Source organism: Salvelinus namaycush, chromosome 26, assembly GCF_016432855.1.
Source record: "Salvelinus namaycush isolate Seneca chromosome 26, SaNama_1.0, whole genome shotgun sequence".
Taxonomy (NCBI): domain Eukaryota; kingdom Metazoa; phylum Chordata; class Actinopteri; order Salmoniformes; family Salmonidae; genus Salvelinus; species Salvelinus namaycush.
This window is the reverse complement of record NC_052332.1, coordinates 34234179-34306267: the sequence shown is the minus strand read 5'-3', so window position 1 is coordinate 34306267 and position 72089 is coordinate 34234179. Positions and strand designations below refer to the sequence as shown.

The 72089-nt window shown below is 47.8% G+C and overlaps 2 protein-coding genes across 3 annotated transcripts; both read right to left on the bottom strand.

Annotated features, from left to right (window-relative positions):
- Positions 1-18583: 18583 nt before the first annotated feature.
- LOC120021107 (CXXC-type zinc finger protein 5-like) lies at positions 18584-52123 on the bottom strand. The gene is made up of 3 exons (XM_038964748.1): positions 52056-52123; positions 41791-42794; positions 18584-19852 (listed from the first exon to the last, which is right to left on the bottom strand). The coding sequence occupies exons 2-3, from the start codon at positions 42595-42597 to the stop codon at positions 19811-19813; spliced, it is 849 nt and encodes a 282-aa protein (XP_038820676.1). The 5' UTR covers positions 42598-42794; positions 52056-52123; the 3' UTR covers positions 18584-19810.
- Positions 52124-59709: 7586 nt separating this feature from the next.
- On the bottom strand, positions 59710-66640 carry LOC120021492 (ubiquitin-conjugating enzyme E2 D2). 2 transcript variants are annotated; one of them, XM_038965278.1, is made up of 8 exons: positions 66421-66640; positions 63207-63257; positions 62890-62953; positions 62593-62624; positions 62426-62503; positions 62111-62216; positions 61180-61273; positions 59710-61085 (listed from the first exon to the last, which is right to left on the bottom strand). In XM_038965278.1, coding segments are annotated over exons 3-8 (357 nt in total). In that variant the 5' UTR covers positions 62891-62953; positions 63207-63257; positions 66421-66640; the 3' UTR covers positions 59710-61039. The 2 variants fall into 2 exon arrangements, with proteins under 2 accessions (XP_038821206.1, XP_038821205.1); XM_038965277.1 differs by lacking the exon at positions 63207-63257.
- Between the last annotated feature and the right edge of the window lie 5449 nt (positions 66641-72089).

The following is a 72089-nucleotide window of genomic DNA, read 5'->3' as shown; positions in this document are numbered from 1 at the left end:
ACATCCTCCTCTTTCTTTTAAGTGCAAGGTCCCAAACAGTAAAAATAATGTTTTTTTATCAAATTGGATGATATTTGGATGAAACCAGTTCAAAGTAGGGTGACCCAAGACCCCAGCCACCCCAGTCATAGACTGTTCTCTCTACTACCGCATGGCAAGCGGTACCGGAGTGCCAAGTCTAGGACAAAAAGGCTTCTCAACCATAGCCATAAGCCATAAGAGCCATAAGCCATAAGACTCCTCAACAGGTAATCAATGGCTACCCGGACAATTTGCATTGTGTGCCCCCCCAACCCTTCTTTTTACACTGCTGCTACTCTCTGTTTATCATATATGCATAGTCACTTTAACTATACATTCACGTACATACTACCTCAATTGGGCCGACCAACCAATGCTCCCGCACATTGGCTAACCGGGCTATCTGTACTGTGTCCCGCCACCCGCCACCCGCCACCCACCACCCGCCAACCCCTCTTTTACGCTACTGCTACTCTCTGTTCATCATATATGCATAGTCACTTTAACCATATCTACATGTACATACTACCTCAATCAGCCTGACTAACCGGTGTCTGTATGTAGCCTCGCTACTTTTATAGCCTCGCTACTGTATATAGCCTGTCTTTTTACTGTTGTTTTATTTCTTTACTTACCTATTGTTCACCTAACACCTTTTTTGCACTATTGGTTAGAGCCTGTAAGTAAAAATGTCACTGTAATGTCTACACCTGTTGTATTTGGCGCACATGACAAATAAACTTTGATTTGATTTGCTAGCTTAGTAATGAAAGTGAAAAAAATATGAAATATAGCTATCTCTCTCTGTCTCTCTCTCTGTTGGACAGTTTGTAACTATTGTCTTTGTCTCTCTTTGAGTCAACTACTCACCACAGTTTATGCACTGCAGTGCTAGCTAACTGTAGCTTAGGCTTTCAGTACTAGATTCATTCTCTGACCCTTTGATTGGCTGGACAACATGTCAATTCATGCTCTAAAAGCTCAGATAGGTTAGAGGACGTCCTCCGGAAGTTGTCATAATTACTGTGTAAGGGGGTGAGAACCATGAGCATCCTAGGTTTTATATTGAAGTCAACGTACCCAGAGGAGGACGGAAGCTAGCTCTCCTCCGGTTACACCATGATGCTACCCTACAGAGTGCTGTTGAGGCTACTGTAGACCTTTCATTGCAAAACCGTGTCTTTTAATCAATTATTTGGTGATGTGAATAGTTGTATGTAAAAAGGAAAACTTTTTTAATGTTTCACTATATACATTTTTCAGAAATTCACTGAGGAGGATGGTCCTCCCCTGAGGAGCCTCCACGGATGTGTAGCCCATGTATCTGATGCTGTCTGGACCAAAAGAGTATAACTTATTGCCACTGTAGCATTTGATTGATTGATGCCATCAACATTTAGCCTCCTTTGATAAAAAAAATCATAAATTCATTGGTCAATCAGCGTTGAGCTGAGCTCAACTGTGAGTTGTCCTGGTGCAGCAAAAAGGGGGGGGGGGGGGGTGTAACTCAATATTATGACGGTAAAGAGACATTTTAGAAAATTCAACATCTACTCTGTCTGCACAGCTTCCCAGGCAACCACCACAGCAGGAATGCTGTGATACAAAATCAGCTTTCCCAAGGCAAAGAAGGGGAACCTACCTTACATCAGCAGATATCTCAAAGTGCTGTACAGAAACCCAGCCTAAAACCCCAAACAGCAAGCAATGCAGGTGTAGAAGCACGGAAGAGATGCAAGAACTATTTGTCTGCCAGCTCAGGGACAAGCTACACTATTCACAGCCCTGTGTAATGTTCAATGTAATTGCATTATTGGACTTTTTAAACTCCATGTATTTGTATTGTTTTAAAAATCTACATTAAAAAAATGTATGGTTCAAACATATCTTTAATGTTTATTTGTTTTAGCTGTTAGTGATAATTCCCTAAGTGTTAATACATTTGTGTTCACATCATTATGCCATAATGTATGTGTTATGACTGACCAAAGGTGTCTGACTTCATAGTAAGTACAGCATCATATAAGGCATTTATGTATGTGTTATGAATGACCAAAGGTGTCTGACTATAGTAAGTACAGCGTCATATGATGTAAGGCATTTATGTATGTGTTAAGAATTACCAAAGGGGTCTGACTTTAAATGAAGTACAGCGTCATGTGATTTAGAGCCTTTATGAATGCGTTATGAATGACCGAAGGTGTCTCACTTCAAATACGAATTACAGGACACTACATAGTGTCAATAAGTAGGTTATTAACGTTCTACTGCTTTATGAAGGTTCTCTCATGATCCACAGGTTACTGTAAGGTGTGAGAGGTATTTAAATGGGTTGATGGACCTGCAAAGCTTGCATTTGTGTGTGTGTGTGTGTGTGTGTGTGTGTGTGTGTGTGTGTGTGTGTGTGTGTGTGTGTGTGTGTGTGTGTGTGTGTGTGTGTGTGTGTGTGTGTGTGTGTGTGTGTGTGTGTCAAATCCAAGATGATTTGGAGTAGTCCAACCTGAGACTACTGCACCAGGTATTCCTCTTCTGTTCCCATGCTGGAGACCAGGGCTTGATTACAACCTGTTACAATGGTGCCAACACTTTTGTGGCTGATCTTTCAGCAGGGGAGTGGGTGAATGTGTCAAAGACCTGACTGGGTCCAGTACCACACTGTATGGCTGTTTTTTGTTGTGTGCATGTTTGTGTACTGAGGAACATGTAACTTGTTTCCAGAAGAAAGACACTTCAATGTGTTTAGGTTGGGGGCTTTCGTCAAGGTAAGTGTTTCTTTAGGGTGGGGGCTTTCGTCAAGGTAAGTGTTTCTTTAGGTTGGGGGCTTTCGTCAAGGTAAGTGTTTCTTTAGGTTGGGGGCTTTCGTCAAGGTAAGTGTTTCTTTAGGGTGGGGGCTTTCGTCAAGGTAAGTGTTTCTTTAGGTTGGGGGCTTTCGTCAAGGTAAGTGTTTCTTTAGGTTGGGGGCTTTCGTCAAGGTAAGTGTTTCTTTAGGGTGGGGGCTTTCGTCAAGGTAAGTGTTTCTTTAGGTTGGGGGCTTTCGTCAAGGTAAGTGTTTCTTTAGGTTGGGGGCTTTCGTCAAGGTAAGTGTTTCTTTAGGTTGGGGGCTTTCGTCAAGGTAAGTGTTTCTTTAGGTTGGGGGCTTTCGTCAAGGTAAGTGTTTCTTTAGGGTGGGGGCTTTCGTCAAGGTAAGTGTTTCTTTAGGTTGGGGGCTTTCGTCAAGGTAAGTGTTTCTTTAGGTTGGGGGCTTTCATCAAGGTAAGTGTTTCTTTAGGGTGGGGGCTTTCGTCAAGGTAAGTGTTTCTTTAGGTTGGGGGCTTTCGTCAAGGTAAGTGTTTCTTTAGGTTGGGGGCTTTCGTCAAGGTAAGTGTTTCTTTAGGTTGGGGGCTTTCGTCAAGGTAAGTGTTTCTTTAGGGTGGGGGCTTTCGTCAAGGTAAGTGTTTCTTTAGGTTGGGGGCTTTCGTCAAGGTAAGTGTTTCTTTAGGTTGGGGGCTTTCGTCAAGGTAAGTGTTTCTTTAGGTTGGGGGCTTTCGTCAAGGTAAGTGTTTCTTTAGGTTGGGGGCTTTCGTCAAGGTAAGTGTTTCTTTAGGTTGGGGGCTTTCGTCAAGGTAAGTGTTTCTTTAGGGTGGGGGCTTTCGTCAAGGTAAGTGTTTCTTTAGGTTGAGGGCTTTCGTCAAGGTACGTGGTTCTTTAGGTTGGGGGCTTTCGTCAAGGTACGTGGTTCTTTAGGTTGGGGGCTTTCGTCAAGGTACGTGGTTCTTTAGGTTGGGGGCTTTCGTCAAGGTAAGTGTTTCTTTAGGTTGGGGGCTTTCGTCAAGGTACGTGGTTCTTTAGGTTGGGGGCTTTCGTCAAGGTACGTGGTTCTTTAGGTTGGGGGCTTTCGTCAAGGTAAGTGTTTCTTTAGGGTGGGGGCTTTCTTCAAGGTACGTGGTTCTTTAGGTTGGGGGCTTTCGTCAAGGTAAGTGTGTCTTTAGGGTGGGGGCTACAACCAGGTGGGCCAGTTGAGAACAAGTTCTCATTTACAACTGTGACCTGGCCAAGAAAAAGCAAAGCAGTGCAACAAAAACAACAACACAGAGTTACACATGGGATAAACAAACATACAGTCAATAACACAATAGGAAAATCTATATACAGTGTGTGCAAATGGAGTAAGGAGGTAAGGCAATAAATGGGCCAAAATAGCGAAGTAATTACAATTTAGCAAATGAACAATTGAGTGATAGATGTGCAGATGATGATGTGCAAGTAGATATACTGGTGTGCAAAAGAGCAAAAAAAGTAAATAAAAACAATATGGGGATGAGGTAGGTAGTTGGATGAGCTATTTAGAGATGGGCTGTGTACAGCTGCAGAGATGGGTGAGCTGCTCAGATAGCTGATGCTTAAAGTTAGTGAGGGAGATATAAGTCTCCAACTTCAGCGATTTTTGCAAATCGTTCCAGTCATTGGCAGCAGATAACTGGAAGGAAAGGCGGCCAAAGGAGGTGTTGGCTTTGGGGATGACCAGTGAGATATACCTGCTGGAGCGCGTGCTACGGGTGGGTGTTGTTATGGTGACCAGTGAGCTGAGATAAGGTGGAGCTTTACCTAGCAAAGACTTATAGACGACCTGGAGCCAGTGGGTCTGGCGACGAATATGTAGCGAGGGCCAGCCAACGAGAGCATACAGGTCGCAGTGGCTGGTGGTATATGGGGCTTTGGTGACAAAACGGATGGCACTGTGATAGACTGCATCCAGTTTGCTGAGTAGAGTGTTGGAGGCTATTTTGTAAATAACATTGACGAAGTCGAGGATCGGTAGGATAGTCAGTTTTACGAGGGTATGTTTGGCAGAGTGAGTGAAGGAGGCTTTGTTGCGAAATAGGAAGCCGATTCTAGATTTAATTTTGGATTGGAGATGCTTAATAGGAGTCTGGAAGAAGAGTTTACAGTCTAGCTAGACACCTAGGTATTTGTAGTTGTCCACATATTCTAAGTCAGAACCGTACAGAGTAGTGATGCTAGTCGGGCGGGTGCGGGCAGCGGTCAGTTGAAGAGCATGCATTTAGTTTTACTAGCGTTTAAGAGCAGTTGTAGGCCACGGAAGGAGTGTTGTATGGCATTGAAGCTCATTTGGAGGTTTGTTAACACAGTGTCTAAAGAAGGGCCAGATGTATACAGAATGGTGTTGTCTGCTTAGAGGTGGATCAAGGAATCACCCGCAGCAAGAGTGACATCATTGATATATACAGAAAAAGGGGTCGGCCCGAGAATTGAACCCTGTGGTACCCCTATAGAGACTGCCAGAGGTCTGGACAACAGGCCCTCCGATTTGACACACTGAACTCTATCTGAGAAGTAGTTGGTGAACCAGGCGAGGCAGTCATTTGAGAAACCAAGGCTGTTGAGTCTGCCGATAAGAATACGATGATTGACAGAGTCGAAAGCCTTGGCCAGGTCAATGAAGACGGCTGCACAGTACTGTCTTTTATCGATGGCGGTTCTGATATCGTTTAGTACCTTGAGCGTGGCTGAGGTGCACCCGTGACCAGCTCAGAAACCGGATAGCACAGCGGAGAGGGTGTGGTGGGATTCAAAATGGTCAGTGATCTGTTTGTTAACTTGGCTTTCGAAGAATTTGGAAAGGCAGAGCAGGATGGATATAGGTCTGTAACAGTTTGGGTCTAGAGTGTCACCCCCTTTGAAGAGAGGGGATGACCGCAACAGCTTTCCAATCTTTAGGAATCTCGGATGATACGAAATAGAGGTTGAACAGACTAGTAATAGGGGTTGCAAAAATGGCGGTGGATAATTTTAGAAAGAGAGGGTCCAGATTATCTAGCTGATTTGTACAGGTCCAGGTTTTGCAGCTCTTTCAGAACGTCTGCTATCTGGATTTGGGTATCGGAGGGCCTGTTGTCCGGACCTCTGGCAGTCTCTATGGGGGTACCAGAGGGTTCAATTCTCGGCCGACCCCTTTCTCTGTATATATCAATGATGTCGCTCTTGCTGCGGGTGATTCCTTGATCCACCTCTACGCAGACGACACAATTCTGTATACATCTGGCCCTTTTTGGGTGACGGAGAAGCTGGGGAGGCTTGGGCAAGTAGCTGCGGGGGGTGCAGAGCTGTTGGCCGGTTGGGGTAGCCAGGAGAAAATCATTGCCAGGAGTAGAGAAATGCTTATTGAAATTCTCGATTATCGTGGATTTATCAGTGGTGACAGTGTTTCCTAGCCTCAGTGCAGTGGGCAGCTTGGAGGAGGTGCTCTTATTCTCCATGGACTTTACAGTGTCCCAGAACTTTTTGGAGTTAGATCTGCAGGATGCAAATTTCTGTTTGAAAAAACTAGCCTTTGCTTTCCTAACTAACTTTGTGTATTGGTTCCTGACTTCCCTGAAAAGTTGCATATCGCGGGGACTATTCGATGCTAGTGCAGTATGCCACAGGATGTTTATGTGCTGGTCGAGGGCAGTCAGGTCTGGAGTGAACCAAGGGCTATATCAGTTCTTAGTTCTACAGTTTTTAAAAGGGGCATGCTCACCCCTCTACTGAAGGGATGAAGTCAATATCCTTCCAGGATACCTGGGCCAGGTCGATTAGAAAGGCCTGTTTGCAGAAGTGTTTTAGGGAGCGTTTGACAGTGATGAGGAGTGGTTGTTTGACAACGGACCAATAACGGATGCAGGCAATGAGGCAGTGATTGCTGAGATCCTGATTGAAAACAGCAGAGGTATATTTGGATGGCAAGTTGTTCAAGATAATATCTATGAGGTTGCCCATTTTTACAGATTTAGGGTTGCACCTGGTGAGTTGCTTGATAATTTGTGTGAGATTGAGGGTATCTAGTTTAGATTGTAGGATGGCCGGGGTGTTAAGCATATCCCAGTTTAGGTCACCTAGCAGAACGAACTCTGAAGATAGATGGGGGGCAATCAATTCACATATGGTGTCCAGGGCACAGCTGGGAGCTGGGGGGGTTTATAACAGGCGGCAACAGTGAGAGACTTATTTCTGGAGAGATTAATTTTAAAAATTAGAAGCTCAAACTGTTTGGGCATAGTCCTGGAAAGTATGACAGAAGTTTGCAGGCTATCTCTGCAGTAGATTGCAACTCCACCCCCTTTGGCAGTTCTATCTTGACGGAAAATGTTGTAGTTGGGGATGGAAATCTCAGAATTTTGGTGGCCTTCCTAAGCCAGGATTCAGACACGGCAAGGACATCCGGGTTGGCGGAGTGTGCTAAAGCAGTGAGTAAAACAAACGGCTTCTTATGTTAACATGCATGAAACCAAGGCTTTTACGGCTACAGAAGTCAACAAATGAGAATGCCTGGGGTCATACAGGGCATGGCTTAACCTCTACATCACCTGAGGAACAGAGGAGGAGTAGGATGAGGGTATGGCTAAAAGCTATCAAAACTGGTGGTTTAGTGCGTTGGGGACAGAGAATAAAAGGAGCATATTTCTGGGCATGGTAGAATAGATTCAGGACATAATGTACAGACAGGGGTATGGTAGGGTGCGGGTACAGTGGAGGTAAACACAGACATTGAGTGACGATGAGAGAGGTTGCATCTCTGGAGGCACTAGTTATGCTAGGTGAGGTCACCCACCGCATGTGTGGGAGGTGGGACAAAAGAGGTAGAGGAGAGGCATGTTGAGTGGGGCTAGGGGCTCCGCAGTAAAATAAAACAATGATAACTATGCCAAACAACAGTATACAAGGCATATTGACATTAGAGAGAGACATAAAGCGAGGCATAAAGAAATAACAGGTGTTGATTGGGAGAGCTAGCTAAGACAACAACGGGTAAGACAACAACAGCTAATCAGCTAAGACAACAACAACAGGTAAAATGGCAATGAATGGGCAGAGAGGGTCAGTTAACTACACACAGGGCCTGAGTTTGAGGCTGGGGCCAACAGATAAACAAAATAAACAAAATGGAGTACCGTGATTAATGAACAGTCCAGCAGGCATCAGCTATGTAGCCAGGTGATCATAGGGTCCAATGAACAGCAATAAATGAAACAGGGAAGCCGTTAGGTAGTCATTACTACGCTAGCAAACGGGAGACACGGCGTACATGAAGAAAGCAGGCCGGGGCTAGCGGAAGCGTCTTCACAGACGTGAAGGGCACAGGCCGGGTGAGGGCACAACAGACAGAATTACGTCGGCAGACCAGTTGTGATGGATCGACAAAGGGTCCAGGCCAATTGGCAAAAGAGGTATTGTAGCTGGAGTCATTTCGTTTGCTAGCCGGGAGATGCGCATGGCTCGAGGCTAACTGGTGCTAGCTTTGGGACAAGGGCGTTAGCCACTATAGCCACTCGGTAGCAGCTATCTAGCTGCGATGATCCGATGCAAAGGTCCAGAGCTTCCGGCAGGAATCCGGTGATGTAGTGGCTTCTAGTCGTGTTAGTGAAGAGTCCGGGAGGCATCAGCTGTGTAGCCGAGTGATTATAGGGTCCACTGAGCAGGCTGGGAGATGGGCCTGGCTCAAGGCTAGCTTCAGGCTGGGCCACTAGGTAGCAGCTAGCTAGCTGCGATGATATGGAGTAATGGTCCAGAGCTTAAGGCAGGAATCTGGTGATGTAGTGGAGAAAAGCAGTCCGGTATGCTCAGGGTTAATATCGCGCTGTGCAGACTGGCGGGTATTATCCAGGCTAAAAGCGTCTGGTGTCTGAGCTAAAGGTAAAGGCCGCTAGCAGTGGCTAACAAACACTAAATAGCTAGCATCTAATTAGCTGGTTAGCATCTGATGGCTAGCTGCTGATGGAGGTTCTAGATATAAGGTCTAAAAATAGGAGATCCGTATCATATTGGGTGAGGCGGGTTGCCGGAAGGTATATTTAATTTAAAAATGGAAAAAGAGATTGAAATATATTGAAATATATACAAAAAAAGACGAGAAAAAAAAACATTTACACAGGACAATGACAAACACGTCTGCACTGCTACGCCATCCTGGCACACACACAGCACATATGAACCTGGGATATCAACCATTCAAAGTTGGCCTTAGTGGGAGTGACCATAGAATTCTATAGGAGGGACCTTACTGAGTAAAGTAATTGTCATTGTCACTACTTAACACAGTCAAAAAGTAATGATTATTGCTACACCCTGCCCATTTCCAAAATGGAAATTCTTAAAATGTTATTTTAAACCTATCCCTAACTAATGAAGGACAAGTTTGTTGCATTGGTCTACCAAACCTTCCCCGCATTTGGGCGGAAGTGTCTGGGAACGAGATTAGGTGTCATGTAACTAACATGACATCACTTTAGAGCATATGCCATCCTTCAGCACAATATATATACCATATTTGAAATGTCACATTTGACATTGGTGATTATGTCACAGTTATGCCACATTTATGAACCCTTTTTAAAGCATGACATATGGTTATAGATACTTTATGACACATTTAAGTAGCACTTATGATGCCATTATGAAGGCTTTATGAAGCCTTTATAAGCTGAACATCATTTAAAGCGAGATCCTAATGAATTATTTTATTTTTTATATCAAATGATGTCTCACCATTATTTCTCACCTTTATTCATCATGAGTGTTCATGTTGATCAATATTTCGGCTATGCTGGCCTATTGTAAATTATTCAATAAATGTCTGATCAATACATACAATTCTGAACATATTGTCATTTATAATGCTAATGCAAAGGCATCAATAAATTGTCCAGTACACTTATTGTATGCTGTTTTCACGTACATTCCCTTATGTCTAAGCTTCTAAGGGACTCAGGCTTTACTCATTCTTGTGAAGAAGTGTAGGCTATCAGTGAACTGTATTCTGTAATTATGTACAAAACGGTAGAAATTCAATTGTGCATTACTGCTGTTTGTCTGATATCCAGCAGTCCATGATCAGCTCTGTTGACCATGACCATGACAGCAGTTCTTCGGCTGTCGCTATAGGAGAACCCTTTGAAAAAAAAAACGTTTTGGTTCCAGGTAGAATGCCTTTGGTTCCAGGTAGAACCCTTTTGTGTTCCATGTAGAACCCTTTGTGAAATGTGTTCCATGTAGAACCCTTTTCACAACGGGTTCTACATGGAACCCAAAAGGGTTCTAGCTGGAACCTAAAATAGTTCTACCTGGAACCAAAAAAGGTTATCCTATTGGGAAAGCCGAAGAACCCTTTTGGAACCCAGTCGGTATTCACGTAACAATAAGGAATTCCCCTAGACCACTAAATTTGTGAAAACCCCCCAAAATCCTATTGACCCCCATTGTAAAAGAGGTAACTTCTTCATTGATATTTTGTTATACAGAAATAACAAAACATGCCCGAAAAGCTGCTGTGTAGTTCAATGTACAGTACATGTACATAACCAGGTCAGTACATAGCCAGGTCAAAAATCCAGATCTACGGTTCGCAATGCTCCCACATAGGGAAATATAACCTGTGAGAAGAGCCCTGTGACTTCAGGCTATTCTGTGTGGGAGAGTGGGAAATGTGTGGAGACGGTGCCCAAGTATGCTACACGTAGCTTTGTGTGGAAAACATTTCATCACAGGTAAGACAGGTAGCCCTTTTCTGCAGTCAAATTACCAAATCACACTCTAGTGGCCTAATGGTTGGAATGTTATTCATATATTCCATAATTTCATAATTAATGAACATGATTTTTTTTTTAAGCTGAAGATTCTGTGTTTCTATGTCTATTGTGATGCAACCTCAAAATGTCATACATTTCAACTCTATATCTGACACGGTACAGGTGTCTTCTTTTTTTTAAGCCCATAACCATGTGTGTGAGGCTAATACTTTTGTTTCCAAATAGATTTGTTTAAGACTACCAAGAAACACTATATGTGACCCTGATTTAGCCAACTGCAGTAAAATGTTAACTTGTTTAGTACAGTACATTTGAAACTTCACTCACTACTTGTAGCTGTATAGTCCGTTTGTTTGTGTTGTTGGTCTTGCTAGCTTAATGTTCTGGTAGGTAGCTAGCTAGCACTCACTCGCTCAAGTGGCTGCTAGCATTGTCAACAAAGGTGTGCTCCACGACGTGCTAGTGGAGTGGAACTAACCTTCCACAGAGTTGCATTATTTTCCAGAGAACGCATAGAGCCCCGAGTTGATTATCCTTTGATACCATGGCTATAATTGAACACCTTTACCGCTAGCAGTGTGTTCATTTGCAGATAGAAATGTGTTCAACATCCACTGCAAGTTTACTAGATAGCTACAGTAGTTGCCGTGGTACCCAAACAAACAGACTTGCAAGTTTAGCTAACCAAACAATGAGTCCTAGCTTGCTATTATGAAAATCGAATTCAACAATGCCAATAATGTTTTCAATTCAACTTTTGCTTTCAAAAGCAGCTTAATTGAACATGTAAGAATGAACTATAGCCATTGAATTCTACCTTGCTGATATACCGTGCGTTATAGGGAAATAATAGCATGCTCTAGAATAGCCTTTACGCTAATCAGAAATGAGTATTCAACAATGCCATGGTATAATTAAGCAATAAGGCCCGAGGGGGTGTGGTATATGGCCAATATACCACGGCTAAGGGCTTTTCTTTTCCACGACACCATGCGGAGTGCCTGGATACAGCCCTTAGCCGTGGTATATTGGCCATATACCACAAACCCCCGAGGTGCCTTATTACTATTATAAACTACTTACCAATGTAATTAGAGCAGTAAACATACATGTTTTGTCATACCCGTGATATACGATCTGATATACCACGGCTGTCAGCCAATCATCATTCAGGGATCAAACCACACAGTTTATAATATCTAATACCGACTGGGTCTATTTAGACTCAGAATGACATGTGGCCCCGACCTAGAATATGTGGACAACTATAAATACCTAGGTGTCTGGTTAGACTGTAAACTCTCCTTCCAGACTCATATTAAACATCCCCAATCCAAAATCAAATCTAGAATCGGCTTTCTATTTCGCAACAAAGCCTCCTTCACTCACGCCGCCAAACTTACCCTAGTAAAACTGACTATCCTATCAATCCTCGACTTCGGCGATGTCATCTAGAAAATAGCCTCCAATACTCTACTCAGCAAACTGGATGCAGTCTATCACAGTGCCATCCGTTTTGTTACCAAATCACCTTATACCACCCACCACTGCGACCTGTATGCTCTAGTCGGCTGGCCTTCGCTACATATTCGTCTCCAGACCCACTGGCTCCAGGTCATCTATACGTCTATGCTAGGTAAAGCTCCGCCTTATCTCAGTTCACTGGTCACGATAACAACACCCACCCGCACACGTTCCAGCAGGTATATCTCACTGATCATCCCCAAAGCCAACACCTCATTTGGCCGCCTTTCCTTACAGTTCTCTGCTGCCAGTGACTGGAACGAATTGTAAAAATTGCTGAAGTTGGAGACTTTTATTTCCCTCACCAACTTTAAACATCAGCTATCTGAGCAGCTAACCGATCGCTGCAGCTGTACATAGTCCATCTGTAAATAGCCCACCCAATCTACCTACCTCATCCCCATATTGTTTTTATTTACTTTTCTGCTCTTTTGCACACCAGTATCTCTACTTGCACATCATCATCTGCTCATTTATCACTCCAGTGTTAATATGCTAAATTGTAATTATTCGCTCCTATGGCCTATTTATTGCCTTACCTCCTCATGCCTTTTGCACACACTGTATATAGACTTTCTTTTTTTTCTACTGTGTCATGGACTTGTTTCTTGTGTTATTGGCTTGTTTATTGTTTATTCCATGTGTAACTCTGGGTTGTTGTCTGTGTCACACTGCTTTGCTTTATCTTGGCCAGGTTGCAGTTGTAAATGAGAACTTGTTCTCAACTAGCCTACCTGGTTAAATAAAGGTGAAATAAAATGTTTTAATAAAAAATGGTTTACCTTGTCATCAAAGACATGTGGCACATTGTCTACTTTGTTACCTGGCAATGACCACAAGGGCGTTTCAAAGAGCTGTCAGTCAAGTTGAGCTCATGAATATAAGCTCCACACCTACTCAGCCTGTTCTTTCAGGCTTCCTGGTAGTTAGAGATGAGAGAAAAGGTACAATGTATTCATTTCTGAGCATTTTAATAGCTTAAAAATATTATGGGTGATGTTTTGGTCATTCAAAGGCTTTATTTTGACTTGGGAAATAAGATGACTGTGCAGGACCTTTAAGAAATAAAGGACTGCATCAGATCCTACCATCTTTTCTGTACGAGGAAGGAGGCGAGCGGAGTGGAGAGAGAAGGGAAGGGGTCTGCCTGTGCAGGGGCATTTGGATGGGGGAAGGGCACACCGGCCAAGAGGGTGAGCAGATCAGTGCAGCTCAGTGTCTGCGAGGCGGTGATAAGATTCCAGGACTCTCCCACTGTGACAGGCCTGCTTACCCACCCTAACTCTGTAGAAACACACCGCACCACCACCACCATCACCTGACCCTCAACTACAACTACCCCACCTCACTATCATCACCAACCTCCTTCAACTCTCACCACACCTAGTGGTTTTGGAAACCACAGGAGGTTGGTGGCACCTTACTTGGAGAGGACGGGCTCGTGGTAATGGCTGGAGCGGAATCAGTGGAACGGTATCAAATACATCAAACACATGGTTTGATGTCATTCCATTCGCTCCGTTCCAGCCATTATTATTAGCCGTCCTCCCCACAGCAGCCTCCACTGTTGGATACTCTATTTGTTTTGGGAAGGGGACTAATATCTGACCATTGGTGGTTTATATTCCTACCCTGATTTAAACCTAGAAAAAATGTGTTTTTGCTCAGCAGCAAGCATCAAATAGAAGTATAATAATTAAACAGTGAGTCCACTCTAGCTCTGATCCTCCTACACATGGCAGGTTGGGCAGTGAGCTGTGCTATGCTGAACCGAGCAATGCGGGCGGCGAGGAGCAGAGGAGGCGAGGAGGACGCCGCGGCGCACATTAATAATGCAGGGCCTCAGCTTCCCCCCCAGCGCCACGGCGATGGCACCAGCCCAGCACTGTCACCAGGGGGGAGCTGGGAATCCAACCCTCGCACAGCCAAGCTGCTCACCAGCTCTCTCAAACACACGCACGCACACACACATACACCAGCCCACCACTCTGGGCCTCCGCCGTGGATACTCACTAATAAAAAAACTCACCATTATAATCATGGTAGAAACCGGTATCTACATCCACACTGCTAACTGTATGTAGCCAGGGTTTGGATCTATCTGACATTTTCATTATTTCGCAGGAATTGGAAATTCACCTTCATGCCCTTTGGACCTGAGAAATGTTCTGAAAAAGCCTCATAGTCCTACTAAGATAAAGAAAGAGAGGACAATGACATTCTCAGTGCAACCGAAGTCATATCTTACCTGTTATAGTCACTACCTCCAAATTAATAATATTAATAAAAACAATTTAAAAAAAGATGGCGCCGGGGGGGGATGGCTACTGTTTTATGGGCTCTTAACCAACTGTGCTATTTTGTTTGTTTTTTTGCATTGTTTGTAACTTATTTTGTACATAATGTTGCTGCTACCGTCTCCTATGACCAAAAAGAGCTTCTGGACATCAGAACAGCCATTAATCACCTTGAATTGGATGAAGAATTACTCCAGACACCCGAACAGGCCCTTATTCCCGTAATTCGCAGGGGAAAGAGACGGAGGTTTCACGGAAGGAGATCGGGGTGCCATGTGAAGATCAGACGACGAGTGGCTAATTTGCCTTTGCCATCGGTGATATTGGACAACGTACAATCGCTGGATAATAAAATGGACAAACTAAAAGCACATATATCCTACCAACGGGACATTAAAAACTGTAATATCTTGTGTTTCACCGAGTCGTGGCTGAACGACGACATGAATAACATACAGCTGGCTGGGTTTACGCTGCATCGTCAAGATAGAACAGCTGCCTCCGGTAAGACAAGGGGTGGCGGTCTGTGTATATTTGTAAACAACAGCTGGTGCATGAAATCTAATGAAGTCTCGAGGTTTTGCTCACCTGAGGTAGAGTATCTCATGATAAGTTGTAGACCACAATATCTACCTAGAGAGTTTTCATCACAATTCTTCGTAGCTGTCTATTTACCACCACAAACTGATGGTAGCACTAAGACTGCACTCAAGGAGCTGTATACGGCCATAAGCAAATAGGACAACGCTCATCCAGAGGCGGCGCTCCTAGTGGCCGGGGACTAATGCAGGGGATCTTAAATCCGTCTTACCTCATTTCTACCAGCATGTTAAATGTGCAACCAGAGGGAAAAAAACTCTAGACCACCTTTACTCCACACACAGAGATGCGTACAAAGCTCTCCCACACCCTCCATTTGGCAAACCTGACCATAATTCTATCCTCCTGATTCCTGCTTATGATTAAAAATTAAAGCAGGAAGCACCAGTGACTAGATCAATAAAAAAGTGGTCAGATGAAGCAGATGCTAAGCTACAGGACTGTTTTGCTAGCACAGACTGGAATATGTTCCAGGATTCTTCCGATGGCATTGAGGAGTACACCACATCAGTCACTTGCTTCATCAAGTCACTGGCTTCATCGATGACGTCGTCCCCACAGTGAATATACGTACATATCCCAACCAGAAGCCATGGATTACAGGCAACATCTGCACTGAACTAAAGGGTAGTGCTGCCGCTTTCAAGGAGCGGGACTCTAACCCGGAAGCTTATAAAAAATCCGGCTATGCCCTCCGATGAACCATCAAACAGGCAAAGCATCAATACAGGACTAAGTTCGAATCGTACTACACTGGCTCCGACGCTCGTCAGATGTGGCAGGACTTGCAAACTATTACAGACTCTAAAGGGAAGCACAGCTGAGAGCTGCCCCGTGACTCAAGCCTACCAGATGAGCTAAATTACTTCTATGCTCGCTTCGAGCCAAGTAATACTGAAACATGCATGAGAGCATCAGCTGTTCTGGACAACTGTGTGATCATGCTCTCTGCAGCCGGTGTGAGTAAGACCTTTAAACAGGTCAACATTCACAAGGCCGCAGGGCCAGACGGATTACCAGGACGTGTACTCCGAGCATGCTCTGACCAACTGGCAAGTGACTTCACTGACATTTTAAACCTCTCCCTGTCTGAGTCTGTAATACCAACATGTTTCAAGCAGACCACCATAGTCCCTGTGCCCATAAGGTAACCTACCTAAATGACTACCGACCCGTAGCACTCACGTCTGTAGCCATGAAGCCGTCTGTAGCCGTCTGTAGCCACCCCTCAGGGGTGCATGTTCAGTCCTCTCCTGTACTCCCTGTTCACTCATGACTGCACGGCCAGGCATGACTCCAACACCATCATTAAGTTTGCCAATGACACAACAGTGACACCCTATAGGGAGGAGGTCAGAGACCTAACTGTGTGGTGCAAGGACAACAACCTCTCCCTCAACGGGATCAAGACAAAGGAGATGATTGTAGGACTACAGTAAAAGGAGGACCGAGCACACCCCATTCTCATCGACAGAGCTGTAGTGGAGCAGGTATGAGAGCTTCAAGTTCCATGGCGTCCACATCAACAAACTAACATGGTCCAAGCACACCAAGACAGTCGTGAAGAGGGCACAACAAAACCTATTCCCCCTCAGGAGACTGAAAAGATTTGGCATGGGTCCTCAGATCCTCAAAAGGTTCTACAGCTGTACCATCGAGAGCATCCTGACGGGTTGCATCACTGCCTGGTATGGCAACTGCTCGGCCCTGACCGCAAGGCACTACAGAGGGTAGTACGTACGGCCCAGTACATCACTGGGGCCAAGCTTCCTGCCATCCAGGACCTCTATACCAGGCGATGTCAGAGGAAGGCCCTAAAAATTGTCAAAGACTCCAGCCACCCTAGTCATAGACTATTCTCTCTGCTACCGCATGGCAAGCGGTACCGGAGCGCCAAGTCTAGGTCCAAGAGGCTGCTGAACAGATTCTACCCCCAAGCCATAAGACTCCCGAACATGTAATCAAATGGCTATCCAGACTATTTGCATTACCCCCCCCTTTTACGCCGATGCTACTCTCTGTTATTATCACTGTAACAACTCTGCCTACATGTACATATTACCTCAATTACTTCGACTAACCGGTGACTCCGCACACTGACTCTATACCGATACCCCCTGTATATAGCCTTTCTATTGTTATTTTACTGCTGCTCTTTAATTATTTGTTTGCTTAATTATTTGCTTTTTTTTTAGTTATTTTTCTTAAAACTGTATTGTTGGTTAAGGGCTTGTTAGTGAGCATTTCACTTTATGGTCTACACCTGTTGTATTCGGCACCTGAAAAATACAATTTTATTTTATTTTCATTTTGACCAGTTCTTTTAGCGGACAAGGTCTCATAAAGAGCTTGCGTTAGATAAATGTCACAGGACCATGTGTGTCACCAGAGTGGGGGCCTGACTCCTGACATCCAAAAAGCTTCCCTTTACTCTTAAACAGCCCTCTCCTTTGTGGCTTTGAGGACAACTCTCTAATTCAGCAATATTGAGGAAATATTCATTATTCATAGCTTTCTAATTGTGTTTTGTTTTTACATGGGGAGCAGGACATTTGAGGAGGGTGGAGGAAGTGACTCCATAGATTTGGAGGATATACAACACATTCCAGATAGATTCCTTTCCTATATTCTCCATTTAGATGTTGGTTTGGTTTCACTTAAACATTACAATGCCACAGGTATCTGCCAAAATAATGGAAATACTTGAGTAAATGAGGAATACAAAGTGTATTGAAAGCAGGTGATTCCACACAGGTGTGGTTCACGAGTTAATTAAGCAATTAACATCCCATCATGCTTAGGGTCATGTAAACAAATTCTGGGCAGGCCATTATTTTGTGTATCAGTCACCAGATCTCAACCCAATTGAACACTTATGGGAGATTCTGGAGCGGTGTCTGAGACAGCGTTTTGAACCACCATCACCAAAACACCAAATGATGGAATTTCTCGTGAAAGAATGGTGTTGCTTCCCTCCAGTAGAGTTCCAGACACTTGTAGACTCTACTATGCCAAGGTGCACTGAAGCTGTTCTGGCCCAACGCCCAATTAAGACACTTTATGTTGGTGTATCCTTTACTCTGGCAGTTACCTGTACATCAATCTACCCATTGCAACAACTCCACACTATCTCTACATAGAACCTTCAAGTACAACAACTCCACACTATCTCTACATAGAACCTTCAAGTACAACAACTCCACACTATCTCTACATAGAACCTTCAAGTACAACAACTCCACACTATCTCTACATAGAACCTTCAAGTACAACAACTCCACACTATCTCTACATAGAACCTTCAAGTACAACAGCTCCACACTATCTCTACATAGAACCTTCAAGTACCACACTCTTGCATGAGGAACACTAATTAGGGCCCCCTGCCCTACTCACCAAAACTTTGGTTCCTACCCTGTCACTACCACTGTTGTTTGTATTGGGTATCTATGCTAGAGCAACAGGAAACATCTGAATGAAACACACCATTTCCTCCTTCTGCTTTAATGATTTGTATTTCTCGCCCAATATTTTTTTTGAATTATAGCATCCAATGATATGAAAAGGGAACAAATTTGAAAGATTTACCGGACATTTTCATACTTCACCCGCTGTTTTAGGGGGAAAAAACATGCAAAGACAAGTAGACAAACATCAGAACTGTAAATGTTTACACAAATACATGCATTCGTTTTTATTCACAAAACCAGTCCAATTTTCTAAATGAATACAAACATCGCTGTTGTTTTTAAAAGATGTAGCTACCAGCAACATAATTTTAAAAAATTAACAAATAAAAAGTACAAATAAATTCATGTTTCAGTGCGTTCAAATGGGTAGACTCAGAACAAGTGCCTCCTAGTGATGTCGCCCTCTGTCCTCCTCATGCCAGACACAGTCGCTAGGGCCACAGGAACGTAAGGCTGCCAGTTTCACTAAATAAAAAGCTTGGAAATACAGGTGAGGAAAACACGGTTGGTTGGTTGGTTGGTTGGTTGGTTGGTTGGTTGGTTGGTTGGTTGGTTGGTTGGTTGGTTGGTTGGTTGGTTGGTTGGTTGGTTGGTTGGGGAGATTCCAGTGAGTTCTCTGGAGGTTAGCATCCTCCTGCTAAAGAGTCCCCTAGACTTCTGCCCCATAGGATGAGAGTTGCTTTTTCATTTGAATCAGAAATATGGATTTTTACATTTTGAAACATTTCCTTTTTCTTTTAAAAGACAACCATTGATCCGTTTCAAACTATATTCTTGCAACAATATAAATCATAAAATAGACAAGGGTTTAGATAAGAACAATGGTGCTAAATTACAATAGTGCCTGCCATTAGCCACTAGTTTTAAAATATAGCCATAAATGTACATTCTCTACACAAGTACTGTATCTTTCCACACGTGAACAACATTAACACCAAACACAGACATGTGTTGATTGTCCAACACTCAGTCAGTCATTTCTGTTTGGCAATGAACAGTTCCATGTCTGAGACAGAAAAGACCTGCTGGAAACAGGACAAAATGTACCAAAATGGGAACATAGAAAAGGGAATGAATGAAAGTTGCCATAGATTATTTTCTTTATATTTAATTTTTGGTTCAAGGAATAATTAGGTGCATCCATTACTCAGTTGATTATTTTGTATCATTCCTGTTTCATAATTTTTTAAACATCTTTTTATTTGATGTTTGTTTGTTTTCTTGTCAGCCTGTGTCCATGCCCGATACAATCGAAGCGAGAGTTGGCATTGCACTTGATCGCAGAGCTTTGGGTTTGTGTAGGTAGGGGTTAGAGTGGAGGAGGGTCAGAGTCTTACTGGAACCACCGGAATGCTGCTCCTGTAGGAAGCATCACCTTCTTAGAGAAAAAAAAAGACGAAGAGAGAGAAGAGAGAAGGAGAGGGTTAGTGGACGCAGCTTGGAGAAGATAACACATCCCTAGACCCATTCTAAACTGCAACGTCTGCAGTTTCTCTCTCTCTCCTCTCTCTCTGGACATTTTTCTCCCCCAGTCTAATTATTGAATAGATTCAGACAACAACATGCTCATCAAATCTCCACATCAAACACATTAACAGACACCATCACCCTCCCTCCCTGCCCACTCCTCCTCTCTCTCTCTCTCTCTCTCTCTCTCTCTCTCTCTCTCTCTCTCTCTCCCTGTCTCTCTCTCTCTCTCTGTCTCTCTCTCTCTCTCTCTCTCTCTCTGGCCTGCAAGCACTATCATGGAAATCACTGCATCCCACACAGACATATCCCCCGCCATCCCGTACCCCTCGCTCTGGCCGTCAACAGCCATGGCCCTGGCTCCATACGAAACCTGATATGGCACATTTATTATTTAGTCACCACGCAGTCACGTCCATCTCCCATGACACCACAGCGCTCTCACTGGTGACACTGCTCTCTCTGTTCCTCCCTCACTCTTCTCTCAGAGTGGGATCTCTAGCTCTGATTGCATTGCACTAGGCAGGGCAGGCACCAAAGCAATGCAGCTGCAGGGGTTGAGTGGTCGCCTGCCAGTCATAAGATAGAGGACGCTGGGGCTCAAGCTCGGCTCAGCCCTCGGAGCTGCAGCACGGCTGGCGTTCTGAGAAGCACAACTCTACTGCGGCACAGAATCTCACATGTTAGCTAGCACTGCCTGGAGCCAGTCAGGGGCAGCTCGAAAAACACTCACACACCCACACACACACTCACTTCCTCACACACACTTACATACACGGAAATACATAAAATAGCACAAGAACAATATACTTATCACACTGATAAACCACAAAGCTGATGCTACAGCTAGCTTTGTGTTTTATCAGTCGATGTCAATGTAGTAACTTAAAATAAATCACAGACTACACAAAACAATTCAGAATACGGGGAAAATAGTATTTGAAAAAGAAAAGGAGAGTCGCACACTCTAGGACCTCAGATACAATCATTTTATAACCTACATTTCGACACTCAAGCTGTCTTCATCAGGGTATAGAAAGAGAGAGGGCGAGGAGGAAGAGAGAAAGAGTAAGGGGGAGGAGAGAAAGAGAGACACAAGAAAGAGAGAGGGGGTGGAAAGAAAGAGAGAGGAGGAGGACAGAAAGAGAGAAGGGGAGGACAAGGAGAGAAATAAAATAGTATTTAACATAATCAACTTTTCTCTTCTGTCATATCATTTTCAATTTGGAATATTCACAACACTAAAAAAGCAAGGAGGTCAAGGTGGTGCAAGGGCCATAAGCACCTCACTAATGACCTTTCACCTATGACACTCAGGCACCTAGACGCTAAGCTCAATACCTTTTTCATTGTGAACTCACCAGTGACTTATTAAAGGAAAAACAATCTGAGCCAACACCTGTGACCTCCATTCTGCATAAACATGATTGTTTGTCACGTCTGGCTAAAGGGGAAGGGGCTCCCAAGGTCACGATCCTTTCCAGGCATCCATTTCAATGTCCACCATCTCAATCTCTGTTTATTGATTTTACTATGAATATGTTGCTGTTACGTTCCTCAATAGACGTTGCATTTAGCCTACACTTCCCCAACCCAGGGGCCTGCTAGCCTTGCTCTAGCATGGTTAGCAGAACATTTCGTACTCTGAAATGTGGCTCCAGTATCTAATTTGCTATCTTATTTGTTCTGACATAGTGTGACTCTGTTAGGGACAGCTGATCCAGGACCAGCCCATAGGGGAACATTCTCTTTAGAGCAGAGCATTAGGCTAAATACTCCCATCAATCACTTCCCATTGGACAGCCCCAGGTCCACTGGTAACAAGAACCCTTTCACCTGTGACTGTGATGTCAAGTCTCCCCTCCCATCTCATAGGTTGGCTAAGAGAGTTAATAACTCCACTGCTGTCTGTCTGTCTGTGTCTGTATGTCTGTGTCTGTATTTCTGTGTCTGTATTTCTGTATGTCTGTCTGACTGTACTTGTCTGTCCTACTCCTACTAGTTTCTGTGTCTGCCTGGCAACATGCCTACTGATCAGTATGTCTCTGTGTCAGTCTGCATGCCTATGTGTCTCTGCGTCAGTCTGCATGCCTGTGTGTCTCTGTGTCAGTCTGCATGCCTGTGTGTCTCTGTGTCAGTCTGCATGCCTGTGTGTCTCTGTGTCAGTCTGCATGCCTGTGTGTGTCTGTGTCAGTCTGCATGCCTGTGTGTCTCTGTGTCAGTCTGCATGCCTGTGTGTCTCTGTGTCAGTCTGCATGCCTGTGTGTCTCTGTGTCAGTCTGCATGCCTGTGTGTGTCTGTGTCAGTCTGCATGTCTGTGTGAGGGGGTAACAACACTCAGTGAAAGCTCTCTGGCTCAGTGTCTGCATGCATCAAACTGGCCATGTCATGTCACCACACATTTAATACCTGTAGTGGGTCGGCTGGATCTGTCCTCTCACCATGATGCCTCAACACAGACAGACAGACAGACAGAACAGACAGACGGAACAGACAGAAAGGACGGACAGAAAGAACAGACAGACAGACAGAACAGACATACAGAACAGACAGATCAGACAGAACAGACATACAGAACAGACAGAACAGACAAGACAGAACAGACAGAAAGACAGAACAGACAGAACAGGTTTTAACAAATAAACTAACACATATCCACAAAACCAAACCAAACCAAGGCAGACCAGAGTACAGAAACACACTAGCATTAAAAGAAACACATAACCAAACAAATATAAACTCAAGTTGACATAAAACCTATACTTCTCTCTCTCACCGACAGAGCAAACACCAACCGTGAGACTGAGACTAGTGGTGAAAACTCAGACATGTAGCAGAAAGGAAGTGTATCTCGTGGGCTTTATTTATTTCCCTTCAAACGTAGCGTTCCAAAAATAAATCCAGACATCTCCAGCCAGCGAGGTGTGAAGTGGCAAAGGCCTCGACTCGCTAAGGCCTCGGCATTGCTAAGGCCTCGGCATTGCTAAGGCCTCGGCACGCTAAGGCCTCAGCACTCTAACGCCTCGGCACGCTAAGGCCTCGGCACTCTAACGCCTCGGCACTCTAACGCCTCGGCACGCTAAGGCCTCGATACGCTAAGGCCTCGGCACTCTAACGCCTCGGCACGCTAAGGCCTCGGCACTCTAACGCCTCGGCACGCTAAGGCCTCGGCACGCTAAGGCCTCGGCACTCTAACGCCTCGGCACGCTAAGGCCTCGGCACGCTAACGCCTCGGCACTCTAACGCCTCGGCACGCTAAGGCCTCGGCACTCTAACGCCTCGGCACTCTAACGCCTCGGCACTCTAAGGCCTCGGCACTCTAACGCCTCGGCACTCTAACGCCTCGGCACGCTTAGGCCTCGGCACTCTAACGCCTCGGCACTCTAACGCCTCGGCACGCTTAGGCCTCGGCACTCTAACGCCTCGGCACTCTAACGCCTCGGCACGCTAAGGCCTCGGCACGCTAACGCCTCGGCACTCTAACGCCTCGGCACGCTTAGGCCTCGGCACTCTAACGCCTCGGCACTCTAACGCCTCGGCACGCTAAGGCCTCGGCACTCTAACGCCTCGGCACTCTAACGCCTCGGCACTCTAAGGCCTCGGCACGCTAACGCCTCGGCACTCTAACGCCTCGGCACGCTTAGGCCTCGGCACTCTAACGCCTCGGCACTCTAACGCCTCGGCACTCTAAGGCCTCGGCACGCTAACGCCTCGGCACTCTAACGCCTCGGCACGCTTAGGCCTCGGCACTCTAACGCCTCGGCACTCTAACGCCTCGGCACGCTAAGGCCTCGGCACTCTAAGGCCTCGGCACTCTAACGCCTCGGCACTCTAACGCCTCGGCACGCTAAGGCCTCGGCACTCTAACGCCTCGGCACTCTAACGCCTCGGCACTCTAACGCCTCGGCACTCTAAGGCCTCGGCACTCTAACGCCTCGGCACTCTAAGGCCTCGGCACGCTAAGGCCTCGGCACTCTAACGCCTCGGCACTCTAACGCCTCGGCACGCTAACGCCTCGGCACTCTAACGCCTCGGCACTCTAACGCCTCGGCACTCTAAGGCCTCGGCACTCTAAGGCCTCGGCACTCTAACGCCTCGGCACTCTAAGGCCTCGGCACGCTAACGCCTCGGCACTCTAACGCCTCGGCACGCTAAGGCCTCGGCACTCTAACGCCTCGGCACTCTAACGCCTCGGCACTCTAAGGCCTCGGCACGCTAAGGCCTCGGCACTCTAAGGCCTCGGCACTCTAACGCCTCGGCACGCTAAGGCCTCGGCACGCTAAGGCCTCGGCACTCTAAGGCCTCGGCACTCTAAGGCCTCGGCACTCTAACGCCTCGGCGCGCTAAGGCCTCGGCGCGCTTAGGCCTCGGCACTCTAACGCCTCGGCACGCTAAGGCCTCGGCACTCTAACGCCTCGGCACGCTAACGCCTCGGCACTCTAACGCCTCGGCACGCTAAGGCCTCGGCACGCTAAGGCCTCGGCACTCTAACGCCTCGGCACGCTAAGGCCTCGGCACGCTAACGCCTCGGCACGCTAAGGCCTCGGCACTCTAAGGCCTCGGCACTCTAAGGCCTCGGCACTCTAAGGCCTCGGCACTCTAACGCCTCGGCACGCTAAGGCCTCGGCACGCTAACGCCTCGGCACTCTAAGGCCTCGGCATTCTAAGGCCTCGGCACGCTAAGGCCTCGGCACTCTAACGCCTCGGCACGCTAAGGCCTCGGCACGCTAAGGCCTCGGCACTCTAACGCCTCGGCACTCTAACGCCTCGGCACGCTAAGGCCTCGGCACGCTAAGGCCTCGGCACTCTAAGGCCCCGGCACTCTAAGGCCTCGGCACTCTAACGCCTCGGCACGCTAAGGCCTCGGCGCGCTTAGGCCTCGGCACTCTAACGCCTCGGCACGCTAAGGCCTCGGCACGCTAAGGCCTCGGCACGCTAACGCCTCGGCACGCTAAGGCCTCGGCACGCTAAGGCCTCGGCACGCTAAGGCCTCGGCACGCTAACGCCTCGGCACGCTAAGGCCTCGGCACTCTAACGCCTCGGCACTCTAACGCCTCGGCACGCTAAGGCCTCGGCACGCTAAGGCCTCGGCACTCTAACGCCTCGGCACGCTAAGGCCTCGGCACTCTAAGGCCTCGGCACTCTAAGGCCTCGGCACTCTAACGCCTCGGCACTCTAAGGCCTCGGCACTCTAAGGCCTCGGCACTCTAAGGCCTCGGCACTCTAACGCCTCGGCACGCTAAGGCCTCGGCACTCTAACGCCTCGGCACGCTAAGGCCTCGGCACTCTAAGGCCTCGGCACTCTAACGCCTCGGCACGCTAAGGCCTCGGCACGCTAACGCCTCGGCACTCTAACGCCTCGGCACGCTAAGGCCTCGGCACTCTAACGCCTCGGCACTCTAACGCCTCGGCACTCTAACGCCTCGGCACGCTAAGGCCTCGGCACTCTAACGCCTCGGCACTCTAACGCCTCGGCACTCTAAGGCCTCGGCACTCTAACGCCTCGGCACTCTAAGGCCTCGGCACGCTAAGGCCTCGGCACTCTAAGGCCTCGGCACGCTAACGCCTCGGCACTCTAACGCCTCGGCACGCTAAGGCCTCGGCACGCTAACGCCTCGGCACTCTAACGCCTCGGCACGCTAAGGCCTCGGCACTCTAACGCCTCGGCACGCTAAGGCCTCGGCACGCTAAGGCCTCGGCACTCTAAGGCCTCGGCACTCTAAGGCCTCGGCACTCTAACGCCTCGGCACTCTAACGCCTCGGCACTCTAACGCCTCGGCACGCTAAGGCCTCGGCACGCTAACGCCTCGGCACTCTAACGCCTCGGCACTCTAAGGCCTCGGCACTCTAAGGCCTCGGCACGCTAAGGCCTCGGCACTCTAAGGCCTCGGCACTCTAAGGCCTCGGCACTCTAAGGCCTCGGCACTCTAACGCCTCGGCACGCTAAGGCCTCGGCACGCTAACGCCTCGGCACTCTAAGGCCTCGGCACTCTAAGGCCTCGGCACGCTAAGGCCTCGGCACTCTAAGGCCTCGGCACTCTAACGCCTCGGCACGCTAAGGCCTCGGCACGCTAAGGCCTCGGCACTCTAAGGCCTCGGCACTCTAAGGCCTCGGCACTCTAACGCCTCGGCGCGCTAAGGCCTCGGCGCGCTTAGGCCTCGGCACTCTAACGCCTCGGCACGCTAAGGCCTCGGCACTCTAACGCCTCGGCACGCTAAGGCCTCGGCACGCTAACGCCTCGGCACTCTAAGGCCTCGGCACTCTAAGGCCTCGGCACGCTAAGGCCTCGGCACTCTAAGGCCTCGGCACTCTAACGCCTCGGCACGCTAAGGCCTCGGCACGCTAAGGCCTCGGCACTCTAAGGCCTCGGCACTCTAAGGCCTCGGCACTCTAACGCCTCGGCGCGCTAAGGCCTCGGCGCGCTTAGGCCTCGGCACTCTAACGCCTCGGCACGCTAAGGCCTCGGCACTCTAACGCCTCGGCACGCTAACGCCTCGGCACACTAACGCCTCGGCACGCTAAGGCCTCGGCACGCTAAGGTCTCGGCACTCTAACGCCTCGGCACGCTAAGGCCTCGGCACGCTAACGCCTCGGCACGCTAAGGCCTCGGCACTCTAAGGCCTCGGCACTCTAAGGCCTCGGCACTCTAAGGCCTCGGCACTCTAACGCCTCGGCACGCTAAGGCCTCGGCACGCTAACGCCTCGGCACTCTAAGGCCTCGGCACTCTAAGGCCTCGGCACGCTAAGGCCTCGGCACTCTAACGCCTCGGCACGCTAAGGCCTCGGCACGCTAAGGCCTCGGCACTCTAACGCCTCGGCACTCTAACGCCTCGGCACGCTAAGGCCTCGGCACGCTAAGGCCTCGGCACTCTAAGGCCCCGGCACTCTAAGGCCTCGGCACTCTAACGCCTCGGCACGCTAAGGCCTCGGCGCGCTTAGGCCTCGGCACTCTAACGCCTCGGCACGCTAAGGCCTCGGCACGCTAAGGCCTCGGCACGCTAACGCCTCGGCACGCTAAGGCCTCGGCACGCTAAGGCCTCGGCACGCTAAGGCCTCGGCACGCTAACGCCTCGGCACGCTAAGGCCTCGGCACGCTAAGGCCTCGGCACGCTAACGCCTCGGCACGCTAAGGCCTCGGCACTCTAACGCCTCGGCACTCTAACGCCTCGGCACGCTAAGGCCTCGGCACGCTAAGGCCTCGGCACTCTAACGCCTCGGCACGCTAAGGCCTCGGCACTCTAAGGCCTCGGCACTCTAAGGCCTCGGCACTCTAACGCCTCGGCACTCTAAGGCCTCGGCACTCTAAGGCCTCGGCACTCTAAGGCCTCGGCACTCTAACGCCTCGGCACGCTAAGGCCTCGGCACTCTAACGCCTCGGCACGCTAAGGCCTCGGCACTCTAACGCCTCGGCACTCTAACGCCTCGGCACGCTAAGGCCTCGGCACGCTAAGGCCTCGGCACGCTAAGGCCTCGGCACTCTAACGCCTCGGCACGCTAAGGCCTCGGCACGCTAAGGCCTCGGCACTCTAACGCCTCGGCACGCTAAGGCCTCGGCACTCTAAGGCCTCGGCACTCTAACGCCTCGGCACGCTAAGGCCTCGGCACTCTAAGGCCTCGGCACTCTAACGCCTCGGCACGCTAAGGCCTCGGCACTCTAACGCCTCGGCACTCTAACGCCTCGGCACACTAAGGCCTCGGCACACTAAGGCCTCGGCACTCTAACGCCTCGGCACACTAAGGCCTCGGCACGCTTAGGCCTCGGCACGCTAAGGCCTCGGCACTCTAACGCCTCGGCACTCTAACGCCTCGGCACGCTAAGGCCTCGGCACGCTAAGGCCTCGGCACTCTAACGCCTCGGCACGCTAAGGCCTCGGCACTCTAACGCCTCGGCACGCTAAGGCCTCGGCACTCTAACGCCTCGGCACGCTAAGGCCTCGGCACTCTAACGCCTCGGCACTCTAACGCCTCGGCACACTAAGGCCTCGGCACACTAAGGCCTCGGCACTCTAACGCCTCGGCACACTAAGGCCTCGGCACGCTTAGGCCTCGGCACGCTAAGGCCTCGGCACTCTAACGCCTCGGCACTCTAACGCCTCGGCACGCTAAGGCCTCGGCACGCTAAGGCCTCGGCACTCTAACGCCTCGGCACGCTAAGGCCTCGGCACTCTAACGCCTCGGCACGCTAAGGCCTCGGCACGCTAAGGCCTCGGCACTCTAACGCCTCGGCACGCTAAGGCCTCGGCACTCTAACGCCTCGGCACGCTAAGGCCTCGGCACTCTAAGGCCTCGGCACGCTAAGGCCTCGGCACTCTAACGCCTCGGCACGCTAAGGCCTCGGCACGCTAAGGCCTCGGCACGCTAAGGCCTCGGCACTCTAAGGCCTCGGCACTATAACGCCTCGGCACTCTAACGCCTCGGCACGCTAAGGCCTCGGCACGCTAAGGCCTCGGCACGCTAAGGCCTCGGCACTCTAACGCCTCGGCACTCTAAGGCCTCGGCACTCTAACGCCTCGGCACGCTAAGGCCTCGGCACTCTAACGCCTCGGCACGCTAAGGCCTCGGCACTCTAACGCCTCGGCACGCTAAGGCCTCGGCACGCTAAGGCCTCGGCACTCTAAGGCCTCGGCACTCTAAGGCCTCGGCACTCTAACGCCTCGGCACTCTAACGCCTCGGCACTCTAACGCCTCGGCACGCTAAGGCCTCGGCACGCTAACGCCTCGGCACTCTAACGCCTCGGCACTCTAAGGCCTCGGCACGCTAAGGCCTCGGCACGCTAAGGCCTCGGCACGCTAAGGCCTCGGCACGCTAACGCCTCGGCACGCTAAGGCCTCGGCACGCTAAGGCCTCGGCACGCTAACGCCTCGGCACGCTAAGGCCTCGGCACTCTAACGCCTCGGCACTCTAACGCCTCGGCACGCTAAGGCCTCGGCACTCTAACGCCTCGGCACGCTAAGGCCTCGGCACTCTAAGGCCTCGGCACGCTAAGGCCTCGGCACTCTAACGCCTCGGCACGCTAAGGCCTCGGCACGCTAAGGCCTCGGCACGCTAAGGCCTCGGCACTCTAAGGCCTCGGCACTATAACGCCTCGGCACTCTAACGCCTCGGCACGCTAAGGCCTCGGCACGCTAAGGCCTCGGCACTCTAAGGCCTCGGCACTCTAAGGCCTCGGCACTCTAACGCCTCGGCACTCTAACGCCTCGGCACTCTAACGCCTCGGCACGCTAAGGCCTCGGCACGCTAACGCCTCGGCACTCTAACGCCTCGGCACTCTAAGGCCTCGGCACGCTAAGGCCTCGGCACTCTAAGGCCTCGGCACTCTAAGGCCTCGGCACTCTAAGGCCTCGGCACTCTAACGCCTCGGCACGCTAAGGCCTCGGCACGCTAACGCCTCGGCACTCTAAGGCCTCGGCACTCTAAGGCCTCGGCACGCTAAGGCCTCGGCACTCTAAGGCCTCGGCACTCTAACGCCTCGGCACGCTAAGGCCTCGGCACGCTAAGGCCTCGGCACGCTAAGGCCTCGGCACTCTAAGGCCTCGGCACTATAACGCCTCGGCACGCTAAGGCCTCGGCACGCTAAGGCCTCGGCACTCTAACGCCTCGGCACTCTAACGCCTCGGCACTCTAAGGCCTCGGCACTCTAACGCCTCGGCACGCTAAGGCCTCGGCACTCTAACGCCTCGGCACGCTAAGGCCTCGGCACTCTAACGCCTCGGCACGCTAAGGCCTCGGCACGCTAAGGCCTCGGCACTCTAAGGCCTCGGCACTCTAAGGCCTCGGCACTCTAACGCCTCGGCACTCTAACGCCTCGGCACTCTAACGCCTCGGCACGCTAAGGCCTCGGCACGCTAACGCCTCGGCACTCTAACGCCTCGGCACTCTAAGGCCTCGGCACTCTAAGGCCTCGGCACGCTAAGGCCTCGGCACTCTAAGGCCTCGGCACTCTAAGGCCTCGGCACTCTAAGGCCTCGGCACTCTAACGCCTCGGCACGCTAAGGCCTCGGCACGCTAAGGCCTCGGCACTCTAACGCCTCGGCACGCTAAGGCCTCGGCACGCTAAGGCCTCGGCACGCTAAGGCCTCGGCACTCTAAGGCCTCGGCACTATAACGCCTCGGCACTCTAACGCCTCGACACGCTAAGGCCTCGGCACGCTAAGGCCTCGGCACGCTAAGGCCTCGGCACTCTAACGCCTCGGCACTCTAAGGCCTCGGCACTCTAACGCCTCGGCACGCTAAGGCCTCGGCACTCTAACGCCTCGGCACGCTAAGGCCTCGGCACTCTAACGCCTCGGCACGCTAAGGCCTCGGCACGCTAAGGCCTCGGCACTCTAAGGCCTCGGCACTCTAAGGCCTCGGCACTCTAACGCCTCGGCACTCTAACGCCTCGGCACTCTAACGCCTCGGCACGCTAAGGCCTCGGCACGCTAACGCCTCGGCACTCTAACGCCTCGGCACTCTAAGGCCTCGGCACGCTAAGGCCTCGGCACTCTAAGGCCTCGGCACTCTAAGGCCTCGGCACTCTAAGGCCTCGGCACTCTAACGCCTCGGCACGCTAAGGCCTCGGCACGCTAACGCCTCGGCACTCTAAGGCCTCGGCACTCTAAGGCCTCGGCACGCTAAGGCCTCGGCACTCTAAGGCCTCGGCACGCTAAGGCCTCGGCACGCTAAGGCCTCGGCACGCTAAGGCCTCGGCACTCTAAGGCCTCGGCACTATAACGCCTCGGCACGCTAAGGCCTCGGCACGCTAAGGCCTCGGCACTCTAACGCCTCGGCACTCTAACGCCTCGGCACTCTAAGGCCTCGGCACTCTAACGCCTCGGCACGCTAAGGCCTCGGCACTCTAACGCCTCGGCACGCTAAGGCCTCGGCACTCTAACGCCTCGGCACGCTAAGGCCTCGGCACGCTAAGGCCTCGGCACTCTAAGGCCTCGGCACTCTAAGGCCTCGGCACTCTAACGCCTCGGCACTCTAACGCCTCGGCACTCTAACGCCTCGGCACGCTAAGGCCTCGGCACGCTAACGCCTCGGCACTCTAACGCCTCGGCACTCTAAGGCCTCGGCACTCTAAGGCCTCGGCACGCTAAGGCCTCGGCACTCTAAGGCCTCGGCACTCTAAGGCCTCGGCACTCTAAGGCCTCGGCACTCTAACGCCTCGGCACGCTAAGGCCTCGGCACGCTAACGCCTCGGCACTCTAAGGCCTCGGCACTCTAAGGCCTCGGCACGCTAAGGCCTCGGCACTCTAAGGCCTCGGCACTCTAACGCCTCGGCACGCTAAGGCCTCGGCACGCTAAGGCCTCGGCACTCTAAGGCCTCGGCACTCTAAGGCCTCGGCACTCTAACGCCTCGGCGCGCTAAGGCCTCGGCGCGCTTAGGCCTCGGCACTCTAACGCCTCGGCACGCTAAGGCCTCGGCACTCTAACGCCTCGGCACGCTAACGCCTCGGCACTCTAACGCCTCGGCACGCTAAGGCCTCGGCACGCTAAGGCCTCGGCACTCTAACGCCTCGGCACGCTAAGGCCTCGGCACGCTAACGCCTCGGCACGCTAAGGCCTCGGCACGCTAAGGCCTCGGCACTCTAAGGCCTCGGCACTCTAACGCCTCGGCACGCTAAGGCCTCGGCACGCTAACGCCTCGGCACTCTAAGGCCTCGGCACTCTAAGGCCTCGGCACGCTAAGGCCTCGGCACTCTAACGCCTCGGCACGCTAAGGCCTCGGCACGCTAAGGCCTCGGCACTCTAACGCCTCGGCACTCTAACGCCTCGGCACCCTAAGGCCTCGGCACGCTAAGGCCTCGGCACTCTAAGGCCCCGGCACTCTAAGGCCTCGGCACTCTAACGCCTCGGCGCGCTAAGGCCTCGGCGCGCTTAGGCCTCGGCACTCTAACGCCTCGGCACGCTAAGGCCTCGGCACTCTAACGCCTCGGCACGCTAACGCCTCGGCACTCTAACGCCTCGGCACGCTAAGGCCTCGGCACGCTAAGGCCTCGGCACGCTAAGGCCTCGGCACTCTAACGCCTCGGCACGCTAAGGCCTCGGCACGCTAAGGCCTCGGCACGCTAACGCCTCGGCACGCTAAGGCCTCGGCACGCTAAGGCCTCGGCACGCTAAGGCCTCGGCACGCTAACGCCTCGGCACGCTAAGGCCTCGGCACTCTAACGCCTCGGCACTCTAACGCCTCGGCACGCTAAGGCCTCGGCACGCTAAGGCCTCGGCACTCTAACGCCTCGGCACGCTAAGGCCTCGGCACTCTAAGGCCTCGGCACTCTAAGGCCTCGGCACTCTAACGCCTCGGCACTCTAAGGCCTCGGCACTCTAAGGCCTCGGCACTCTAACGCCTCGGCACGCTAAGGCCTCGGCACTCTAACGCCTCGGCACTCTAACGCCTCGGCACTCTAACGCCTCGGCACTCTAACGCCTCGGCACGCTAAGGCCTCGGCACGCTAAGGCCTCGGCACGCTAAGGCCTCGGCACTCTAACGCCTCGGCACGCTAAGGCCTCGGCACGCTAAGGCCTCGGCACTCTAACGCCTCGGCACGCTAAGGCCTCGGCACTCTAAGGCCTCGGCACGCTAAGGCCTCGGCACTCTAACGCCTCGGCACGCTAAGGCCTCGGCACTCTAAGGCCTCGGCACTCTAACGCCTCGGCACGCTAAGGCCTCGGCACTCTAACGCCTCGGCACTCTAACGCCTCGGCACACTAAGGCCTCGGCACACTAAGGCCTCGGCACTCTAACGCCTCGGCACACTAAGGCCTCGGCACGCTTAGGCCTCGGCACGCTAAGGCCTCGGCACTCTAACGCCTCGGCACTCTAACGCCTCGGCACGCTAAGGCCTCGGCACGCTAAGGCCTCGGCACTCTAACGCCTCGGCACGCTAAGGCCTCGGCACTCTAACGCCTCGGCACGCTAAGGCCTCGGCACGCTAAGGCCTCGGCACTCTAACGCCTCGGCACGCTAAGGCCTCGGCACTCTAACGCCTCGGCACGCTAAGGCCTCGGCACTCTAAGGCCTCGGCACGCTAAGGCCTCGGCACTCTAACGCCTCGGCACGCTAAGGCCTCGGCACTCTAACGCCTCGGCACGCTAAGGCCTCGGCACGCTAAGGCCTCGGCACGCTAAGGCCTCGGCACTCTAAGGCCTCGGCACTATAACGCCTCGGCACTCTAACGCCTCGGCACGCTAAGGCCTCGGCACGCTAAGGCCTCGGCACGCTAAGGCCTCGGCACTCTAACGCCTCGGCACTCTAACGCCTCGGCACTCTAACGCCTCGGCACTCTAAGGCCTCGGCACTCTAACGCCTCGGCACGCTAAGGCCTCGGCACTCTAACGCCTCGGCACGCTAAGGCCTCGGCACTCTAACGCCTCTGCACGCTAAGGCCTCGGCACTCTAAGGCCTCGGCACTCTAAGGCCTCGGCACTCTAACGCCTCGGCACGCTAAGGCCTCGGCACGCTTAGGCCTCGGCACTCTAAGGCCTCGGCACTCTAACGCCTCGGCACTCTAAGGCCTCGGCACTCTAACGCCTCGGCACGCTAAGGCCTCGGCACGCTTAGGCCTCGGCACACTAAGGCCTCGGCACGCTAACGCCTCGGCACTCTAACGCCTCGGCACTCTAAGGCCTCGGCACTCTAACGCCTCGGCACTCTAACGCCTCGGCACGCTAACGCCTCGGCACTCTAAGGCCTCGGCACTCTAACGCCTCGGCACTCTAAGGCCTCGGCACGCTAACGCCTCGGCACGCTAACGCCTCGGCACTCTAAGGCCTCGGCACTCTAACGCCTCGGCACACTAAGGCCTCGGCACTCTAACGCCTCGGCACTCTAACGCCTCGGCACGCTAACGCCTCGGCACTCTAACGCCTCGGCACTCTAAGGCCTCGGCACGCTAACGCCTCGGCACTCTAAGGCCTCGGCACTCTAAGGCCTCGGCACGCTAACGCCTCGGCACGCTAAGGCCTCGGCACTCTAACGCCTCGGCACTCTAACGCCTCGGCACGCTAAGGCCTCGGCACTCTAAGGCCTCGGCACTCTAAGGCCTCGGCACTCTAACGCCTCGGCACTCTAAGGCCTCGGCACTCTAACGCCTCGGCACGCTAAGGCCTCGGCACTCTAACGCCTCGGCACTCTAACGCCTCGGCACGCTAACGCCTCGGCACTCTAACGCCTCGGCACTCTAACGCCTCGGCACTCTAACGCCTCGGCACGCTAAGGCCTCGGCACTCTAAGGCCTCGGCACTCTAAGGCCTCGGCACTCTAAGGCCTCGGCACTCTAACGCCTCGGCACTCTAACGCCTCGGCACGCTAAGGCCTCGGCACTCTAAGGCCTCGGCACTCTAAGGCCTCGGCACTCTAAGGCCTCGGCACTCTAACGCCTCGGCACTCTAACGCCTCGGCACTCTAAGGCCTCGGCACTCTAACGCCTCGGCACTCTAACGCCTCGGCACTCTAACGCCTCGGCACGCTAAGGCCTCGGCACTCTAAGGCCTCGGCACTCTAAGGCCTCGGCACTCTAAGGCCTCGGCACTCTAAGGCCTCGGCACTCTAACGCCTCGGCACTCTAACGCCTCGGCACTCTAACGCCTCGGCACGCTAAGGCCTCGGCACTCTAAGGCCTCGGCACGCTAAGGCCTCGGCACTCTAAGGCCTCGGCACTCTAAGGCCTCGGCACTCTAAGGCCTCGGCACTCTAAGGCCTCGGCACTCTAAGGCCTCGGCACTCTAAGGCCTCGGCACTCTAACGCCTCGGCACTCTAAGGCCTCGGCACTCTAACGCCTCGGCACTCTAACGCCTCGGCACTCTAACGCCTCGGCACGCTAAGGCCTCGGCACTCTAAGGCCTCGGCACTCTAAGGCCTCGGCACTCTAAGGCCTCGGCACTCTAAGGCCTCGGCACTCTAAGGCCTCGGCACTCTAAGGCCTCGGCACTCTAAGGCCTCGGCACTCTAACGCCTCGGCACTCTAACGCCTCGGCACTCTAACGCCTCGGCACGCTAAGGCCTCGGCACTCTAAGGCCTCGGCACTCTAAGGCCTCGGCACTCTAAGGCCTCGGCACTCTAACGCCTCGGCACGCTAAGGCCTCGGCACTCTAACGCCTCGGCACTCTAACGCCTCGGCACGCTAACGCCTCGGCACTCTAACGCCTCGGCACTCTAAGGCCTCGGCACTCTAACGCCTCGGCACTCTAAGGCCTCGGCACTCTAACGCCTCGGCACTCTAAGGCCTCGGCACTCTAAGGCCTCGGCACTCTAACGCCTCGGCACGCTAACGCCTCGGCACTCTAACGCCTCGGCACTCTAAGGCCTCGGCACTCTAAGGCCTCGGCACTCTAAGGCCTCGGCACTCTAACGCCTCGGCACTCTAAGGCCTCGGCACGCTAAGGCCTCGGCACGCTTAGGCCTCGGCACTCTAACGCCTCGGCACGCTAAGGCCTCGGCACGCTTAGGCCTCGGCACTCTAACGCCTCGGCACTCTAAGGCCTCGGCACTCTAACGCCTCGGCACGCTAAGGCCTCGGCACTCTAACGCCTCGGCACGCTAAGGCCTCGGCACGCTGAGGCCCCGGCACGCTAAGGCCTCGGCACGCCACCTCCCCGTACTCTATTTTTACGGCCATCTTTAGGCTGCCATGAGGTTTCCATGGAAACCATCGTCAAAGAACAGAGCCACCGGCCTCTCTTTCTATTCTCAGATACACACACCACATAGGACCGCATCAACTTCAAATAATATACACTAACAATATACACTAACAATAAACAGACTAACAATTACAAATGTGTCATAAAGGAATCATAAATATGTTATCAAAGCATTGATTAAAAACAACCAGTTTTTTCCCTGATTTCGGGCGTCTGAAGAGGTTTTAAAACGAACCAAGCATCAAAATACTTATTGAATCACATGACACATCTTTACAACACAACACACACTCACACACTATAAGCACTAAGTGATCTCCATCCATTAGCATCCCTGTTAGACAGTGGACTGCGTGCACGTGAGATGTGACTCTCTGGGGCTGTTTCTAGACCCCAGCTCAAGCTAACAGCAGATGACAGACTGTGGTATGCTGCTTACGAGCCGGATCGAATGACCATGATCCTCCATTTTGTTCCAGGTGCTGCCCAGGTGCCCCTGAACCTGTCCTAACCTCAGTGACCAAGAAGGCTGAGGGGGGTTGGGCAATTTAACCATTTCATAATGCTGGGAAACAGTTAACAGAACATAAAACAGAGTAACTTAGATAACACAATCTGTACTGTTTACAGTGTGGTAATACTTGATAGGGAAATATGGATTCATAGTACAAGCAATGTTATTTTCTGTAGAGTCTGAAAGAACACCCTCCATCGGCAGTATGGATGGCAGTCCTCTCAGACAAGCGCCAATAAATTATAAACGTGAACACACAAATCTGTAAGATCAATGTAGGATACATGGGCATATATCAGATGTGTTATTGCACACAATATGTCTTCTGTCATTATTCTCACCTTTGACCTGGTGTTATGACATCACTCTGACTGACTGACTCTGCAAGACTCTTCTCTGACCTCTTGACCTGTTGCTCAAGGCTGATCCTAACACAGAACAGCTCTAGACAGCATTGGTCTGCTAGTGCAGATGAGGCACACCATTTACCCAATCTGAAGGAGAAGTCAACAGTTCATTTGAAGATAAACTATTCCAAAACATAAATGCTAAACAGGTGATTATTACATCAAAGTCCCGCGCTACGGCCATAATGTTGGTGTGTGACAAAACATAACAGCGACAAACAATCTGATTTCATTAGCTGCGTACAATCCTAAAACTATGTGACATCGATCAATTAGAAACTGAGATTAGTTTGTGTGATTCTTTCTTTTGGTTTGGGAGAACAAATGCAGACATTAACTTCATAGTAAAGGCTGCAGTCATTGTTGTTGATCTGATGCCGTGAAAGACTGGTGGTCACTGCTACCATGTGAACAGCAGCATACTGTCAATCAATAACATACAATAAGTCCTATTACCAACACACATTCACAAGCATCTGAGTACATCAGTGAAACCTTTCAGAGTAAGGTAGGAATGTTGACAGTGAAACCTTTCAGAGTAAGGTAGGAATGTTGACAGTGAAACCTTTCAGAGTAAGGTAGGAATGTTGACAGTGAAACCTTTCAGAGTAAGGTAGGAATGTTGACAGTGAAACCTTTCAGAGTAAGGTAGGAATGTTGACAGTGAAACCTTTCAGAGTAAGGTAGGAATGTTGACAGTGAAACCATGAGTTGACATCTAAAAATGGAATCCTGTCTTGATTACAAAAGTCACAACCAACTAACATGCGGGTCAAGCCTTGATTGATCTGTTGTTGCATGTCTGCTTGGAGCGTAACTCTTTACGACCAGATTACACAAACTGATCACCCCCTGTCTCATGAACGTGACTGTTGTAGCATTGCATAGTACATACAGCCATAGGGGATATTCAGGATGTATTCTACAGACTGTATTTTGGCCAAAATAGTCATTATCACAAGAAAGAATTTAAAATGTGTGATAATTAATTTGTGAACATGCGGACATTGTTAGAGAGCACACATGTCATGATCTGGACAGCATTGTCTACTAGCATAGCTCATATAACGTATGTCTGCATCCTTACAGGAAGAACAAGATGCTGAAAGACAGAAGACGGCAGAGCTTAATCATATCAACCTTGTATTTACATCTTAAAAAGCAACAATAAATGAATCTGACCATTTTTGATGTGACGGTCGCGTCCTTTGTATAATTAATGGAGATTAATTGCTTCACTCATCTTATTAACGGTAATTCATTATTGCATAAAGTCATCATGACAATTGAGGGTCATATAAATCACCTGATAACATCTATCTATCATGCCATGGCAATATACCAAAATATTGTCATGGATGTTATGTCATTTTGTCATAGCGTGTTTATCACATCTTTATACAGTACTGGCTTTAATTGTCAAATGAAGTGGTTTAAAAACAGAATGTAATATGCCACATGAACCTTACAGAGGAAAAGAGTCCTGTGCTACTGAGGTGACCCAGAAGACAAGTTTGGAGGCCATTTAGCCAAACGGGCGTGCCACAGGAGAAAGAGAGAGGGAGAGAGGGGGGCGCCTGTGCCACAATGACACCTGGTGCTGCAGATGACAGCCCCATGGCCAGATGGACCATGTCACACACATACACACACACATTCTGCCACAGCCATCAAATACCCACAAGCACACACAATTACACTACATATACAAATGTATGTGGACACCCCTTCAAATTAGTGGATTCGGCTATTTCAGCCACACCCGTTGCTGACCAGTGTATAAAATCGAGCACACAGCCATGCAATCTCTATAGACAAACATTGGAAGTAGAATGGCCTTACTGAAGAGCTCAGATGCCACCTTTCCAACAAGTCAGTTCGTCAAATTTCTGCCCTGCTAGAGCTGCCCCCATCAACTGTAAGTGTTGTTATTGTGAAGTGGAAACGTCTAGGAGCAACAACGGCTCAGCCGTGAAGTGGTAGGCCACACAAGCTCACAGAACGGGACCGCCGAGTGCTGAAGAGCGTAGTGCGTAAAAATCGTCTGTCCTCAGTTCCATTACTCACTACGAGTTCCAAACTGCCTCTGGAAGTAACGTCAGCACAATAACTGTTTCCATGGCCAAGCAGCCACACAGAAGCCTAAGATCACCATGCGCAATGCCAAGCGTCGGCTAGAGTGGTGTAAAGCTCGCCGCCATTGGACTCTGGAGCAGTGGAAACCTATTCGCTGGAGTGATAAATCACGGTTCACCATCTGGCAGTCCGACGGACTAATCTGGGTTTGGCAGATGCCAGGAGAACACTACCTGCCCCAATGCATAGTGCCAACTGTAAAGTTTGGGGGAGGAGGAATAATGGTCTGAGGCTGTTTTTCATATTTTGGGCTAGGCCCCTTAGTTCCAGTGAAGGGAAATCTTAACGCTACAGCATACAATGACATTCTAGACGATTCAGTGCTTCCAACATTGTGGAAACAGTTTGGGGAAGACCCTTTCCTGTTTCAGCATGACAATGCCCCTGTGCACAAAGTGAGGTCCATACAGAAATGGTTTGTTGAGATCGGTGTACAAGAACTTGATTGGCCTGCACAGAGCCCTCACCTCAACCCATCAAACATCTTTGGGATGAATTGGAACACTAACTGCGAGCCAGGCCTAATCGCCCAACATCAATGCCCGACCTTTATAATGCTCTTGTGGCTGAATGGAAGAAAGTCCCCGCAGCAATGTTCCAACGTCTAGTGGAAACCTTCCCAGAAGAGTGGAGGCTGTTGTAGCAGCAAAGGGGGGGAGGACCAACTCTATATTAATGCTCATGATTTTAGAATGAGTGGTTTGACGAGCAGGTGTCCACATACTTTTGGTCATGTAGTGTATGTTCTACCACACACATACTACCCATGAAAAACATATACACACAAACAGTATCACGCACTGCCACACTCTGTCAAACACACACTGTCAAACACACACCTATAAACACACAAACTCTCAAAATCCTAAACAGCCCATCAGACATGCTCTGTCACATCTCTCTCTCTTTCTATCTCCTCGTTCCTACTCGCACATACCCACAAGGCAATACTCATTTTGCAACATATGCACACAATCACACACACACACAATTGTGTGAACTGCTAAACACGCAATGACCCCCAATTAAAAAGGTCATTCCATCTGTTTTGTGAGGGGGTAAAATGAGAGCTGTGTATCATGGGTATGGACAGGGGGATGTTCATTCAGGACATGCGCTGCACTGCAGAGGACAGACTAAAGAGACCCCATGGTGCATTTCTACTCCTCCCCCTCCCCACCACCTGTCATTCCCTTGCCCAGCTTAAAGCCCTGCCCTACCAAAAAGCCCCTCCACACCCCTCTACTTAACCCTTCACTTTGGAGCTATATCCACACTGTGCAAAGAAATCAGAACAGTGCAACACTCCATACATACAAGTATAAAGTTTAGTTATGTGTTTGGTTAATGTACATTCCAAACACTCTTTCCATCCCTATGCCCCATCCTGCCTGACCCCTCTGTATCCCTCTGTGACCCTATGTGTCCCTCTGTGACCTTCTGTTTCTTTGTCCCTCTGTGACACTCTGAATCCCTCTGTGACCTTCTGTTCTTCTTTGTCCCTCTGTGACACTCTGAATCCCTCTGTGACCCTATGTGTCCCTCTGTGACCTTCTGTTCTTCTTTGTCACTCTGAGACACTCTGTATCCCTCTGTGTCCCTCTGTGACCTTCTCTGTCCCTCTTTGTCCCTCTGTGACACTCTGAATCCCTATGTGACCCTATGTGTCCCTCTGTGACCTTCTGTCCTTCTTTGTCCCTCTGTGACACTCTGAATCCCTCTGTGACCCTCTGTGTCCCTCTGTGACCCTCTGTGACCCTCTGTGTCCCTCTGTGACCCTCTGTGACCCTCTGTGTCCCTCTGTGACCCTCTGTGACCCTCTGTATCCCTCTGAGACACTTTGTATCCCTCTGTGACCCTATGTGTCCCTCTGTGACCTTCTGTTCTTCTTTGTCCCTCTGTGACACTCTGAATCCCTCTGTGACCCTCTGTATCCCTCTGAGACACTCTGTATCCCTCTGTGACCCTATGTGTCCCTCTGTGACCTTCTGTGTCCCTCTGTGACCCTCTGTGACCCTCTGTGACCCTCTGTGACCTTCTGTTCTTCTTTGTCCCTCTGTGACACTCTGAATCCCTCTGTGACCCTCTGTGTCCCTCTGAGACACTCTGTATCCCTCTGAGACACTCTGTATCCCTCTGAGACACTCTGTATCCCTCTGTGACCTTCTGTGTCCCTCTGTGACCCTCTGTGACCCTCTGTGACCCTCTGAGACACTCTGTATCCCTCTGAGACACTCTGTATCCCTCTGTGACCTTCTGTGTCCCTCTGTGACCCTCTGTGACCCTCTGTGACCCTCTGTATCCCTCTGAGACACTCTGTATCCATCTGTGACCTTCTGTATCCCTCTGTGACACTCTGAATCCCTCTGTGACCCTCTGAATCCCTCTGAGACACTCTGTATCCCTCTGAGACACTCTGTATCCCTCTGTGACCTTCTGTGTCCCTCTGTGACCCTCTGTGACCCTCTGTGACCCTCTGTGACCTTCTGTTCTTCTTTGTCCCTCTGTGACACTCTGAATCCCTCTGTGACCCTCTGTGACCCTCTGTGACCCTCTGTGACCTTCTGTTCTTCTTTGTCCCTCTGTGACACTCTGAATCCCTCTGTGACACTCTGAATCCCTCTGTGACCCTCTGTGTCCCTCTGTGTCCCTCTGTGACCCTCTGTATCCCTCTGAGACACTCTGTATCCCTCTGTGACCCTATGTGTCCCTCTGTGACCTTCTCTGTCCCTCTTTGTCCCTCTGTGACACTCTAAATCCCTCTGTGACCCTATGTGTCCCTCTGTGACCTTCTGTCCTTCTTTGTCCCTCTGTGACACTCTGAATCCCTCTGTGACCATCTGTGTCCCTCTGTGACCCTCTGTGTCCCTCTGTGACCCTCTGTGACCCTCTGTATCCCTCTGAGACACTCTGTATCCCTCTGTGACCTTCTGTGTCCCTCTGTGACCTTCTGTGTCCCTCTGTGACCCTCTGTGACCCTCTGTATCCCTATGTGACCTTCTGTGTCCCTCTGTGACCCTCTGTGTACCTCTGTGACTCTTTGTGACTCTTTGTGACCCTCTGTCACCCTGTGTCCCTCTGTGTCCCTCTATGTTCCTCTGTGACTCTCTGTGGCCCTCTGTGACATCTCCAGCTCTGTCTCCTCACTGAACTCTTACCTCCAGAGTGGCAGATGGTTTCTTTTTCAGCTCATCACATTTGCGGAACTTGCAGATCTGGTGGCCCGTTTTGCGGTTCCGGCAGCTGCTGCACGTCTCGCAGTTAATTCGCCGACGGCAGGGCTGGCACATGCCGCAGCGTTTCCGCTTCTTTTTGCCGGAGTTGATGGCGGAGGCCAGCTCGCTCTGCGCCGGGTACTCGGCCAGGCCGGCCATGTGCAGAGCGCTGTCGGCCAGGAACACGCCGGCCGGTGTCATGATAAACAGTCCCGGATTGAACGGGAAGCCGCCTCCCACACCGTACGGGAAGTCTGCAATACCGCCAATGGAGTCCGCAGCAGACGCACCCTCCAAGTCGTTTGCCCCTGAGATTGAATCGCTACCCCCCATCCCCATCCCCATGCCCCCCGGCAGCAGCATGTGCTCCATCCCAGCCCTCTTTAACAGCACCGCAGCCTGGGCAAAGTGCAGCAGGCCATTCTGTCCTTCCAGGACTTGCTCCAGGGTCCGGTCCAGCTTGGCTGCCGCCAGCGCTGAGACAGTGGGCTGGGGCTGTGGGGGCGGCTGGGGCTTGGCCGGGTGGCTCTTGGTCTCTCCATTGTGGTGTGTGTGTCCATTAGTGTTGGTGGGGCAGGCGGCTGTGTACTGGGAGAGGGTGCGGGACCTTTTAAGGCTCTTACTCAGAGGCTCACTGATGATGCCACTGCGGTTCCTGCGCTCGATGACAGGGACATCCTCACTGCAGCTGCTTCGCTCTAGGGCCTCGGCTGTCCGGTCTCGGCTTCCATCCGACCGTCCGCTAGACATGTTCCAGTACGTGCAGGGCTGGGGGGGCGGGCGGGAGGGGGAGCCGAGAGGTTCTCACAGTCTGTTCTGAGCCCAGGTGAGGTGGCGCCTCCCCGCTGTGGACGAATCGGACAGCCAATCACAGGCAGGCCTTAGAGCCCTTGTGCTCTGTCTAAACTTCAGCCCTCATCCACATCCTTCCACTGTCAACCTACAAACTGGCACAGGGAGAGAGAAGGGTCCTTCAATAACAGGCTCAGTGTTGGACCTAGACAGCATCTTAGTAAACAACAGACTCCGTTACATAAGACAGCTACTCTGCCATTCCTTTATGTTACCTGTTTATTAGATTGAACACAGCTAAAAAGCCAATGAGGCAGCTCCGTTAGATAGTATGTATCCCAAACATCTCATAACCACTAATAGCCAGGAAAGATGAGTCCACTTACACAACTTAAAGTTCCTCAAGCCCCCCAGCTACAATACACAATAAGACAAATAAGAATATTCAGAATATAGCAAAACATGAAAATACTGAATGACAGTGACAGGAGAGAAAAGGCACTTCTATGTATTCTACTCCCAATTTGACCGATGTACAACCTAAATCCCACCCTTTAGGGCTAGGTTGAATGTAGCCATAGTGTTTCCCAGAAGAAAACCAAGAGAAGCTGGCCTGTGGATGGTCACACTTTCCATCAAAGGGATTTGAAACAATCATTCCCACACACTACACACTGACAAAATTAAAATCCATTTCACATGAATTAAGACTTCAGACCATGAACAATTCCCATTTTGACATCACTCTCTCCTAATAACCCGAAACTTTGTCTTAGTCTTATTGGTGGTGAATCTGCTGGTAAGGGTCACACCTCTTGGGTTGAAAGGATATACGGAAATCAAATCATATTAAGCAGATGTTATTGCGGGTGGAGTTGAAATGCTTGTGTTCCTAGCTCCAACAGTGCAATAGTATCTAACAATTCACAACAATACACAGAAATCTAAAAGTAAATGTTAAACATTTATTTAACTGATTAGGCGTTGACCTAATTTGCATAATATATTAACTTGTATGCATCAGATATTTGAAGAAAAAACACACAAACAGCCATACACAAAGATATATATTTTTTTAAACAAACAGGTTGACCACTTACAACACAGTAAGTACGTTGGTTATCATTCTTGATGACATCATCAACCCTCCAACCACAAAACATATACAGAAGATTGTAATGTAGTATTTATATAATTCATCATCATTATGCCTTGTGGATGCCCTACATTTCTGTCCGATTAGCTATATTCACATGTAATGGCATAGCCTATGATAATCAATAATGTTGTACTCAAAAAGAAAATATGCACAGATACACTGCATGGCCAAAAGTATATGGACACCTGCTCGTCGAAAACCTCATGCCAAAATCATGAGCTATAACAGCCTCCACTCTTCTAGGAAAGCTTTTCACTAGATGTTGGAACATTGCTGCGGGGACTTGTTTCCACAAGATCATTAGTGAGATCGGGCACTGATGTTGGGCGATTAGGCCTGGCTCGCAGTCGGTGTTCCAATTCATCCCAAAAGCGTTTGATGGGGTTGAGGTCAGGGCTCTGTGCAGGCCAATCAAGTTCTTCCACATCTCGACAAATCATTGAATTGTCTAGAATGTAATTCTATGGTGTAGCGTTAAGATTTCCCTTCACTGGAACTAAGGGACCGAACCATGAAAAACAACCCCAGACCATTATTCCTTTACAATTGGCACTATGCATTCGGGCAGGTAGCATTCTCCTGGCATCCGCCAAACCCAGATTTGTCCGTTGGACTGTCAGATGGTGAAGCGTGATTCATCACTCCAAAGAACGTGTTTCCACTGCTCCAGAGTCAAATGAAGAGGTTTACACCACTCCAGACAAGGCTTGGCATTTTACATGGTGATCTTAAGCTCGTGTGCGGCTGCTCCGTCATGGAAACCCATTTCATGACGTTCCCGACAAAAGGTTATTGTGCTGAAGTTGCTTCCAGAGGCAGCTTGGAACTCACTGAGCTCTTCAGTATGGGGCCATTCTACTGCCAATATTTGTCTATGGAGATTGCATGGCTATGTGCTCGATTTTATACACCTGTCAGGAACGGGTGTGGCTCAAATAACCGAATCCACAAATTTGAATGTAGAGCAGTTGAAGAGAGTGTCATAGAAGGTATGATTTGTTGATATTTCATCTCCTTAGTGAAAAGTGTGCCCCCTTTCTGATTTTCTCTATTTTTGAATATATTTTTTTCAGTGAATGTTATCAGATCTTCAACCAAAACCTAATATTAGATAAAGGGAACCTGAGTTTTCAAATAATAAAAAAATATATACAGTTGAAGTCGGAAGTTTACATACACCTTAGCCAAATACATTTAAACTCAGTTTTTCACAATTCCTGACATTTAATCAGAGTAAAAATTCCCTGTCTTAGGTCAGTTAGGATCACCACTTTATTTAAATAATGTGAAATGTCAGAATAATAGTAGAGAGATTGAGTTATTTCAGCTTTTATTTCCTTCATCACATTCCCAGTGGGTCAGAAGTTTACATACACTCAATTAGTATTTGGTAGCATTGTCTTTAAATTGTTTAACTTGGGTCAAACGTTTCGTGTAGCCTTCCACAAGCTTCCCACAATAAGTTGGGTGAATTTTGGCCCATTTCTCTTGACAGAGCTGGTGTAACTGAGTCAGGTTTGTAGGCCTCCTTGCTCGCACTCGCTTTTTCAGTTCTGACCACAAATTGTCTATAGGATTGAGCTCAGAGCTTTGTGATGGCCACTCCAGTACCTTGACTTTGTTGTCCTTAAGCCATTTTGCCACAACTTCAGAAGTATGCTTGGGGTCATTGTCCATTTGGAAGACCCAATTGCAACCAAGCTTAAACTTCCTGACTGATGTCTTGAGATGTTGCTTCAATATATCCACATACTTTTCCTGCCTCATGATGCCATCTATTTTGTGAAGTGCACCAGTCGCTCCTGCAGCAAAGCTCCCCCACAACATGATGCTGTCCCCCCCGTGCTTCACGGTTGGGATGGTGTTCTTCGGCTTGCAAGCCTCCCCCTTTATCCTCCAAACATAACAATGGTCATTATGGTCTAACAGTTCTATTTTTGTTTCATCAGACCAGAGGACATTTCTTCAAAAAGTACAATCTTTGTCCCCATGTGCAGTTGCAAACAGTAGTCTGGCTTTTTTATTGCAGTTTTGGAGCAGTGGCTTCTTCCTTGCTGAGCTTCCTTGCCTTTCAGGTTATGTCGATATAGGACTCGTTTAACTGTGGATATAGATAATTTTGTACCTGTTTCCTCCAGCATCTTTACAAGGTCCTTTGCTGTTATTCTGGGATTGATTTGCACTTTTCATACCAAAGTACGTTCATCTCTAGGAGACAGAACGCGTCTCCTTCCTGAGCGGTATGACGGCTGCGTGTTCCCATGGTGTTTGTACTTGCGTACTATGGTTTGTACAGATAAAGGTGGTACCTTCAGGCATTTGGAAATTGCTCCCAAGTATGAACCAGACTTGTGGAGGTCTACAACTTTTTTCTGAGGTCTTGGCTGATTTCTTTTGATTTTCCCATGATGTCAAGCAAAGAGACACTGAGTTTGAAGCTAGGCCTTGAAATACATCCACAGGTACACCTCCAATAGACTCAAATGTTGTCAATTAGCCTATCAGAAGCGTCTAAAGCCATGACATAATTTTCTGGAATTTTCCAAGTTGTTTAAAGGCACAGTCATCTTAGTGTATGTAAACTTCTGACCCACTGGATTTGTGATACAGTGAATTATAAGTGAAATAATTTGTCTGTAAACAATTGTTGGAAAAATTACTTGTGTCATGCACAAAGTAGACGTCCTAACCGCCAAAACTATAGTTTGTTAAAAAGAAATTTGTGGAGGGGTTGAAAAACAAGTTAGCTAGCTACATTTTCAGATATTATACATTTCTGATTTTGTCAGAAAGTGATTTTTATTGCAAGTTAAAGTGTACTGTTAGCTAGCTAGCTAATGTTAGCTGGCTGGCTCACTAGCTAACGTTACGTGTATGATCTGTGTAGAAATATTATTAGTATCTCAGATCCATTTGTATTGCTAGTTATAGCCTAATGTTAGCTAGCTAACTTACAATGAACCTAGTTGGTTAGTTTTAGCTACCTGTATATTCATGAAAGGTAGTAACGTTATGAGTTGTGATTATGGTTCATTGTTTAGCTAGCTTTCTAGCTACTATACTAAACAAAAGACCTACTGTATCCTTTGCATGTGACAAAAAAACTTGGATTTTATTTGATATAGTGTGTATTTACCAGAGACGGTAATGTGAAGGACAACATGACCTGCACCAAAGTCAAATTACGATATAACGTTAGGCCAATGAGACAGTGTCCAAGTTCCAAAATTCTCCGGTAGAATGCCCTGCTTTTATTTCGTCACACTCACAACCGTAACCTACTTTCTGTAATTAGCTTGCCATTAACTTGTATATATGTCACGATCGTCAATAGGAGAGAGAGAGGACCAAGGCGCAGCGCGTGGAAAGTACATCTTCTTTTATTTTAAAGAAGGAAAAACCAAAACAACAAACGTGAAGCTATACAAACATCAGTGCTGACACAAAACACTTCGACATAGACAATTCCCCACAAACAGCTAAAGCCTATGGTTGCCTTAAATATGGCTCCCAATCAGAGACAACAATAACCAGCTGTCTCTAATTGAGACCCAATTCAGGCAACCATAGACTTTCCTAGATACCTACACTCAACCATAGACACAGCTAGACTACTATACTAAACATAAACCCAACTACTCTAATAAACCCCCTAAACCTTACAACCACCCTAGACACTACAAAAAACACATACATTCCCCATGTCACACCCTGACCTAACTAAAATAATTAAGAAAACAAAGAATACTAAGGCCAGGGCGTGACAATATAATGATCTTTTTGTGAGTTTATTTTCCTGTAATAATGAAAACAAATTAGCTAAAGTGAAGACGTTGTCAGCTATATGATATGGTCATTACATGAACTGGCTAACCAGCTAACTTAACGTTAGCTATTTAGCTAACAATCTAGAAACGACCCAAAACATTGTTTAGAAAGTTGCTTTTAGTTGCCTGGTTTGCTAGATTGACATATAATAAATTCATTTTTAAACGGATGGGTTTGTTGGTGTTAAAATACACCAGTTACGCTATTTTGGACCACCATGCTGCTGATTTTTTATTTATTTTTTTAAATCACCTTTATTTAACCAGGTAGGCTAGTTGAGAACAAGTTCTCATTTGCAACTGCGACCTGGCCAAGATAAAGCAAAGCAGTGTGACACAGACAACAACACAGAGTTACACATGGAGTAAACAATAAACAAGCCAATAACACAATAAACAAGTCAATGACACTATATACAGTGTGTGCAAAAGGCATGTGGAGGTGGGCAATAAATAGTCCATAGGAGCGAATAATTACAATTTAGCAGATTAACACTGGGGTGATAAATGAGCAGTTGATGATGTGCAAGTAGAGATACTGGTGTGCAAAAGAGCAGAAAAGTAAATAAAAACAGTATGGAGGTGAGTTAGGTAGATTGGGTGGGCTATTTACAGATGGACAATGTACAGCTGCAGCCTGTCGTTTTTGTCATGCAGCCTGTCGTTTTTGTGTCTATACTTTTAAATAACGACAACTCAATTCAACTAGATATCAGCACTTACTGTAGTGTTGGTTGGCTCTTTTAAATGTTCCTTGACAGTCCCTCTGGGGAAATATCCTCTTATTCACTATGAGCCCATTTAATGTCCACAATCCAATTGAAAAATAACACACTTATTGGGTGGGTATTTTTTCCATTCATAAATGAAAATGGACTGAAATGAATTTGACTCCAATGCTTTATTCAGAGTGTGTACTGAAAAAACTGAAACATCCCAATGGCCAGCCTCCTATGAAGAGACACTATCCTACTATTCCACTGACCTGTCCCCACTCACAAACAAGCACATCCCTGAGAAAAGCTGAAGAAATGCCCGGACCAGTCCTTATAAGGGAAACAAAGGGAAGGGGTGGGAGAGAGCATTGGGGGGGGGGGGGGGGGCAGCATGTGGAAATTGGAAGGCCAGAATTAGTGGGAGGTAAAGCTTCAAAGGCAGGAGCACAGCCCCCGCATTCTCACCAGCTCAGGGGTCCGTGGCGCCAATGGACCCCTGAGCCAGCCCCTCAGCTCCTCACTCTCCTGCTTCGAGTCTGACCAGGGCTCTGCTCTATCTCTCTCACACTGCTGCAGGGCCACCCACCTGCTACACTGACATATACAGTATGTCTGTGTGTCTCTTTCTTCCTGGTGTCCTAGTCTCACTCCATCAAACTCAGTGTCTCTCTGTCTGACCCATATCCCTCACACTCTCTTCATCTCCATCAAACATGAACATGTCATTCATAGTCCATCTTTTCCCACCATCTCAGTCCCTCTTTCACAGTCTACCATTCCTCTTCCAATGTCAATGACTCTATAACAGCCTACGTCCCTCCTCCATGTCATTCACAGTCTCTCCCTTCATGTTTTCACCCTCTCTTAATATCACTCTCACTCTGTCCCTCCTCCATGTCATTCACACGCTCCCTATGCATTTAAATGCCAGCGGTCTAACGCAATGCATCTCAGTGTTAGAGGCATCACTACAGACCCTGGTTCGATCCCGGGCTGTATCCCAACCGGCCGTGATCGGGAGTCCCAATTGGCCAAGCATCGTCCGGGTTAGGGGAGGGTTTAGCCGTCATTGTAAAATAAGAATTTGTTCTGAACTGACTTGCCTAGTTAAATAAAGGTTAAATAAATAAAAAATATATATACTGTATTTTCCAAACCCCTAGACTCACAGTCTCTCTTCTCTGTCACTCAACAGTTCCCCAGTTTCTGTAACCAATCACTGTATTCTCTCTGAATAGAATTATCCCAAATTCTGCTACTGCTAAGATGATGATGATAATGATGATGATGGTGGTGATGATTAGAAAAATAAAAAATGATTGCATAATGAGGAACAGGTTGGTTATATTACTGGGAAAAGGTTATGTGAATCCATTGTTATATGAGAAAAAGAAATGCGCCAATGTCTTACATATTAAAGAAATACAGTGTTGTTTGTGTAGACATTGTTGTTGTTTACATCTTCCTCAATGACGTCATTACCATCACGCCAGTAGCAGCCTAAGGATCTGTAAATGCTATCTATACTTTCTGCAGTTATGACTTCTACCACAGCTCCTTTTGTATCACCCAACTAGTCTACTTCTCCTGGTAGCATCACAAATAGGACTGCCACTATCAAACATAATAACACTTTCCCACTATGCTTTCACCGAAGCACCCACTCTCCCCCCTTATATAGGTCTACTCTACATTGATTACGTCAGTGGGAGCTGCTGGAGACATGGCTCGTGCTTCCTCCCTGGAGCTCAGAGCGCGGCGGTAATTGGCCCCTCTCGGCTGAATAACCATCCCGAACAGTCTGACCATACAGACTCCCCAAGGCCAACGAGAAGGGGTACTGTATGGAATCTATAAGCAAAATGGACATACACACTAAAAGAACTCAAACATCTTTGGCATATTCAAGTTTTTAAAAAGTCACACTCAAGTTATGATATAGGCCTATGACTAATTTAGATGTTTAGAACATAGCATAATATTCTTCAAAATCTGTTTTGTATTCATAAATTATTAATTAGGCCTATACAAAATAGTCTGACTGTAAATATATGCGAGTTTCAAAAGTAGGCTAGATAATATGGCACTTTTCAAATACTGTATGTATTCATAAATAAATAGGCCTAGTCATGTTTGTCATCAATCGTGAAACCAAAACATCTGACAACAAGCCAAAAAGTGTAATATTTTATGGGACGTTGCCAGATAGCTCGGCTATAGGCTACTTATTAGTTCAGGTAATGCAGCGCCAAATGCAACACTTCCCTCCAGACCGCGGTCAAGCAGACACTCACACATATCTTCCTAGCCCTCTCTCTCAACCACCTCCTCCCTGCTCTGACTCACACACGAGCAGTCACGCACTCACGTCACACTCACTCACTCACTCACAGACACACACACAGTCAGTCACATTTGTGCACGAGACCCATTGAAGTTTATAAGGACCAGAATTAAATATCCCACAACCTGCTGCGCCTTTCTGTTTCTTTTCCATTCCCGAGTTAAAATAGTCAAAATTGTATGCATGCCACTGTGTTAAATCGTGACTAATTTGCAAGAACATGAAGCCCATACGAGCGCCACTGCCGGTGGCGGATTGCGGCAGTACCAGGGGGTCGCGATAAATCCCGGCTTGCAACTGCTATGTCACGGGGACATCGCGCGCAGGAGACTGGCTGGTCGTCGCATGCGGAACAATGAAGAACAAACATGATCCTCTACAATAAAATCACTCTGAGAACAACTGGCATACTGTTCTTAGGATAAGTATAGGCTATGCACGAACTAAATCATAAACAAATTAAACAATATTGCTCTTTTTCATCCATTATGCATTTTCACAAAAACATTTGTTGATGATTAAAGAGAACACTGCAGAAAACAAAGTTCAGTTTCTATTTATCTCCAGGTAAAGAGATGCCTCATCACCACCTGTCATTAAAAGCATAACATTCATAAACATAATAAAGATCCAATGCAAAGTGCCATAATTTCAATGGCAAATATTTATGGAGAGCGTCAAGTTTCTTGGAGCGCACGTCATTAACAGATGATTCACACTTTCAATTTTCACCCCTAAAAATCTTTGAATGAAAGAACCGCTCTCCACAATATCTACAAACATTTTCTGCATTGACAACATTATCCGAGGAAAATTAGCAAATGAGAATGGCAGAGCAGAATGCCCATTATGGCCATTCTAACCCAATAACAGTGTGTGCATCATTTCACATGCGTCTGAGAGCCAAGAATCCTAATTGTATCTAATATTAAAGCACAAAAATACCTTTTGTCTAGACTCAATGATCTGAAACCACGGTCTCTGCGGTGTCAGCGTATGGTCTGCACCAGCACGTTTGAGGGTATAGATAGAAGAACCATTCTCCCATTCCCCTAGTTAACTTGATCGTTAGGAAGATGACATCCCAACTTTCAGCAGACTTCGACAAAGTATGATCCCCCCTCCCTCCCTCTTATGTAGCCTATCTGCATATTTGCAAACACGGGCCCTTTTTTATTCGCACCTACCAAACCAGAACGAAGAGGAGGGGAGGGCTCCCACTGTCCAAGCGGTCCGTCTCCAAGCCTACCGTAAAGATTGATGTCAAAAAAGAAAGAAAGACAACCTTACACTAAACCAACTGAATTAATATAGTCCTCGCCTGTATAGAACAAGAGAGAAATTGAATAATACATTATTGTAAAACGTACTTTCTCGGAAGCTGAGCGTGTGGGCTCTCCAACCTTTCGATTCTCGCAATCCCACCTCTACATCCCCGCTCGCGGAGAAGAACATGCAAACACATTTCATAGATTTTTGGAGCTTCGCGGAAAAACCGAACTGGATTTTTCAGCGTAGAGACAGATAGGCTAATAATATATCGCCAAAACCTTTTAAAATATAGAGATGTATTGCCCTCCTCGACGCTTTTAGGTTCTCGACTTTGAATATCCAAGGTTCGCGTGATGAAGAACATGTTTGTTATTAAAGCTTTACATGATTATGCCTCTGAGTTGCATCTTACTAGTTGTTGTGTAATCAGTGCATATGCACAATATGATTTTCTCTCTGTATGAGCGCAAGTTGCTATTTCGTCATACCACTTTAAGACTCAACTTTCCTTCAACACATTCATGTTTACAGATAACTTTAACGGTGCAATCCAAAAATATGGAAACATACCCAAATGTGAATATTGAACATGTTGAAAGCTAATATTTTTGAAGGGATACAGTAGGCCTATTATTTGATTTTCATTGATGAACATAGACTAAGCCTACGTTGGTGTGACTAACATACACTACATGACCAAAAGTATGTGGACACTTGTTCGTCGAACATCTATATTACTTCTATGCTCGCTTCGAGGCAAGTAACACTGAGACATGCATGAGAGCATCAGCTGTCACGGATGGGCCAGACGGATTACCAGGACGTGTACTCCGAGCATGCGCTGACCAACTGGCAAGTGTCTTCACTGACATTTTAAACCTCTCCCTGTCCGAGTCTGTAATACCAACATGTTTCAAGCAGACCACCATAGTCCCTGTGCCAAATAACACTAAGGTAACATGCCTAAATGACTACCGACCCATAGCACTCACGTCTGTAGCCATGAAATGCTTTGAAAGGCTGGTCATGGGCCACATCAACACCATTTCCCCAAAAACACTAGACCCGCTCCAATTTGCATACCGCCCCAACAGATCAACAGATGATACAATCTCTACTGCACTCAACACTGCCCTTTCCCACCTGGACAAAAGGAACACTTATGTGAGAATTCTATTAATTGACTACAGCTCAGTGTTCAACACCATAGTGCCCTCAAAGCTCATCACTAAGCTAAGGACACCTCCCACTGCAACTGGATCCTGGACTTCCTGACCGGCCGCCCCCAGGTGGTAAGGGTAGGTAACAACACATCCGCCACTCTGATCCTCACCACGGGGGCCCCTCAGGGGTGCGTGCTGAGTCCCCTCCTGTACTCCATATTCACTCATGACTGCACAGCCAGGCACGACTCCAACACCATCATTAAGTTTGCTGATGACGCAACAGTGGTGGGCCTGATCACCGACAACGACGAGACAGCCTATAGGGAGGAGGTCAGAGACCTGGCCGTGTGGTGCCAGGACAACAACCTCACCCTCAACGGGATCAAGACAAAGGAGATGATTGTAGATTACAGGAAAAGGAGGACCGAGCACGCCCCCATTCTCATCGAATGGGGCTGTAGTGGAGCAGGTTGGGGGCTGTAGTGGAGCAGGTTGAGAGCTTCAAGTTCCTTGGTGTTCACATCACCAACAAACTAACATGGTCCAAGCACACCAAGACAGTCGTGAAGAGGGCACGACAAAACCTATTCCCCCTCAGGAGACTGAAAAGATTTGGCATGGGTCCTCAGATCCTCAGCTGCACAATCCAGAGCATCCTGACGGGTTGCATCACTGCCTGGTATGGCAACTGCTCTGCCTCTGACCGCAAGGCACTACAGAGGGTAGTGTGTACCATCCAGGACCTCTATACCAGGCGGTATCAGAGGAAGGCCCTAAAAATTGTCAAAGACTCCAGCCACCCAAGTCATAGATTGTTCTCTCTGCTACTGCATGGCAAGCGGTACCAGAGTGCCAAGTCTAGGTCCAAGAAGCTTCTAAACAGCTTCTACCACCAAGCCATAAGACTCCTGAACATCTAATCAGATGGCTACCCAGACTATTTGCATTCCCCGCCCCCCTCACCCCCCTCTTTTACACTGCTGCTACTCTCTGTTATTATCACTTTAATAACTCTACCTACATGTACATATTACCTCAAATACCTCGACTAACCGGTGCCCCCGCACATTGACTCTGTACCGGCCCCCCCTGTAAATAGCCTCGCTATTGATATTTTACTGTTGGTCTTTAATTATTTGTTACTTTTATTTCTTTTTTTTAAGGTAATTTTCTTTAAACTGCATTGTTGGTTAAGGGCTTGTAAGTAAGCATTTCACTGTAAGTTCTACATCTGTTGTATTCGCCTTGTGACAAATAACTTTTGATTTGATATCATTCCAAAATCATGGACATTAATGTGGAGTTGGTCCCTCCTTTGCTGCTATAACAGCCTCCACTCTTCTGGGAAGGCTTTCCACTAGATGCTGGAACATTGCTGCGGGTACTTGCTTCCATTCAGCCACAAGACCATTAGTGCGGTTGGGCACTGATGTTGAGGCGATTTGGCTTGGCTCACAGTCGGTGTTCCAATTTGGCCTTCCCCAAATTGTTGCCACAAAGTTGGAAGCAGAGAATCGTCCAGAATGACATTGTATGCTGTAGCGTTAAGATTTACATTCACTGTAACTAAGGGGCCTAGCCCAAACCATGAAAAACAGCCCAAGATCATTATTCCTCCTCCACCAAACTTTACAGTTGGCACTATGCATTGGGGCAGGTAGCGTTTTGCTGGCATCCGCCAAATCCAGATTCATCCATTGGACTGCCAGATGGTGAAGTGTGATTCAACACTCCAGAGAACGCGTTTCCTCTACTCTAGAGTCCAATGGCGGGCAGCTTTACACCACTAGACATTTCCACTTCACAATAACAGCACTTTCACCAGGGGAGCTAAAGCAGGGCAAATATTTGATGAACTGACATGTTGGAAAGGTGGCATCTTATGACGGTGCCACATTGAAATTCACTGAGCTCTTCAGTAAGGCCATTCTACTGCCAATGTTTGTCTATGGAGATTGCATGGCTGTGTGCTCGATTGTATACACCTGTCAGCAACAGTGTGGCTGAAATAGCAGAATCCACTCATTTAAAGGGATGTCCACATACTATTTTATATACAGAGTAGCTGTAGCCTATTTATGCAAATGGTCAATTTTTTCGGGCTCCCGAGTTGCGCAGCAGTCTAAGGCTCTGCATCTCAGTGCAAGAGACATCCCTACAGACCCTGGTTCGATTCCAGGCTGTATCACAACCGGACGTGATTGGGAGTCCCATAGGGCGGTGCACAAATGGCCCAGCATCGTCTGGGTTAGGGTTTGGATGTGGTAGGAAGTCATTGTAAATAATAATTTGTTCTTAACTTACTTGCCTAGTTAAATAAAGGTTAAATAAAATAAAATAAAAAATCCAGGCATGGGCTATCACCTAATTCAGAAATGTGTTTAATGGCACCAAAATATGGCAATATGCGCTATTGCAATTGCCCTTCAGGAGCAAGGAGCCTGATTTGCAAAAAAAACAACATAACTCGTGGTCTTAATGGCAGAACAGATTATAAATTATATTATAAATTTACATCTTATTGTCTTTCATTAACATGTTAATGTTCTAATTTATGACAATAACACGTTCAATTTTACATGTGACATGTCACTGATGGTTTCTGCTGGTTTACATTACACAGTGGTCAATGTAGCGTAATTAAGCGATGGGTTGTTTTTCACATTCGTTGCCGTGCGTGCGCGTAGGAGTGGCCACGCGGTGCTCAGTTGCAACTCGCTATGTTTTCGCCAATGACCGGTGCGCTCGGCTCCTCTTCTCGCTCAAACCAAGAGTCCACTCCACCTCTTTCGAATGTCCTGTCTGCTGGCAGGCGCCCAACCGAAGTGTGTGGAAATGACACCGCCAGGGCGGCAGAGATTTTCCTTCATTTCTCTCCTTCCCGATCGCAGACGGGCTGACATTGGCTAGAAAGTGGAGCAGCTCGTCAGGGACAATCAATGCGAATCGATCGAGCTGTGCGGTGGAGGCTCCGAGCTGGAAAATAACGCGGAAGCTCGAGAGAGGGAGAGAGAGGGGAGGGGTTGTTCTAACACTGGTACTCGCCAGCCAACCCTTCTCCCGCACACAAAACACCCTTACAAATATACACACACAGTGAATAGTAAACCTTTATCTGTCACCAAATGCAGCAAGGCTGCGTTTACTATAAAGTGTAAGCAGAGAAACTTCATGCGTAATGAGCAATGTATTTACGTGAATTGTGTTCACATCCTCAAAAAGAAATAACAAATAATGTAATTGGTCAATGCTAATTGTAATTGACATCCCCATGACATGACCTATTAAAATTACCAACTTTATCATCAATGTTGAAGCATTGCATAATGTTTAAACATTGGAATTATTTGGACACCCAAGAACCATCCATTGACGCACCAAACATAGACTTAAGTAATGTGTTTGAAACCAAAGTGGAGTTGTTATTAAACCCCATTCAACTCATGTTAAATGTCTGAATCACTAATGAAGAGCATGCGACAGGTAGGCCTTAGCATTGGGATGACCACCTCATGTAGCCCTGTGAATCGCTTGGTTTTGGTTTCTCGTGACTACCTATCTCCCTGTTTTTTTAACTCAACATGCCATTTGTTGTAGCCCAGCCAAGCGCGTATTCTCTCCGTATAGGTTGGTGTTTTGAGTGGGCTGTTGGTAGCAGTAGCACCTTTATAATTTATTTAAATACCATAGCAAAATGTGATAAAATGTCATCTGCATTCCATTGCTTTTGTTTGTTTGGATGATTATCTCTTATAACGACTTTTATTTGTTTGGTTTTAAGATTATTATTTTGTTTTTTACCTCTAGGATTCTGTTTATCGAGTGGCCGTGCAGGCAAGGGTTCCGTTCTAGGTAATTGCACAATGGTCGCATCCATTCCCCCACGAGGTGCATAAATTGGACACGCATTGCTTCGTAATCCCTGGTGTCTAGCATGGCTCTGGCAATATGCCTGGTCTCACCCTATCTCATATTAAGCAGATGCCAAACCCCTCGTCATCATTTGCGCCTTTGGAAATTACTTTAATAATGCCAACCACCGGCCATACCGACTCCAAGCTCTGAGGCATGTGCATAGTGGTGTGGACCTAATGCAGGGTCCATCAACTAGATTCTGGACGATTTTTTCTGGAGCAGATGGTGGGGGTACGATGACACATAATTACAAATAATTTGTAGAGTGAAAATTGACTGCAAGAAGCCCAAACAGATATGTTTGCCTAAAACAAAATCATTTCGAACCTTGCTTACATTTGTCTATGATCAAGGGTCTCTCTATTATGCGTGGCAATACTTGGGAACAGATTTCTTGAATTAAAATCATTTGGAGCTGATTTCCTGATGTTATTACAGTCATTTATGTTCAACAATGAAAATTCCACATAAAATTATTACATTTTTTTTGCTCAGAAAACTTGGTAGCCAAATAAAACCACACGGGCAGCCAGTTGGGGAAGCCTGGTGTAGGGTATGCATGTAAAATAACAGCTCAATGGCGTTTGCACTGCAAGTGGTCCATATTTACCACGTTACCAAAAGGTGATGTGACACTATTTTAACTCAAATCTTGCAATTGGTCACATAGGCCTACTCATTTCAAACTGATTGAAAGCACACAGACTACAGTCCTCACTTGATTTTGGTATCCTGAAGAGCACGAGGCTTTTCCTTTTACAATGCCCAGACTGACCACATTCCTGTCCGCTCTAGGCTTGTCTACATTCCTGCTCTTGACCCTCAGAAGTCAATCTTTCGCGCTCTCTCTCACACACACATTAGGCATCAAAGTTTTAAAAAATGAATTTTTTTCACGTGGTGGGTGGTGAGTCAGAGAGAGAGAAGGGACATAAAGTGAGTGAGTGAGAGTCCATGGGTAGGAGGGAGCAGCAAGCTGTGACAGGAGACGTTCTGGTGGGCGCACTGAGCCCTGGGGCTGCAGCCACACTCAGCTCTTTGTTGTTTTCTCTCTGTGCGAAGCGAGGCAGAGTACTTTCCTGAGCCGGCCGGGGGATTAGTGTTACACGGCCTCCTCCAACTGCACACATGATCAGCGCCACAGGAGAGCCCCTAAAAACAACCTAAAAGTGGAGTGAGTGTAGGGAGAAAGAGAGATGAACGTCCGGTTTCTCAGACACTGAGGAATGTTGCAAGCTATGCAAGCTCTCCAAACAGTGCAGTCCCCCTTTCCCACTCCCCCTCTGACCTACCTAACCCCACATCACCTCTATTGTTTTCCCCATTTTACACCTCCTGTCTTAGTCAAGAGGCTCATCCCATTCATCTGGCTGGCCCGTCTCTGTGGCTACCCCTGATCCACACCTCCCTTCCTCCCCTCTACGCTGCTCTCCTCCTCCTGGCTCATCAGTCCCCTCAGCATTGCCAAATTCAAGGACACAGACATTGGAGAAGGGTATTGGGCCCTGGAGTGAATGAAAAAAAACATGTTTGTAGGTGATATGGGTACATTTCTTCACCACAAAGTATAGGACGTAAACATGCAGTGGAATAGACTATACCTGAGCCTCATCGCTCCAAGCTGCTGGTGGTCAACACTGGTGGGATGTTAAACAAGGATTTGCTGTTCAGGCAGCAACCAATCACATGCTCATTCTCTGCACCCGGAAGGTAATAGGCCACAAACTACCCATAATATGTTCATATAGGTTATAGGTCATATCTATATAATGACTGTTTGTGGTATCTAATAACATTTAACTTAATTTATACTTCCACAAATCCTGTAAATTCCATAGTGACTAGCTGATTGTGGCCCTCATGAATGGCACAAGCAGTTAGGTACATTATGAAAAATCAAACTAACATGTTTTCCAAACCCAATTATAGAGCCCCATCTAGTGGCACAAAAATATTGAAAAATCGAATTTGCTGCCCGAAATAATTTAGCGTCATGGTGAGGCAGGTGAATAGGTCCATGTATATTATGCTGATCTGGCCCAGCTTTGTTGTTGTAGTCTTGCTCACAAGTCAGAACAGTTGTTTCTGAAATATGACATAATGCCAACTATCAGAGCAGCGTAGCACTAATATATACGACTGGAAATCATACAGTCCCTGGTTCGAATTCAGGCTGCATCACATCTGGCCGTGATTGTAAGTCCCATAGGGCGGCACACAGTTGGCCCAGCGTTGTCCAGGGTAGGCCGTCATTGTAAATAAGAATTTGTTCTTAATTAACTGACTTGCCTAGTTAAATAAAGGTGACAAAAAAAAAAAACATTTGGATAGTGTAGTTGCAGGTTCTGTAACTGTTCTTCAAATAATGTAATAATGAATGAAATGAGTTGGCAGAAATAAGAACAGCAGCCAGGTGAAGTCTCAATGTAGAGTTCGCTGTAAAAGAGACATAGGTGAGACAAAGTGATAGTATTATTATTCCAGCTGATTCATACCAAGTGTCCTTGTTGCTATCAAAACCTCAGCAATATCTAAAACATAAATAGGACACATGCAAAACTAACAAATTGTGCAAAATACTCATCTCTTTTCAAAATGACAAAGCTTTCATATAAATTCCAAAAGCACGCATATTTGCGCATCAATGCCAAATAAAAACGGTGATAACCCATAACTTTAATAATCATGTTTATTACAGTATAATTAAGACACAAGCTCAATGAGCTCTCAGGTAATTAAATATACAGAAGTTTGTTTGTCTGGAACTCAAGTCCAGGGTTCTGATCCAGACAGGGAGTTGTTGGAACTTCAATGTCAACGATGGCAGCTCAAATATACAAAGTGTGATTACAGAATGAGGTCACTGTTCTATTTTATGAAAATACACCCCAATCAGACTGATTTCCTTCCATTTAGCCCACTTGAGGTAAGACTTTAAGTCCATCATATTTGTCTAGTGCTAAAGTTGCTTTTAGATTTAGATTTTAGAGCGTTGCCTTCGAACAACATGCTTTATTACTAATGCCAAATCTTTGTCCTTTCAGGCTGGACTTGAAACCAGAGAAAGAATGTAGATAAAAATAGAAGATCAAGCTAGATTAATACCATTTCAGTGTACCACCCAATTTAGCTGCCAAACTTTGATCCAAACTAACTTTGGCCGTTTTAAAAATCAGACCATCACCCAGAAGACAAAGACTTGCCACAATTTAGAGAACTAAAATAAGTTGATGAAGGCGCAAAGGGCAATCTAAAAGGGTACTATCTTTTTCCTTTAGCAAAATCAACATCACAAGAGTATTTCATTTGACTAAGGTGAGGGAAAAGTTATTTTGGATGTAATATTCAGTAGATATATAGATATCAGTCTCATTACTTTATTGTCCCACGTCATACAGTGTGGAGGGTTCCATGGGTAACTACGATCTTAAATGATAGTGATTCACATTGTGGAGGGGCTATGAGGCAGGATCCTGGGCATCCCATTGCCAAACAGAGAAAGTCCCCTAGAGGTTTGCAGAACGATTGACAGATTGATGGCTATTTCTTATTATAGCCAAATAGAAGACAAAAACATTCTCCAAGCCCCTTCTTTTCCTGCCCCTCCCATCCACTCACAGGACAGCTGGAAGCACAGAGGGAGAAAAACAACCAGAGAAACAAAGCACAGACATAAAATCCCTCAATCTTGGGAAAGCAAACCTTGGGTTCATAAAAATGATAAGGAATGCTTCCTGGAATCAAATAAGTGTGGTCCTACATGGGTCCTGGTGGACATCGTGGAGTATACAATTTGCTGTCTCAAATATGTACATCATGGCAACTGGACAGGTTGAAGGGGGTGAGGCAGGGGGAAGGAGGTCAAGTGCTTAGGGAGAGGGAGGGTGTGGCTCAAAGAAATCACTCCAAAGGAAACCAACAATACTTTTTTCCTCTTTTCATTCAAAGCTCCCCCAAGCCTTTGAATATAAAGGCAGATTTTCCACTGTAATGCCTTGAGACTACATAGCATATTTCTGGGTCCATTCCCGGGCTATTCTGTTGTATCTGGAATGACAGGAGGATAAATAAATAAATAACTATCCTTGTAGCAGACAGGTTGTACAAAAAAAAAATGGAATGTTGAAACTGTAAGACCTACTTTTCCCTGTCTGTCTTGTAGATGCGTGCGATCTCAGGCACTAGTGGATCGTCTGGGTTTGGGTCACAGAGAAGTGAGCAGATGGACAAGAGGACTGTAGGATGACCGACAACAACAGAGTCAACACAGTTCTGACAAATTACTGTGACAATCAATGTAAATCTCTGACCTGTTAATGAGCATAGTTTGGGACATACACTTTATATACAAAAGTATGTGGACACCCCTTCAAATTAATAGAATCGGCTCTTTCAGCCACACCCGTTGCTGACAGGTGTATAAAATTGAGAACACAGACATGCAATCTCCATAGACAAACATTGGCACTAATTAAATTTGACAAACTGACTCATGCTTCACCATCTGACAGTCTGACGGACGAAATCTGGGTACCTGCATCAATCATAGTGCTTCCAACTTTGTGGCAAGTTTGGGGAAGACCCTTTCCTGTTTCAGCATGACAACACCCCTGTGCACAAAGCGAGGTCCATACAGAAATTATTTGTCGAGATCAGTGTGGAAGAACTTGACTGGCCTGCAGAGCCCTGACCTCCATCAAACATCTTGGGGATGAATTGGAACGCCGATTGCGAGCCAGGCCTAATCGCCCAACATTGGTGACCGACCTCACTAATGCTCATGGCTGAATGGAAGCAAGTCCCCAGAAGCAATGTTCCAACATCTAGTGTAAAGCCATCCCAGAAGAATGGAGGCTGTTATAGCAGTAAAGGGGGGACCAACTCCATATTAATGCCCATGATTTTGGAATGAGATGTTCGACGAGCAGGTGTCCACATACTTTTGGTTATGTAGTGTACTTACCAGAATCTGCAGTTAAAAATTCTAAACCATTCTGGTTTAAAATTAACCATAACAAGTTATCTAGGTCCCATATACAAAACATCAACCAAGAGCCCCATTCCGGGATTACCTTTGGAGATGGTGAGTGCTGGCGACCACTGCGACCTCAGGATGTCCAAGCAGATGCTGCCGTTGCTGTTGATGTTTGGGTGATAGATTCTTGTGGTAAATGCAACCTTCAGAGGACAAAAATGTATTGCATTTACAGCATCTCCTTTAGCTCACTGACGGGACAGAAATGGTTGTCGGTTACATCTCATGTACTGAAAACCAACCGTTGTGAATTATTATTTTCCATCAATGTAGGTCTAATTCATAGCTCCATTAAAATAAATCTGTCAACACTTTTCTAACGTATAGCTGAGTTCCAGGACACATCCCTTACCTTTGGTGGTTTGAAGGGATAGTCAGTGGGGAAGTGAATGGTCAAGAAGAACACACCACCCTGATACGGACTGTCATTCTGTAGAAAGCAAAATGGATGGTTACTATTACATGACCCAGAGCAAAAGCTGTGAACCACCAAACTACAGGACAGGAGGATATACTTACTGGTCCCATTATGGTAGCCTGCCAGTGAAACACTAGGTAAGAGAGGAGAAAACACTTTTAATACACTATAAGCACCTTTATAAAGTACATTATTTGAATTAGATCTTCGTGCCATGATGCAGAAGACCACTGGTCATTCAACTTTATTGGCTTGTATCTACAGGCTACATTTCATTGCCAACAGTTTTCTTTTGGAGTCAAATCCTGTATTATTGAATGAAATGGGTGGTAAGTGATGTGCTTTGGATGGTGAACGTGAACTGCGGGTGGTGGTGTTGTGTGGTTGAGGAGACTTACTGTCATCTCCAACAGGTCCTGCGGAGCACTGTGCTGGAGGGTCACGAGCCAAATCATTTAACTCCTAGGGACAAAGAAAAGAGCTTTAATTTCCTCAGAAAAGTATAATACTTTAACAATATGTATTGTTTCAGTAGTTCAGCCAAACTGCATACCATGTCTCTAATGCTGAATGTGGGGTGGAAGTAGTAGGCCTAAGCTTATAGGCCTAGACTATGACAATATTAGTTTATTATTTCATTAATTAATAAGATGAGGTATCTTTGGCCATTCCATAGTGACTACATTGAAGATAACTCACGGTCCAATGACTGTACCTGCTAGCAGCAATTGTCCCGTGTCTGAAGATACATCCATAAAAATCGGTTCTGATTGGAGAATCGCCGTTTGCGTCGCCGGCCAGTGAAAAGAAAACGAAATCCCATTTAGATACCCTAAAATCAAAATCTAATATGGATCTCAATGTTTTGTTCTAGCTTCACACGCTAAATAGTCGATTTGGTGGTGTGGGGGGCGGGCGTAATCATCTAAACTAGATTTAATAGTTCCTTGTTTACGATGCAAAAAGCCAATAATGGATGTCGCTTCAGACATAGGACAGATGCTGCTCAACCTGGTCTCAGAGAATTTCGTATTATTCCATACGTAAATCCGATACACTCCATTTAGTATGATATGTTACGTTTCATATGGTATATATTAATTTGTGGATGTCCATCACCAATTTCAATAAGATATGTTATGAATTACAATTCATATAACATGTTACGAATTACAATTCATATAACATGTTACGAATTACAATTCATATAACATGTTACGAATTTGCAAAATGTATGGTATGTTACGAATTCTATCTAGCTGGCTAACTTTAGCTAGCTGGCTAACTGTAGCTAGGCTAGGGGTTAGGGTTAGGCGTTTGGTGGAAGGGTTATCTACAATGGTTAGCTAACATGCTAAGTAGTTGCAAAATAGCTCAAAATGTAGTAAGCCGTTAAAAAGTTTCTAATTAGAAAAAATGCTAAAGTTGTTCATGTTTAGATTTCAACTCGCAACCTTTGGGTTCGCGTTACACGCCCACCCATGCATCTGACCAACCACCCCAACCATCTGTCTTATGTAACCATACCAAACAAAACTTACACTACATGACCAAAAGTATGTGAACACCTGCTCGTCGAACATCTCATTCCAAAATCATGGGCATTAATATGCAGTTGGTCCCCCCTTGCTGCTATTACAGCCTCCACTCTTCTGGGAAGATTTCCACTAGATGTTGGAACATTGCTGGGTGGACTTGCTTCCTATTAGCCACAAGAGGATACGTGAGGTCGGGCACTGATGCTGGGAGATTAGGCCTGGCTCGCAGTTGGAGTTCCAATTCATCCCAAAGATATTTGATGGGGTTGAGGTCAGGGCTCTGTGCAGGCCAGGCAAGTTCTTCCACACCGATTTCGTCAAACCATTTCTGTATGGACCTTGATTTGTGCGCGGGGGCATTGTCATGCTGAAACAGGAAAGGGCCTTCCCCAAACTGTTGCAACAAGGTTGGATGCACAGAATGGTCTAGAATGTCATTGTATGCTGTAGCGTTAAGATTTCCCTTCACTGGCGCTAAGAGCCCAAACCATGAAAAACAGCCCCAGACCATTATTCCTCCTCCACCAAACTTTACAGTTGGCACTATGCATTGGGGCAGGTAGCATTTTCCTGGCATCCGCCAAACCCAGATTAGTCCGTCGGACTGCTAGATGGTGAAGCGTGATTCATCACTCCAGTGAACGTGTTTCCACTGCTCCAGTCCAATTGCGGCGAGCTTTACGCCACTCTAGCCGACACTTGGCATTGCGCATGGTGATCTTAGGCTTGTGTGCGGCTGCTCGGCCATGGAAACCCATTTCATGAATCTCCCGACAAACAGTTATTGTGCTGACGTTGCTTCCAGAGGCAGTTTGGAACTCGGTAGTGAGTGTTGCAACCGAGGACAGACAATTTTTACGCTCTTCAGCACTCGGTGGTTCTGTTCTGTGAGCTTTTGTGGCCTATCACTTCGTGGCTGAGCCGTTGTTGCTCCTAGACATTTCCACTTCACAATAACAGCACTTACAGTTGACCGGAGCAGCTCGACTTGTTGGAAAGGTGGCATCCTATGACGGTGCCACGTTAAAAGTCACTGACCTCTTCAGTAAGGCCATTCTACAGGGGTGTCCACATACTTGTGTATATATAGTGTATCATACCAATTTGAGTGTCTCTGATTTACTTTTACTATATTACATCTAGTCTATGAGACCAGGCTGTGCTGTTAGCAGGTACAGTCATTGGACCATGAGTTCTCGAATGTAGACGCTATGGAATGCCCTTAGACCTTGTCTTATTAATTAAATAATTAATCAGAGGTCTAATAGTGGGCTACGGCCTACATCATCTGACAACAAATCTTTCAAGATTAAACTAATGTCACTCAAGGTCTACCAACAACATTGTGGTCACACCTGAGCGAGCATCGTTTCTGCAGCAAGTCAGTGAATTCTCCTAATTGAAACACAGGAATAGTACTGGATTCAGAACGATATTGATGGATATTTATTATATTTTCAGTTCAAATAAGTATACTTTAGCAATCTGTCAACATAAATCATTTTCTTGGATCATTCATCAGCCAGTGTCAGATGAAAGCAGCAGAGCAAAATTTACTTTTGATACTGAAGAATGTTTTAACAAAGTTTGCGCTTGCCGATTTGTAACTACCTTAGCTAACATTATGCCAAACGTGATTTGTCTTGGACTATAGTGAACGATGCCAGCTAATGTGCATCTGTTTACTACTACTACAGTAGGAAGTAGCGAAGTAGTACAGTAACGATACTAGCAAGGAACGCGGAATAACAGGCCTATGACGGACTGAGGACTTCCCCGAAACTAACGTCAGCTAACGTTACACTTGTCAAGTTATGATTAAAACTAGTCAGCCAAACTAGCGAGCTAACGTTAGTTAGTATATTGCCTACCTAACGTTAGCTACATACAGTATCAGTAACTAGCTAGTTAGGAGGCTAGTAGCTAACGTTACCGTTAATTGCATTTTGTTTTATCTAACTACCGTGTTAATCTAGCTAACTGTTATCTAGCTACCAAGTTTAGCTAGTAGATAATAATTTCCAGTTGTTAGCAAGCTACCTTCACTAGTTATCGATGTTGTCATATGTCGCTAAACTGTGTGAGCTAACTTTACTTGGGCTACTAGCCCGCTAACTAGCATTCAAAAGCAAATTAATCAGTGACCACAAGTAGCCATCACCAGCCATATTTAAATTTAGCTAATATATGGCTTTGGTAGCCACTGACCAGGCGGCAGACGACGAAAGTGGTATCAAATAGCTAAGCAATTTGGGCTAGCAAGCTTTTTTGCTGTAGCCTACCAGTAACTCGAAAGCGTGCCGAAAAAGAGAAGGCCAAAAGCGGCTAACGATGAACGTTAGATAGCCTGCTAGCTAGATAGGTAGAAGCAAGCTAACGTTACTTCCTTACCTTATGAATTCTTTTCAGGGCCATTGCTGTGCTTGTGCGGCTGTCAATGTAACCTCGGTTTACTTATGTGAAACGACGATTTTACCGCTAGCTACGTTTTTAAATTGTTCTCCTACAATACACTGCAACGACTGGGTAGCGGAGTAGTCTAGCGAAACTGAAATACACTACGGCTCATACTAGCAGCTGAGAGCACTGGGCACCGCATCACTTCTCCGAAGAGCTGTGATGCATTGCAAACGTCCGCCCACGCCACATCCGCTGGAAACCGTGAGACAGGTTAGAGCTATGCAACTGACATAATTTCTGACTCACATGGGAATGAAGAAGGCATCCAAATTGAAGCAAATCATAAAAATTCGTAGTTTCAGAGCAACCTATACTGTGTGGCCACAGTTTAGGCTGCACTGTGGTGTACCATAGCTGCATGTAATGAAAAGCGCCTTCGTAAATTCCCTCTGGCTATCTACTCCGATTTCAGAGCGTTCGTCTGAGTGTTCCAGACCGCAAAATAACTGATGAATTTACGAACGCTCAACACCTGTTGAATATGACCCGTGTCAGTAAACGTCGGCAAAAAAAAAGCGTAATTACATTTTTGCCATAAGCACAGTTACAGTCACGCTCTGGGTAACATGAAAACAGTCTAACCAGCTCTGCTAGGGCGAGAAAAATGGTCAGTGAGGTGTTCTCCCATTGGTGTCTGGCAAGCTAGCCACCGTTAGCCAGTTAGCTTGGGCGCTTGACTGCCGTTGTGAGGTCAGAACGCTCGGACCAACCTTACTCCCTGGCCAGAGCGTCCAGTGTGCACTCTGAACGCTCCGAGAACGAAACGCTCTGAATTTACGAATGGACCATCTGACAACGCTCCGAATTTACGAACGCCCAGAGCACACTCTGAGCATTCTCTGGCACTCCAGAGTGAATTTACGAACGCACCCATAGTCAATTGTAACGTGTGTATGCAATAGACAGGTATTCAAGACACGGGTAGACCTCATGATCGCATTTACATTTTAGTCATTTAGCAGACGCTCTTATCCAGAGCGACTTACAGTTAGTGCATTCATCTTCAGACAGCTAGGTGGGACAACCACATATCACAGGCATAGAAAGTACATTTTTCCTCAATAAAGTAACTGTCAGTAGAGTCAGAGCTAGAAAGGGTCAAGTGCAAGTGCTGGTTCAGGGTGGGGGGGTCGAGGTGAGTAGGCAGATTATTTAAGATACTGTTTGAAAAGGTAGGGTTTCAGGTGTTTTCGGATGATGAGCAGGGACTCTGCTATCCTAGCTTCATGGGGAAGCTGGTTCCACGCATCATAGGGTACCTGGCCGGCTAAAAAAGATTGATGGTAAATAGGAAAATAGTCTTGTGACAACACAGCCCCCTGTGTCTTTGAGTTGGCAGAACAAGTTGTTTGTCTTTTGTAACTGAAATGATAGAAATCACAGTGAATCTAATTAGCCTCAGGGAATGTGCAAACATTCAGCACCATGGACAGCGCTGTGATGTCCATAAACTGACTGGTCACTGGTTTCAGAACCACAGCTGCTGAACAGTGCTGAGCTCTGGCAGCTCATATAATGAGAAGATTCATTCAATGCACCTGTTGTGGGGCTGCAGTGGATACCTTCCATCTTACTGGCTCCTGACCCATTCTGCTATTTTGTGTTTTTTTTTTAAAGCTGATCTTAACTTTTTTTGTGCAGAATATTTCTGCCAGCATTTCTTATGAGCACGAACAGCTTCTGGACATCAGAACAGCGATCACTAACCTCGATTTGGATGAAGATTTCTACTTCAACAAGTTGTCAGCTGTGGATGGACTGGTCATTCCAAACCAGGCCCTATTCCCCGGGACTCGAAAGAGGAAGAGAAGGCGCAAGAGAGGCAAACAAGTGGCTCCCTGACGAGACTACGTTGGAGAGTAAATAACCCGCCTCTACCCTCTGTTCCACTGGCAAACGTACAATCATTAGAGAACAAAATGGACAAGCTCCGTTTGAGACTGTCTTATCAAAGGGAACTGAAGAACACTAATCCAGACACTTACAAGAAATCCCGCTACGACCTCCGACGAGCCCATCAAACTCCTCAGTAAAAGGCACATGACAGCCTGCTAGTAGTTTGCCAAAAGGCACCTAAAAGACACTCAGATCATGAGAAACAAGATTCTCTGGTCTGATGAAACCAAGATTGAACACTTTGGCCTGAATGCCAAGTGTCACGTCTGGAGGAAACCTGGCACCATCCCTACGGTTAATCATGGTGGTGGCAGCATCATGCTATGGGAAAGTTTTTCAGCGGCAGGGACTGGAAGACTTGTCAGGATTGAGGGAAAGATGAACGGGGTAAAGTACAAAGAGATCCTTGATGAAAACCTGCTCCAGAGTGCTCAGGACCTCAGACTGGGGCAAAGGTACACCTTCCAACAGGACAACGACCCTAAGCACACAGCCAAGACATCTCAGAAGTGGTTTTGGGAAGAGTCTCTGAATGTCCTTGAGTGGCCCAGCCAGAGCCCGGACTTGAACCCAGTTGAACATCTCTGGAGAGACCTGAAAATAGCTGTGCAGCGACACTCCCCATCCAACCTGACAGAGCTTGAGAGGATCTGCAGAGAAGAATGGGAGACGCTCCCCAAATACAGGTGTGCCAAGCTTGTAGTGTCATATCCAAGAAGACTCGAGGCTGTAATCACTGCCAAAGGTGCTTAAAGAAAGTACTAAGTAAAGGGTCTGAATAAGCATGTAAATGTAATTTTTCAGTTTTAAATTTTTAATTAATTTGCTAAAATCTTCCAATACCTGTTTTTGCTTTGTCATTATGGGGTATTGTGTGTAGATTGATGAGGGGGGGAAACAACGTCCCCAGCCTTATCCTAAATTGGTTAGGATAAGGCTGGAAGGTGACAAAATGTGGAAAAAGTCTAAGGGTCTGAATACTTCCCGAATGCACTGTACATGTTTTAAACAGAACACCATGGTCCCTGTGCCCGCCCATGGTCATGTCTGAGACCAACAGCATCAGCCCAGGCACCCTGGACACACTGAAAGTCGCATACTGCCCCAACAAATCCACAGATGACGCAATCTCTATTGCACTCCACACAGCCCTCTCCCACCTGGACAAGAGGAACACCTATGTGAGAATGCTGTTTATTGGCTATAGCTCAGTGTTCAACCCCGTAGTGCCCTCCAAGCTCATCACTAAGCTCAGGACCCTGGGACTGAACACCTCCCTCTGCAACTGGATCCTGGACTTCCTGATGGACCGCCCCCAGGTAGTTATGATAGGCAACAACACATCCGTCACGCTGACCCAACACGGGGGCTCTCAAGGGTGCTTGCTTGGTCCCCTCCTGTATTCCCTGTTCACACACGACAGTGTGGCAGCGCACGACTCCAATCCCATCATTAAGTTTGCTGACAACACAACAGCGGTAGGCCTGATCACCGATGACAATGAGACAGCCTATAGGGAGGAGGTCATTGACCTGGCAGTATGGTGCCTGGACAACAACCTCTCCCTCAACGTCAGCAAGACAAAGGAGCTGATCGTGGACTACAGGAAACGGAGGGCCGAACACGCCCCCATCCACATCGACGGAGCTGTAGTGGAGCGGGTCGAGAGCTTCAAGTTCCTCTGTGTCCACATAACTAAGGAATTATCATGGTCCACACACAACACAGTCGTGAAGAGGGCACGACAATGCCTCTTCCTCCTCAGGAGGCTGAAAAGATTATAAGGATCTGAGGGCCCATACCTAAAGTTATACAGCTGCACCATTGAGAGCATCTTGACTGGCTGCATCACCGCTTGGTATGGCAACTGCTTGGTATCTACCCGCAAGGCGATACAGAGGGTAGTGCGTACGGCCCAGTACATCACTGGGGCTGAGCTCCCTGCCATACAGGACCTCTATACCGGGTGGTGTCAGAGGAAGGACCTAACAATTGTCAAAGACTCCAGCCATCCAAGTCAGACTGTTCTCTCTGCTACTGCACGGCAAGCGGTACCGGTGCATCAAGTCTGGAACCAACAGGACCCTGAACAGCTTCTATCCCCAAGCCATAAGACTCCTAAATAGTTAGTCCGGATAGCTTTTAGTTAACTATTTAACTATCTGCATTGACCCTTTTTGCACTTACTATTTTGACTCATCACATACGCTGCTGCTGTAACGGATGTGAAATGGCTAGCTAGTTAGCGGGTACGCGCTAGTAGCGTTTCAATCAGTTACGTCACTTGCTCTGAAACCTATTAGTAGTGTTGCCCCTTGCTCTGCAAGGGCCGTGGCTTTTGTGGAGCGATGGGTAACGACGCTTCGTGGGTGACTGTTGTTGATGTGTGCAGAGGGTCCCTGGTTCGCGCCCGTGTCGGGGCGAGGGGACGGTTTAAAGTTATACTGTTACATTGATGCTGTTGACCCGGATCACTGGTTGCTGCGGAAAAGGAGGAGGTTGAAAGGGGGGTGAGTGTAACAGATGTGAAATGGCTAGCTAGTTAGCGGGTACGCGCTAGTAGCGTTTCAATCAGTTACGTCACTTGCTCTGAAACCTATTAGTAGTGTTGCCCCTTGCTCTGCAAGGGCCGCGGCTTTTGTGGAGCGATGGGTAACGACGCTTCGTGGGTGTCAGTTGTTGATGTGTGCAGAGGGTCCCTGGTTCGCGCCCGTGTCGGGGCGAGGGGACGGTTTAAAGTTATACTGTTACACTGCTACTGTATATTATCTATCATGTTGCCTAGTCACTTTATCCCTACCTATATGTACATATCTACCTCAATTACTTCGTACTGCTGCACATCGACTCTGTACTGGTACCCCGTGTATATAGCCAAGTTATCGTTACTCATTGTGTATTTATTCTCTTTTTTTCTCCCTGCATTGTTGGGAAGGGCCCTTTGTTGTTTATGAAGCATGTGAAACATAACATTTGATTTGATTTGTGGCTGTAAGAAAGTCTTCTTCTGTTAGACTGACATTTTTGGGATTGTTCACGTCCCCATTTCCCCTGATAGGCATACTGCTCCCAGATTCTTTGGTATCCAGCTACAAAGTTGTTGAGGCAGAACAGTTTGCCCCTGGCCATGTACACACACCCATACACACACACACACACACAAGCCATTTTGACTTGTCATCTGATTATTTGAAAATATTGGAGAAATAACATCTCACACAAAAAGCAATGACTCAATGTTTTACCCCGGGAAGCTTCACTGATATAACCATAGTTAATACAGTGCAGACCTATGCGTCTCAGGCCGCACCCCATCAGCAAGTGCATCGCATATAAAATCATGGCGCGCGTGTTGTTGGGAAATCCCGGCTCTGCCTCCACCTGATGGCAGCATCAGGCAGCCCCGTGAAACATTAGCGTGGGAGTTCCCTTCATTGCCAATGTCGGGGTGGTGCAGCGTGCAATGAGGATCTCCTGAGCAGAGTCCCCCCACCCTCTTTCGCTCTCTCTCTCTCTCTCTCCCTCTCACTACCGCCCCCTCCCAATTCGTTCCCTCCATCCTCCCCCACACGACTGCTTAGCACAGCGCAGCAGCATCCTCAGCAGCATCCACCTTAACTGTGTAGCAGTAGTCATCCCCAGACCCCAGCGCAGGCAGTGATAAACTGAGGGACGCATCCAAGTGATGCCACTGCACCAACCGC

Excerpts from the sequence above, each read along its gene's own strand:
- LOC120021107 (XM_038964748.1), bottom strand. The coding sequence starts at position 42,597 with ATGTCTAGCGGACGGTCGGATGGAAGCCGAGACCGGACAGCCGAGGCC. Across the intron at positions 19,853-41,790 it reads AACCATCTGCCACTCTGGAG|GTGATGCTTCCTACAGGAGC; the intron begins GTAAGAGTTCAG and ends TTCTCTAAGAAG.
- LOC120021492 (XM_038965277.1), bottom strand. The coding sequence starts at position 66,444 with ATGGCCCTGAAAAGAATTCATAAG. Across the intron at positions 62,954-66,420 it reads CCCTGAAAAGAATTCATAAG|GAGTTAAATGATTTGGCTCG; the intron begins GTAAGGAAGTAA and ends CTTTGTCCCTAG. Across the intron at positions 62,217-62,425 it reads ATCCCTTCAAACCACCAAAG|GTTGCATTTACCACAAGAAT; the intron begins GTAAGGGATGTG and ends TGTCCTCTGAAG.